At 39.2% G+C, this 70,129-nt stretch overlaps 1 protein-coding gene across 1 annotated transcript; it reads right to left on the minus strand.

Moving 5' to 3' along the window:
• Nucleotides 1-22,142: 22,142 nt before the first annotated feature.
• On the minus strand, nucleotides 22,143-58,408 carry LOC118803824 (C-type mannose receptor 2-like). The gene is made up of 13 exons (XM_036564336.1): nucleotides 57,997-58,408; nucleotides 55,493-56,272; nucleotides 32,031-32,105; nucleotides 28,762-28,868; nucleotides 28,288-28,422; nucleotides 28,080-28,185; nucleotides 26,208-26,314; nucleotides 25,734-25,868; nucleotides 25,526-25,631; nucleotides 25,226-25,291; nucleotides 22,851-22,957; nucleotides 22,377-22,511; nucleotides 22,143-22,274 (listed from the first exon to the last, which is right to left on the minus strand). Exons 2-13 carry the CDS (start codon nucleotides 56,241-56,243, stop codon nucleotides 22,143-22,145), a joined length of 1,962 nt encoding a protein of 653 aa, XP_036420229.1. The 5' UTR covers nucleotides 56,244-56,272; nucleotides 57,997-58,408.
• Between the last annotated feature and the right edge of the window lie 11,721 nt (nucleotides 58,409-70,129).

The raw sequence follows: 70,129 nt of genomic DNA on the forward strand, positions 1-70,129 counted from the left end.
AGCTACAGAGCGATTACCCTGACGCAGCTTGCACAACAGTTCTCCACTTACTTTGCCATCATGTGGGTGATCGAAAACCAGCTGAAACTCCTTCAAAAACTGAGTATACGAGACAGAGTGGAATCTTTGCCAGCTTGCAGTTGCCCATTCCAGTGCTCTATCGGCCAAACGTGAGACTATGAACGATAACTTAGCCTGATCCGAGCTAACGGGAGAGTTTTCGAGAAAAATAGAGCACTGCAACAAAAATCCTCGGCACTTACCTGGGTCTCCATCAAAATTCTTGGGTTTACTTACTGGAAATTGTGGAGCGGGTGCCTCGGCTTCCAGTTCAGCGGGGCTTAGGGTCTGAAGCTGGTCGGCGAGACCTTTAATGCTAGCCACTAGCTGTGCTAACTGGGCTTGTTGCTCAGACTGTTGTCAAGCTAGCGACTCGAGTGAATGTGTTACCCTGGTTAACACTTGCTGGTGACGACCAAGCAAAGGCCCTGCCATGCAAGAGCTTTCTGAAAAGCCTGAGGATCCGCCGTCTGCATGGTAGGCGAGGTATTCTGTAACGAGGCAGAATAACTCAGATGCTCGCGGTTAAAAATAGAGTGTGAGGCTTTAATGTTTGAGTCGTAATCCAATATCATGGTCCAAAAGCTGGCGAAGGTCAAATCCAGCAAAGGCAAGCAACACAAAAAGACAAACACAAGGCGAACAAAGTCCAAAGGGCAAAGGCAAAAGGGCAAAAGTCAAAAACAGCAAACACAGTCGAAAACCGGAAAATCACAATAGACAGAAGAATATAACGCTCAGTAGCTCTTGGGAAAAGAAGGAATACCTCGCAATGAACTAAACTAAAAGCCCGAGCTTTATACTAAACTAATTATATGAGAACAGGTGAAATCAGTTAATACTCCAGCGACAGAGAGCGGTGATTGGAGCGAGATGGAGGGCTGAAAATCATGTGATTCCCCTGGGGGTTCTGGGAAATGGAGTCCCTAGAGACCTCAGAGCCTGAAGGATGCATGACAATTTGAGATAGTCTATGCATGTGAACACTTTACCTTATAGGATTCCAGACACTGAAGAACCTCTGAGGGGTGTGGTCAATATAATGATTAAATACATTCTGAATTACGCAAAAAATATTCTATCCAAACTCTGATAAACATCTAACATTCAACCCTTCCAATGTGGGGCTTCACATCTTTTAACTCCTCATTTCCAGCTGGGATGTACTGGGTGTGTGGGTCAACTACCACCTCACTGGTTCGGTATCTGTTTCGTGGTGGCAGTAACTCCTCCACTGTCTGTTACTGAACGTCATAAATCATGAATCATGATTATCTGGATTTGTTTCCTTACTCACGCAAATACAATCCTCCCTCTCTGGATGATGATGAACTATAATAGTCATTTATTTAATGATTTATTGGCTGTGTTGACTGTGGTTTCTGTGTTTAGTGTAGTGCAAATGCCTGGACACGATATCAATCCACTGTATCCATCATGTTAATTTAGTTTATTCTTTTATAAACTTTTATTGTTGTGTTTTTTTAGTATTTACTCCCAGGTTTATGATTCACCTGTTGATCAACAGTGAGGAATGTGATAATCCATGTATTTAGTGATTAATGGTAAAGATGTAACTACACTGATTTGATCCTTTTTGTCTGTGTACTTGTCATATAGTCAACTTGCTGTTAGTGAAAAACTATAGAGCAGAATGTCTTTCACGTTCCCATTATATGAGCTCATTACAGACTGTGGCTACCATGAACTACCATGACATCACTAACAAGGTCTAAAACACACAATCGAATGAAATCCAATAACACACAATTTACATATTGATCCATCAAACAACACCCTGACAAAAATGCCTGAACAAGAGGAAATCACTGCACTGGCATCCAGCCTGGGCCAGACCTACTACCACCACCAGAGGGAGGCAGGGAGCAGCCTCGCAGTAATCAGAGACAAGCTGTCACCTGTGTCAGCCCAGTGTTGGCTCTGTGTTTACTGGGTGCAGTCTTGTGTTCTCTTTGCCATGTGCAGCTTTCGAGGCTATGCTGGTGATTTGGAGTTTACCCTCAGTGTATATCCTGGGTATCCCTGTTCTCTGGAGCTTTCTTGATTATTTCCTATCTTTTTTCATCTCTGTCACACAACTGCACATTACAGTGCTCATGGATCCTTTTCAGCCAACAACTCAAAATCCAGCTGGTCTAATGGCTCCTTCAGCAAAGCTCTGCCCTTTGTGCAGCACTTACTGATGATAGTGTCTGATCAACAGTGTGTTTTAAGAAGGGTGTTTCTAAACTCATCTGCTACATCATTCAGAGTGAGGAAAATGATTTACTCTGCATATAAAGACCATTACTGTTCTCATGTGTGTTGTTCTAGTAATCATCATCATCATCATCATCATATGTTTTAGTCCTGAGTGTTGTCCTCAGGACAGTCGCAACTCAGCAAATCAAACTGTGCTCTCAAAGTAAACAGTGAGAGAACTCCACACCCCCCATCCCCATAATCTCCTGAAGTGATATGGATTTTCTCCCATAATCACAACTAAATCTTTTTAATGTGGAATATTTTGCTTAAGAATATACGTCTTACTCCAAGGCCTGATCGTGAGGACTGTGGCATGTTCCTCGAGAAGGAGACATGAGATAAGGACTTGTTCATGCCCATCTCCAGGCTATCTCACCAGGCATGGAGGCAGCCGATGGTCCAGGAGCTGGAACTGGGCATTTCCATCATCGTGTAACTGGGTAAAAGGTGACCTTGAAGGATCCTTCAGGGTCTTCAGCCTGACTGAGAGCAGCTCTTGCTGTCGTCATCATTAAGGGACGCTGTCTTTGTTGACCGAATCTCTCCGGTGACACCGTGTCTGGTTCAAATCTGAGTTACAGCAGTTCTGATTCATCACAATGAATCATCAGTTGTATGTAGAGTCATGGTTGACCAAAGGGTTCCACCAAGTCAGGCCAACCCAGGATTTTCCCGACGTTCTCCAGGGTGCTGAAGAGCTGGGAGAGGCATTTCAGCACTAATGTTGTGGACAGTGAGGTGCACGTGTCCAGGAGGTGGTGCCACTCTTCTTCAGCTCATCTGGAACTTAATAATGAGAGTCCAGCTGCACCTCGTCCACACGGCATGCACCTACCCTTTAAAGAGAGAGTTAGGGGGCAGAGAGGGTGAGTCTGGCCAGGCTACCAGGTACTCTTCTCCCCTGTTTTGTTTCCCTACAGACAATTAGAAGATGCCAGACTGGGGGAATTCCAGTGCGTGCCCTGTGTTTCCTCCCCACCCTTGTGGTGTTGTTTCATCATTTCTCACTTGGGTTTCCTGTTGTTTCTATAAACAGTCCTCTGTTGGGTGTGGCTGATGTGGCTCTGTGTGGCCCCAGGAGTCTTTCAGACTTACAGTAGAATTAGCTAACTTACACATAGTTTAGTATAGTACAGTATAACTGTTTTAACCAAGTCTGTATTAGAGGAAGAGACCACTTCACTCACAGAGAATGTGTTGACCTGTTAAGATTATTTTTCTCTATTTTTATTGATACTTTTAATTAGACTTCCTTTTTTCATGTTCCTGTAATTTTATAATCTGTTTTATCTCTAAAAACAGTTCTTTATTTGGAAGTGTTCATGCACAGATTCACCAAAAGTGTACTATAGATTTCATGTAAATAAAACATATTTAAATTTTATCACACTGATATTTGCTTTCCTACCTTGCGTGTATGTATTTGTGCTGGAGGGCTCATCTGGTTTGAACAGAGGATTGTACTGAATTAACTGTGAGGAGTCTTTTGCATTTTTGAATACCTTTGATTTTGCTTTTATATACCACATGAAAAAAATGTTTACCATGACAATATTTGGTAATTTACTTCAGCACAACATCACCTATTTGACCTGGCAATTATTGTTTTTTTTTTTGTATTTTGTTTTTTTGTTTTTTTAAATGATGTGCTGTATCAATATACATGCCCCAAAAAATACTAAAAACATGCAAATTGAATGTGAAAAATTATGATTTTTACTATAAAAATGCAAACATGCTGAATGACGCATTGTAAAGATTGTAAATATAAAACTATAATGATAAAATTCAGTTATTATATTGTATTATTTATTGGAAGGAAACCTCATATCTCAAAAAAGGTAACTTTAAAGAAGAAGAAAAAAACAAACTTTACTTTTAATGTAAGTCAATGGAACCAGACATATTTCTAAGCCATTTTGGGCCGTTTCCTTTGGGTCATTCATCACGAAATTTACACACAATGTAAAGAGCAACGTATTTTTAAATTATGTCAAAAACCAGATATATATATATATATATATATATACATATGATTTTAAAATGTCTGTTACCCTTTACATAATGTTTAAATGTCATTATATATATATATATATATATATATATATATATATATATATATATATATATATACACAGAGTGAAAAGCATAGGCACTTTTTTCTTTTTATCTATGCAGCACTGACACAGGGGGCTACATCCCCGGACTTTATGGAGTGAGGTTCCTTTTCTGTCCACTTGGTGGCAGTGTTGGCAGGTCCTGCTACCTTCTCCTTGGCATCTGTAACTGCTGTGACTCATATCAACAGCAAACGAGAGCTAGTTCAGTGTTTCACATTAGCACTTTCAACAGAAGTTGATAGAACATGACTTTCTTTTCATGCTGTGAGGTCTTGAACCAGCCATGTGATTTGACCACACTGATGTGATCAGTGACCTCTGAGGATTAACTGTGTTTTACTTTGAACTGCCAGACTTTTATTGACGGTCATAACTGTCTCTGTGTTCCAGGTACCCCTGCCTGTGGGGGGAGTTGTAGCATCTTCACTCACTCTGCTTTTGGCTGAATTGATCAGAAACGGTTGGAGCTCTAATCAAAGTGTGTAGCAGAGCTGTGCAGATTAACTCCACACCACAAATGACTGATTTAACTCAGAGTTTGAGGCTGTGCTCTGCTCTCTCCTACCTGAGTAACACACAGAGAACAACTCTGAACCAGAGGAGTAGAAGCTTCTGTCCACATTCTGACATTAACAGAGACTCCCTGTAACACGAGCACTACAGCAGAAAGAGTGACCAGCCTGGAGATGAACAACCAGCAGAGCTTATTCCCATCCTGACCTGATCTAATCTAAACTCTTCATTCTCATTGGCTGCACTTTATTCTGGGGGGTGGAGACCAGAGGCAGGCTGGGACATTCTAGAGTATTTAAACTGTAGTTTGTAGAATAAAGCTGCCACCTGCTGGAGAACTCAGTGAATTAATGCCAGACAGCAGATCCAGAGTCTTAGAATTAAGATCAGTCTCAGTGTGTGCTGAACTTCTCTGTACTGGAGCAGGAGGAGTGGATTAATCTATAATTCTTACATTCATCAGAGTCCATCATCATCATCATCATCATCATCATCACAGAACATTCAGAGGACCTGATGAAGAGCTGCACTGGAAGAAAAACTCAGACAGTCTGAAACACTGTTTAAAAAAACATTGTATAATAAGATTGTAATAGCTTTGTAATAACTGTGTAATAACTGTGTAGTTACATATTTATAATAAATTATACAACAGTGTGTTACAGCTGCTAAGATCATGTTAATACACATGTGTTAACCTCAGTTTTTCTCCTTCATCTGGACTTTTTCTGGGGTCTGTTTCATGAAGCTCCATCAACCAGAAAGGATTCTGGCTCATCTCAAACAGCTTCTTTGTTAGCTTCAGTTATATATTTAGATTCTGACCAGTAGCTGACCTTGAGCTTTAAATTACAAATGGCGACCACTGAGAATCATTTTAGTCTGAGAATTGCAGTAACATCTTTCTAACAGGGCTGTACAACAACTTCAGTGGCACAAAGGAGGCAGACAGAGGAGCACATTCATAAACATGATTGGCTTGATTAAAAAAATGCCTCCATCATTCAAAAGTGAAGGGAAACCTGAGGTAAATCAGTAGACGAGCTAACACTAGAGCTAACAGTTTAGCGCTAGATAAGAGGTGGTCATTGTCTATTACGGTTCTACAGGAGGTGAACTATTTTCTGCTCAGTGAATGATGAGGGAATGTGTCCTCCAACAAAGGGTTGTTTTTTTAGTTAAGGCATGTATATGTGTGGTTATTTACTGTCGTGGGCTTTGGGTTTTATGTGTGAGGTGGGTCACTATCAGGGTGAAGCCAGTGGCTAGAGATGAACTTCCCCCAAGTTTGGTTTCCACAGGATCATGTTTATGCCCTTTTTTGCTGGTCTGTTCAATACAGAGCACCTGTTGCAGCAGAAGCATCTGATCCTCTGTTTCTTTGTCTGCAATGTTTTCTAATAAATCTGTTTTAGCTTAGCCGCAGTCCTTCAGACATCTCTGTGTCACGTTAAGGCATCCATATTTCGTTGTAGTCTTAACAAATACTAACATAATAAACACACCTATGTGTCACTAGGCTGAACACTCAGATGCAGCGTTAACTATGGTACCAGGGAATAAATGCTTGTATGGTGTCACTTTTTTCAGCTTTTACAATTGACAAACATTAACATTCTCAGATGTACATGTGAGCAGCCTTTGACAACATCAACTATTTTAATTACACTGGTCTAAAACCTAGTCCTACTCCAGCCCTGAATACATCCATCCCACTCGCCCTCCAGATAGACCCAAGAAACTTGGAGTACGAGCGCAGGAATACAGGTAGGCAACAGGTGGACACTGGAAGAACTGGTATTATTGTTATTATTATTATTATTATTATTATTATTATTATTATTATTATTATATCATATATCTGCTATGGACAATAACATTTTAACACTAAGTCACTTTAAAGAACAATAACACAAAATCAATTAAGTCACTTTAAAATGTATATTGTCTCTATATTTTGTGTACATTTTGTGTATATTTTGTGTACATTTTGTGTATATTTTGTGTACATTTTGTGTATATTTAATATACTTCAGTTTGTTTTTCTTGTGTTTTTATTTTTACTTATTTACTTTCTGTAGAGTGATTATCTGAGCCTCCCCACAAGCATTTCAATGCATGAATGTCCTGAATGTGCAAATGACAAATAAATTTGAAATTCAAAACTTGTCGTGACGCAGATTTTCATGTATTACAGGAGTGCTACCTGATGTTCATAAACTGATTCTCAAAGCCCTTTACAGCTTCATTTCATGCTGTGTGGAGAGTCAGTGTTGATGGTTCACCAGTTTGAGACCACCCAAAAAAAACAAACAAAAAAAAACATTGTATTGATTGTGCTACATATGAGCTTTTCTCTCATGTGCCTGCTGTTAGCAGACCAAAAACTATTCATAATCTCGTAGTCACAGACTCAGAAGACGACAGCGGCCTTTTGTGATGCTTTAATCAGGGACAGGACAGAAATGCAGAGGATGAGCTGAACAGAGTTTTAGACTACAAGACATTTAGAATACCATCTCTAAGAGATACAACCGTTACACACTTCAACTGTTCAGTACAGGATTCTCTCAGTTTAGTGCTTGACAGTCAGCACAGACACTGATCAGCCTTTCAGGATATCTCATTAAGTGCTACAGTGAGAGCATGTAAAGCAAAGAAAGAAGACTTGATTACTGAGGGTGAGACAGATCCTGAGACTCAGGCTCTCACATATAGGTGACATAAAGAGGAACTCCATCATTGGCATCGTTCAGGTTTTTCTCCACAACCTTGCAGATTTTAACACTTTTATAAACCTGCAGAGCTTCGTCACCGACTAACAGAGTGAGGAACCGGATGGCAGGATTTTCAGTCTGCTTGTACCACAGATACACAGGGTCTCCATTGGTGCCAGCATTGAGGTCTTCATTGACCTTCAAGTAGCCATTCTTCTCCAGATCGCCCTCCTGGATTGTATTGATAGAAACTTCGATGTCAGTGACGCAGCTGTCTGCATACTTGCAACGGCGGTACCAGAGAAACACTGCCGAACTTGGGCTCGCTTCACGGTTGGTGTCTTCATCCACACGGATGTATCCCTGGTCAAAGAGACTTTTATCTTTAGCGAAACTCAGAGAGGCTGCAATGTTGCTGATGAAGGTTGTTGTATCTCTCTTCACCCAGAGGTAAACTGGACTTCCACCAGCGTTGCGGTTCAGATCCAGACCCAGGCGCTCCCAGCCAGCGCTGAACTGTCTCGGCTCATCTGCCACTAGTGTGGTCACCTTCAGGTCCACAATGGGCATGTCAGACGAGGTGGTGCCACTCATGTACCATATGAATATGGCATCACCATCGGTGCCTGTATTGATGTTTTTCTTTATCTTTTTGAAACCAGAGGCACTAAGACCATCACTCATCTCTTTCCTGAAGGAGAACTGGATTCTGGTGACAGGTTTCCCGCCCCCTCTTTTGTACCACAGGTACATGTTGGACCCTGAAGTACCACTGTTGAGGTTACCCTCAACTTTGGTGAAACCTTCTCCTTGAAACTTTGTTTCTTCATCTCTACTCATAGAGATTTCAATTTCAGTGATGGCTTCAGGCATTTTGAGCTTTGAAATATCTGCTGTTGAGAGAAAAGGAAGGAAATTTACAGTTTTAGGCAGCATGTGTACATGTTTATCTCTCTCTCTCTCATATGTATGTATATATATATATATATATATATATATATATATATATATATATATATATATATATATATATATATATATATGGACACTGATGCATATGGAATGGTAACCATCAGAAGAAAGAGTAGGGCTAGGAGAGACCTGCCTCATTTTCAGTTGCTTTTCAAGTGGCATTGTTTTCCCTCGCTCTCAATAAAAGAGCAATTGTATGAGCAGATATTATGGCCTCATCTGACTCTTCTACTGCACAATGCCACAATATGTAAATATTGAAGTCCCATCCATCTGTAGCTATGCCTCATTTATCAGCCACTGTCAGATCACTCTATCCAAGGGATCACTGTGTATACAAACTGGCCACTTTATCAGAAACCCCTCCCTTTAAGCTCCACTTGGAGTTTGTTTATGCCTATTTGCTCATATTCAGTTTTTAGACATCCCCAAGCACTTCAACAGCTTCTGAGCAGAGAGCTGCTGTTGGCTGATCGTGTTTGGGTGGGGCCCAACTCTCAACCTAATATTAACAGTGACGTGTGAAAACCTCAGCAACATCTCAGTGTTGTTTTCAGAAATGTCTCTTTTTTATTGGAAATAAATATTGACTCTGTAAATATCAACATTCGTTCAGTACATATAAAAGGTCATTTCATATACATACCAATGTTCATTTAATATATATCAGTGTACATTGCATTTATATAAACAATCTTTCTATATACATATTTACTTATATATGTTAGATGCCTGAGAAAATTACATTTAATAAACACAGTTCTAACGCTAACATTTATTTCCTCAGAAAAAAAACAAAAAAAACACTAATATTAGAATACATACAATAATTAATATGATATAATACAGTAAGTAGTTATTCATGTTGTTGAGTTTAACCATTTCCTGCCCTCTCCTCGAAGAAGTCCAGCATTATTTGTAATCATCCAATACCTGCTTCATCTCCTTTCTTGAAAACAATAAATTCTTGTTACTTTTTACTGCATTTACACTTATTTCCATCTAATTCTAGTAATACAAGGTGTTTTTACAAACGGAAACACCACTAAAATAAATGGCTTTAAATAGTGTCCTCAGGTGCCTAGACTTTTGCACAGTTCTGTGTGAATGTTTATTCTAGTTGTTCAAAAGGTATTGATAAGATATTGAACATAATTACCGATAAGCAGGATGTTGTTTATGTCCTCTGGTGGATCAGCTTCTCTTCCTCTGAAGAGATGAACACTGTGGAAATCTTCTCTGGCAGGTGGTGAATCTTGGCTGGTGGATCTCCTGCTTATATGCAGCAGGAGAGGAGGTGGAGGAGACATTCGAGACACTCTGGTCCAATCAGTAGAGCTGCTGGGGGTGTGAACAAAGATCAAACGCTTTCCTGAGAACTGTTTACAATCATGGATCGAACAGCAGGTGGATTAACAATCACAGGATTCTCATTCGTAGGAAAAATGTTTCCTCATCACATTTCTAGAACTTCAGCAGTGACCTGCCTGAACAGACACTCCAACAATTCACTCACAGTGCGATTCCTCCTTAGGTGATAAAGAAACTGTACAATTTCACATATTCAGTCAGGTATTTTGATTCTAGAGCTCATATCTGGAGCTTCAGCAGTGACCTGCCTGAACGGACACTCCAACAATTCATTCACAGTGCGATTCCTGCTTGTGTGATAAAGATACTGTAAGATTTCACATATTCAGTCAGGCATTTTGATTCTAGAGCTCATATCTGGAGCTTCAGCAGTGATCTGCCTGAACGGACACTCCAACAATTCACTCACAGTGCGATTCCTCCTTGTGTGATTAAGATACTGTAGGATTTCACATATTCACTCAGGCATTTTGATTCTAGAGCTCGTTTCTGGAGCTTCAGCAGTGACCTGCCTGAACGGACACTCCAACAATTCACTCACAGTGCGATTCCTCCTTGTGTGATAAAGATACTGTAAGATTTCACATATTCAGTTAGGCATTTTGATTCTAGAGCTCATTTCTAGAGCTTCAGCAGTGACCTGCCTGAGCGGACACTCCAACAATTCACTCACAGTGCGATTCCTCCTTGTGTGATAAAGATACTGTATGATTTCACATGTTCTGTCAGGCATTTTGATTCTAGAGCTCATTTCTAGAGCTTCAGCAGTGACCTGCCTGAGCAGGCACTCCAACAATTCACTCACAGTGTGATTCCTCCTTGTGTGATAAAGATACTGTGAGATTTCACATGTTCAGTCAGGTATTTTGATTCTTCACCAGATTATTTACTTAAATCATGTAAAACATTGAGATTCTACGTCCAGATAAACATTCTCACTCATAAAGCAGCTGATCTGACTGTACGCACCAAGGTTAACCCTGAAATCTGACTGACCACTCTGGGTGCCTCCCTAAACCAGGCCTGGCATCAAAGACTTTAACATCTGTAATCAGCTCCACTCCATATTTAACTCTATACTTCACACATTGTGAGACTGATGAGGGCAACTTTGTGCACCAACTGAAAGAAATGATGTACAGTGTGATGTAAGAAAGATGACTTTTCAATCCAGATGTTTGGAATGTAATTGAGTAACTGCAAGAGTTTGGATCTTTAATGCTATAAATGCATATAAAAGAGAGGACAATTCTATTTTGGTTTATGTTCAGTGAAACCATGATGAAACATTTTAATGTTTCAATGTCTTTCACACCAAAGAATCATTTAAAACCACAAATAATAGTTTAAAAGTGTGTAAAAAAAAACATCAAATGAATCAAGTAAATTTACAACTGACTTATTTTCTACACAAAATTGATGACAGTAGTAAAACACACTGCATGCCGAGTGCTTAGTGACAGAATTGAATGGAATGGCATTCTAGCCCCTCATATTCTACATGTATGAATAATAAATAAGTTATTATTTGTAAATAAACAAAAAAACATTTCTGAAAGAAATATTACCCAATAACTGCAGTGCTCTCTCTACACAAGTGAGACCTCACCTGACGCTGGAGATGTCCAGTCTCCTATTACACAATGTTGCCTCGAGGCAACAAACACGTTTTAGCAATTCCTCATAACATAGAAATGATTTGAATATTAAAATATGATATGCTTCACACTTCATCAGATGTGAATAATGTGTCTGGGTGAATGAAAAATGATCTATATTTGTTTTTATGAGGGAATTGTCCAGTATCCTAAGTGTAAATGTTACCCTGAGGCAACATTGTGCAACAGTGGAGCTAAGACGAGATTGCAGTAGACATTTTTAATAGACATGTATGCCTAAAGGAGAGGTGTTACACACATATGGGTTAGAAAATATTTTCATGGAATATGAAAAAGAGAAACTACACTGAACATTCAAATCAGCCCCTTACAGATGATTTAGCAATCTTCTGGAAATGGTACAGGAAACCAGCAAAGCATTATTGTGAAATATTAACTTGTTGTGTGTGAGTCTCTAGCGCTTGATGTTAGAACCAGTGAGGGAACAAATTACAGTGACAGCTCTCTACTATCTCGCCTCTCCCAGTCCAGGCCTTCACTCCACGGTGACTTCACACTCAGTGTATTGTATTTGTGTTTGTCTTTGCGCTCTCCAAGCTGGGACTGACTTCTTTGGCTCTGACAGTATAACATGTTATTAACACTACTTATAATGCATTACATGAACACTTCTAATATATATAATAAACATGGCTATAGATTATTATTATAAGTGTAATTCAGTGTCATTAATTTTGTATAAATATTTATAACCATGCTTGTAATGCCTTATGAATACATTATAGCATGTAATAAATGTGTTTATAGATGCTTACAAATGTGACATTCATAGAAAGTGTTACTGAAACTTCTATCCAGGCACCTCATCGAGCACCAAATTATGAGCAAATGCAAAATGTGCCGGTTTGTTGAGCATAAAGCATTATTTACCTTCTAATTTATATTCAATAAAGAACGCATGGAGAACATGCTTTTTAAATAAATACTTTTTCTATAATAGTCTATAGTCTATAATATTCTTATTCATGTAAATAGATGTAAGCGAGGTACCAGCGTACATTTACTTAAGTAAAGCACTTCTGTCTGGAAGAGAAATTTTACCAAGAGGAAGTGGACGACTAGCAAAATCCACTGAAGTAGAATCTGAAACTGACCACTCTGATGGACTTCAGTATCTGTGTAATAGTCCTTCATGAAGCTACAGCTAAAGTGTTTTAAATCATCTGTTGGAACGGGTTCGTCTCCACGGTCTGATACAGTTCCTGTTTTGGGGCCCTTGGTGAAAATTGAACTGCCAGCTTTGGCAGCAAGTTGGCAGAAAGTCTGAGGACTTCCGCATCATCGAATCCACTCACATCAGTCCACAGGCTCATTCCTCTCCTGTCTGTCTGCACTTGTTCAGGATGATGTGGGTTACAGCTGGAAAATGGGTTGGGCTTCAAATACTTGTGTAAAAGTTGTAACTCATCTGATAATGCAGGTGGATGGAAACCTGGTCATTTACAGTGACAAACATTTTGGGTCAGTAACATCTGACAGAACAGTGTCATCCATGACAAATGTCTGTCTGTCAATAATGACGGTATCCTGATCATTCACAAGGATCCACAGTGCTCTGGTCACCTAAAAGATAAAACCCTACTGGACACTCACACCATTCCTTTAAACAGCCATGTTACTGCTGTGGACGTCCAGAGTCTGACTGGATTAAATAAAACACACTGAAGTGATAGAAACTGTGAGTTATGATGTTTCTGATGAACAACACCACTGCTCAAATGAGAAATTAATATTAAAACGAGGGAAATTCCAAAAACTTCCCATGAATGCCCTAAACACAAAAGGAAAAATAAAATCGGATCCACATAAAACAACACTTTGTATCTGACCTTGTGTGACTCTCATATTTAAATGAATCATTTGCTGCAAAAAGTTATGCTTTGGCAAATAAAATTATCCTACATGTAGTTGATGTGTCTAATTTTCTGAATTTTGAGATTGCTGTAAGATTTTTAAACTTATTTCTAGAATAGTTTTGCTTGTTTTAAGGAATTTTATAGAGTAAATTTAACTGACCATATCAACAGATAATGTTCTTTTTTCTAGCATTTTTCTAAAAGGAGAAATGATCCATTTAAATACATTGAATGAAAATGGACTTACACATGGCATGAACGTGTTTCTTGGTTAGGCTGAATATTCTTCTGGAAACGTGTGCCAGTAATACTCTGTAGTATGTAAATATTAATAACAGGTTATTAGTTACAATAATGTAGGAATTATGAAGTAATAATGTAAACCAAACACTCTGTTAAGACCTTGAATTACGGAGCATGCCATCTCAGTCTATTTCATATTAACATAAAATTGGTAAAATGTGATTCAGTTCTAGATAGCATTATCCTGTGGTTTAATAAGTCACTAATTTCATGATGTGTTCCACGCTCGAAAGTGCAGTTTCAGTCATTACTGATCAGAGGCTAAAAAGGCCTGAAGAAGTTTTCAGCAAGTCAAATTCAGCACCTATTGTTCCTGTAGAGCACCTATTTACGGGGTTTTGGTTGCCAAAACATTGAATACCTTACTAATATGTCAGTACTGTGTTCTTTACAGTTCAGTAGCTATCATAAGAATACACTTGAACAACATTTAGGATTAAATGCTGCCAATTCTACATTAACAACATATGAATTATGTGATAATTCATGCTCAATAATTTGCATGCCTTAACAAACTGTTTACTCAGTGAACTACTGATAATGTAACTAATAGTTATTTTCAGTAAGACCTCCAGCTGACCATTAGACTTGTAAGACAAACCTGGAAGAAAGTCCCACCTCCTTTAGTTACTGTCATTATGTCTGTCAAACATTTCTCTCAAGATGTCTGGCAGCTTCTGTAACACTCATAAAAGCTCAGGAGAACAAAGGAACATTAAAAAGCACACAGAGGAGAACATCTGGAACACCTTCATTCAGAGATCAACTGGCTTCACATGATGTTAAGTGTAGATAAAGAGGTTTTAGAAGTGATTGAAATAAATTTAGGCCAATTTAAAGTGGTTGTAGAAACTATATTTGCTTTACTAAAGGCAGGAAAATGGTTCAGTCACTCGATAATAATGTTGCAGGTGTTCATGTCTGACAAGAAGGAACTTTTAGTGATAGAGGCTGAGCTAACACTAAAGCTAACACTGGAGCTAATCAGAGCGATGTTAGCAGCTGAGAAGGACTCGAAATCTTTTACATGAGATCTTTCAGCAAACGTTAATGAAACAGTACAAAGAAAATGGCATTAATATTAATATTTAAACAGAGAAACAAAGTTTATCTGATCTTAGAGTCCGTTAATAGGCAGGAGTACATATATGTACACTGACCAGCCACTTCACTAAGTCCTCCTCCCTGTTTCTAAACTTACTGTCCACTTTATCAGCTTCACCAAACATATATTTTCACTCTATAATTCTACAGTTACAGACCGTAGTCCATCTGTTTCTCTGCATACTTTGTTACCCTGTTCTTCAGTGGTCAGGACCCCCATGGACCCTCACAGAGCAGGTACTATTTGGGTGGTGGATCATTCTCAGCACTGCAGTTACACTGACGTGGTGGTGGTGTGTTAGTGTGTGTTGTGCTGGTCTGAGTGGATCAGACACAGCAGTGCTACTGGAGTTTTTAAACACTGTCACTGTCCACACTATTAGACACTCCTACCTTGTCAGTCCACCTTGTAGATGTAAAGTCAGAGACGATAGCTCATCTGCTGCTGCACAGTTTGTGTTGGTCATCCTCTAGTCCTTCATCAGTGGTCACAGAACTCTGCCCACAGGACGCTGTGGGCTGGATGTTGTTGGTTGGTGGACTATTCTCAGTCCAGCCGCACTGCTGTGTCTGATCCACTCAGACCAGCACAACACACACTAACACACCACCACCACGTCAGTGTTACTGCAGTGCTGAGAATGAAGATCTCTTGCAAAATGTTTTGCAAAGACATAGAATGAAATGCACCCCCCGCCCGCTTTACTAACTAATCACCAGTAATTCAGGTTTAATGTGTTACAGGTTGTGCATCTCTGCATGAGGACTCTCCTGACCATTCAAACAGGAACACTTTTTACACTGAGAATGCCGAAAGAACCAAACAGAGACTGCTAGAAACTCCTGGAAAGCAGTTTCTGAGAGGCCACTGGTAATGTAGTTCTGTGATTTAAGCCATGGGTTGAATATTGGGGGAGCAAAATAAGGAACGTTGAGTTTATCTCCTGATCTGATGACAGATGTTTCATTTGGGGGAATGATGTTGAAGTAAGAGCAGGAATGGGTGGACACATGTAGATTTATTTCACTGCAGTTATCATGCACCTTATTAGAAGTAGTAATGTAAGCACATTGCACTGCTGTCATCTCTTAACATTGCAAGCTGATCACATACTGGGAAAATGATGATCTGCTCATACAGTTCATTTATATCATTATGAAGTAAAGATATTTTCAATCTAAAACTACTTCTGTGAAATTAAAGCTACTTCTGGGCAATTGAAGTGGCACATCTTCAATTGAAGTGGCACGAAGTTTGCAGTATTTAGAGAACAAATGGGAGAAAATATAGTGTACAATCAGCCACAAGAATTATTGGAAAACCAACAAAACTTAAACTTAATAAAGAGTGTTTTATAAATGAATAATTTTTATGTTACTTTTCACTTTTTTACTGTAAGCACATTGAGCAGTGTGTACTTTTATATTTTTACTTAAAAATGTGTACTTTTACCAGAGTACTTTTTTAGCAAAGTACTTGTACTTTCATATGAGTACTATGGGGACTTGTGTACTTTGTGTAATTTTACCAAGAGGAAGCAGACGACCAGCAAAATCCACTGAAGAAGAGCCTGAAACTGACCACTCTGTTGGACTTCAGTATCCGTGTAATAGTCCCTCATGAAGCTACAGCTAAAGTGTTTTAAATCATCTGCTGGAATGTGTTGTCTCCATGATCTGATACAGTTCCTCAGTTAGTGGTGGCTCTGACCTGTTTTGGGCCCTTGGTGAAAATTGAATTGCCAGTTTTGGCAGCTAGTTGGCAGAAAGTCTGAGAACTTCCGCATCATTGAATCCACTCACATCAATGAAGATCCACAGGCTCATTTCTCTCCTGTCTGTCTGCACATGTTCAGGATGATGAGAACTCCATGGTTCTAATATAAAATGTGGAACCCATCTTGGGGGCAGTCGTGGGCTGGAGGTTAGGGAACCAGCCTTGGTTCGATCCCCTGAGCCAACAGTACGTGACTGAGGTGCCCTTGAGCAAAACACCTAACCCCCAACAGCTCCCCTGGCTGCCCGCCACTCCGGGCAAGTGTGCTCACTGCCCCCTAGTGTGTGTCTTCACTAGTGTATATGTGGTGTTTCACTGCACGGATGGGTAAAAATGTGGAGGTGAAATTTCCCCACTGTGGGACTGATAAGGGTCACTTAATCTTTAACCTTTAATAATGCAGGAGGACAGAAACCTGGTCATTTACACCAACGATGCCATTTTAAGGCCAGTAACATCTCAGCAACTCCTGATTGAATATAAGGATGCACTGATGTTTTGCTGCTTTATCTATACATCATGATAACTACAAATAATACATGGGTGTCTTTAATAAGATGTATTTTTAATTATTTTTATATGGAATTTTGTAAAATGTAATTTTCTGATGCACACACAATTTTTTTTTCATTTAAACTTGAAAATGAAAATTTGTAAATTTTGAACAAAAAAAGAAATAAACAAATTTATGCAGAAATATAGACTAACTTATTGAGACTGAGCTACTCTGTGGATCAGCATTATTCCAGCTCCATGTTATGCCCAGTACAGCTTCATCTACCAAGTCCTCATGTGACATAGGTTTATAGCCAGTTTCATAATTTACTACTTCATCTGACAGACTATGAGTTCCAGTGGTGGACAGTAACGTAGTAAATGTAATTCGTTACTGTACTTCAGTAGTTTTTCCTGTATCTGTACTTTACTGAAGTTTTTCCATTTTAGGTGACTTTTTACTTTCACTCCACTACATTTCAAAGTCAAATATCTCACTTTTTACTGCACTACATTATGAGAAATCTGTCCTTCCTTTTGGTTTTATTTGTGTATAAAAACGTAACATGTCAAAACGAAAGAAGCGCAAAGCAAGAGCACCAAACAGCGGTCACTTTGTTTTGAGCTTGTTTTGACCTGTTGGTCATACCGACCCAGTGCAGCACACGGTTCAACATCAGTGCAGCAGCGTAAAATTTTGGGAGAGTCTATTCAACATAAATGATGAACTAACCTAACTTTGTGTAAACAGACCACAATATAGAAATATGTACTCATATGCAGTTGAGACTGACGCGTCTTTTTTCTGAATTTATACAAACACATTTCATTTTATAGTAAATTAGTTTTGTCTAGTTTATGTTTATGAACAGAGACCTACAGATGCAGTTTAGTAAAGGAAACTCATTTGTGAACCTGAGTTTAAAGTTTTTATTAAACTTAAACTTGGAACTAAGTTGCAAATAAATCTTAAACTGAAACTTTGCTTGTTTGTAAAAAGTGATTTCAGAGCCACTCAGTTCTACCTGATGGAAACTGTTTCCTTCAGTGTTTTGTGCTTATGATAATTTTAATAGACATCAGCGTCACTAATTAATTACCTTCTATTAAAAGACTGGCTTACCAAGAGAGACACTGGAGTATTTTCACCTAAAATGAGTTAATGAAGCAAGTCTCGTTATAAAAATGATAATAGGACATCAGAGTCATAATTAATCTTTCAGTACTTTTACTTTTGATACTTAAGTGCATTTGAAGACAAATACTTTGCACTTTTACTCAAGCAGAGATCTAAAGGGAGGAAATTCTACTTTTACTGGAGTAGTATTTTACCTTGGGTATCTCTACTTTAACTCAAGTACATGATTTTTGTACTTTCCCCTCTGATTAATTTTGACTTTATTCAAAAAGATTCATTTAAAAAGTGATCAGATTTGCATTTTTCTTCCACATGTTCAAAATCCTGACCTTTTCCTTGGGATTTAGACACATGGAATAAAATCTTTTTAATTCCACAAACGCACATTTGTATTATTATTTTCAGCATACAGTCATAAGTCATCATCTGATTAAATAAAAAAGGCTCAACATTCTACTGTACAGTATGTGGACCCTGGAATATACTGACCAACTCCTCTTAGTAAGAAGACTAATAACACAGATGGGTGATGAATCAGTCAGGAAGCAGGAATTATGCAATGCTGAATTTTATTTGAAATCAATCACAGCCCCTTGTACACACAGATTACAGTGATGTAGTGTTACTGGATCTTTGCTTTTAGATCAAACACAGAAACTGAAACACATGATCATAATAATCTTTTATGTTTAATATCTGGGTCTCTCAAAGCTGAAGAGTTGATTATTATATGTGATTTCTGATGTATGCAGAAGGGTACTGGAAGGAACAGGTCAGGTCAGTTCAGGCTTTTTAAACACCTAAAACAAGAAGAAAAATCCATTAGATCAAATCTGAGAGTGACAATAATGTTGGGCTACACTGGGTCTGTTTACACCTCATACTAACAACTTGGTGATCGGATCTCGTTCAGATTTCACTGGACCGAATTAGAAGCCATCCCGAGTCAGTGATTCTAAAATGCAGTGTTGAATTTCTAACGCAAAGCAAAAGCCCTGTGAGAAGCCGACCCACTTTGGTGATGAATTTATGACGGTGACTGTAATAAATAGAACTATATGGATATGTGGTCGTATGCAAAAGTGGACTTGTGATACATTTTTCATGACAAGAAAAACTGCAAGCACTGACATAGGAAAAGTGGGTGGTACCTTCCTCCAGTCACTAAATCCAATCACTGGAGATGTATTTGAGACACATGGATACGCCAGGTGTAAACAGCTACACATCTCTCTGTCCACTTATGATCAGACCACTCGAGATGGATGTTGATATCAAATGTGAACAGAGCCATAGAAAATCAACAAAGCATGCAATGTGACCGGGGCACTTTTACATACAGCTGTATGTAGCGAGCTCTCCGTTTAAGATTCTGCATCAGTCAATATTACCGATACAGTATGAACCCTGATCTTTCTCTTCTACACAGTAAATGTAAATAAACCCTCAAATACACTGTTTTTGGAACTGTATAGAGATTAAACATTTCTGCTCCAGGCTTCTAAAGAATGTAAGAAAATATTTCACTCCCCTCTGCATCTGGACCCAAAAGCCTGTATATAAGACATTAGAGATGAATAAGAGAGGGATTGGTGATGGTCTTATTCCCACATAGACTTCCTCTTAATCAATAATTCAGTTATACCAAGCATCTCAAACAGACAGTTTTACTTCACCCATTGCTAACAGGTGGATCAAATTAAGCACATAGTCTTGCAGTCTTGATAGACAAACACTGGCAGTAGAATGGGTCACACTGAAGAGCTCAGTGACTTTAAACATGGCACTGTCATAGAATGCCTCCTCTGCCACAAGTCAGTTTGTGAAGGCACTGTCTTGCTAGATCTGCCCTGACAACTGTAAGTGCTATTATAGTGAAAAGGAAGCACCTCGAAGTAACAACAGCTCAGCCATGGAAGCCATAGACCACCCAAACTTACAGAGTGGGGCCACCGAGAGCTGAAGCACAGAGCCTATCCTCTGTTAAATCACTTACTAAAGAGTTCCAAACTGCATCTGCAAGCAACATCAGCAAAAGAACTGCATGTTAGGAGTTCACGAAATGGGTTTCCATGGCTGAGCAGCTGCACACAAGCCTAAGATCAGGATGCACAATGCCAAGCGTCGGCTGGAGTGGAGTAAAGCACCACTACTGGACTCTGGATCAGTGGAAACATGTTCTGTGGAGTGATGAATCAGCTGCTCTACCTGTCAGTCTGATGGACGAGTCTGGGTTTGGCGAATGCCAGGAGAACGTTACCTGCCTGACTGCACTGTGCCAGCTGTAGAGTTTGGTGGAGGAGGGATGATGATATGGGGCTGTTTTTCAGGGGTTGGTCTAGAACCCTTAGTTCCAGTGAAGAGGAATCTTAATGCTTCAGCACCAAGACATTTTGGACAACTGAACACTTCCAACTTTGTGGAACTGTTTGGGGAAGAACCTTTCCTGTTCCAGCATGACTGAGCCCCAGTGACCAAAGCAGCTCCATAAATGCCTGACTGGGTGAGTTTGGTGTGGAAGAACTTCACTGACCCTCACAGAGCCCTGACCTCAACCCCATAAAACACCTTTGGGATGAACTAGAATGGAAACTGTGAGATAGACCCTCTCGTCTAACGTCAATGTCTGACCTCACAAATGCTCATCTGGATGAATGGTCTACAACATCTTGTAGCTTCCACAACAGTGGAAGCTGTTAGAGCTGCAAAGGGGGACCAGCTCCATATTAATGCCTATGGATTTAGAATGGGATTCATACAAGCTATTGTGGGTGTGATGTGTCCCAATACTTTGTCCATATAGTGTATATAGTGTGACCATATCATTATCATTGACCATGCTCCAGTTTTGCTCACACGGAATGTAAATCATCCACATAAATCAGCCATCAGATGAGGCTTTAACACATGCCTACCAAAACATCCTGAATTTAACGGTTACATTATATTAAATATCTTTTATATTATACATAAAAGACAATGGGCATCTTCCTGGAAATAAAAATTCTGTACTAAGAGGAAAAATAATATCTTACTCTTCCCAATTTAATTTACAACAGAAAATTAAGGAAATACAAGATAAGATGGTAGACAATCCCAATAAGGAAACTGAGAATGAATAAAATGAACCCAAATTACAAAACAACAAATTCACAAATAAGAAAACCCAATTGTTGCACTTCTCATAACCATGGAATGAAAATCTAAGAAAACACTAACATCACTCACTGTGAAAACTCAGTGACTGATGATTTATCAATGGGAAAAATCTCAAACACTATCAAAAAACATAGCCACACAACTGAACTCAGCCTGGACCCAGCAGGCTCTGACATTAGTGCCGCCGTCAACAGGTGACAATGATCAATACCCTATATCTGACTGTCCCATGAATGTCCTCTCTCTCTCTCACACACACACACACACACACACACACACACATGCCTAAATAAAACAGTCAACCAGGTACTTAACCACTGTTAAAAAACATAAACGCACCTTTCCTGATCCGTCGAGCACAGACAAAAGGAATTTTACTGTTGCAGTTAAGATCATCCCAGCCACCTGCAAGAACAGTGCACAGATTTCTATAAAATACAGTCATGATGAAAAAACACACAATATTCCAGTCATTATAAAAGCACAGGGGTGAAAAACATGGTAATGGATATAAACCACTGTCATAAAGGCAAATATAGACCATAAATATTATATCAAAAAGACTATGCATGGAACATTTAATGTAGCCACCAGTACAGTGTGTGGAACAAAGTTAGAGAAGAATTTTAATCTCGTTAACTTTGAAGTTGGTCTGCAGACAGTGTCCAGAGCCATCTGGCTGGCCTTGGGTCCAGGGAGAGAAGTCAAAAGCAGACTCATCTGTCCAGTACCAGCGTTTGGGAACCTGAAGAACAGCAATCTGAAATGAGTATCCACTGTCCCCGAGAGAGGAGACTGAGCACACAGAACACTGGGAGAGATTCAGCACCAACTCAAACACACTTACCATGTGACTGTTGTAGCCACCGAGCCACGAGGGACGATCAGAACCAGCCTGATTGTAAATCAGACGCTTAATGAAAGAGTCTTCCTTCTCACTGTGCACTGAAGCCAGATGAGCGCCGTACTCCTCACAGGTGCTCTACAGGAGGAATTAATAGGGACAGACATTTCACCAGGATGGACTTTTACTTTAACACAACCTGTTTGGACGTCTCCTTTTAGATGTTGGAGTTTCTACTCCAAATCTTGCTCTTCAGTATTTCACACTGGATGAGACACTAATGAACACTTTATAACATTATATTCTTACAACTAGAACATCAAACACTTTTAAAAATAAAAATTAAAGCATAAAATCAACTCAAACTGCTTTACTGATCAAATGTTGGAAGGTAGAACTGTCCACCTTAAGGATATTTTTTACAAAATATGGTGGTTTAGACTGAACACCTGTAGGAACAGCATTGAATAAACACACCTCAGCCTCCTCCCAGGTTTTTTTGATGGCAAAGAACATGAACTGGCGTGGTCCGTACTGTGTCCATCCAGAGTTAATGGCACCAGACTGTTTATTTTCCGCAGTACCTGCATCAACAACAGATTATGAGTTTTTAAATATCTACAAAGATGCCAAATATGTCCAAAAACAACAAACAGTACACTTTTACATTGTCTTGGAATTTCTGAGATGGTGGTTTTAAATGACAGATCATTCAACAGTTCAGAAAAACGTTGGACATTAAAATGGCTCTTCTAAATAAAAGCTTCTAAATCAGTGGGTTGATTTCTTGGTACAGGTGGAGGCCTGAAAACGCTCAAATACTAAAGCAAGGTTTGTTTCTGACAAAGCACAAATCGTAATTCTGCTAATCTACAAGTCTCTTTTTCTTCTGCTTTGCTGATATATTTAACATTTTAGAGCACAACAGTGGACAGTGCCCAAAAGGCAGCTGAATAGAAGTCCAAAAAACTCTAGAATATCAAATAAAGCTTAAAAGAAAGAGAAATAAAATAAACCTGCAGTGGAAAAAGGCTACATAGCCGATACCCTTAAACTTACCAGGAGCGGGAGCAAGCTGGGCATCACTTGTACCAGCTGTATCAGCCCCTGAAATCAGTGAACAAAGATTTAACACCTTGGCATGTATTCTATACACCATACCCTCTATAGGCAAAAGCCTGGGGACCCTCTCTAATTATTGAGTTCAGGTGTTTCAGCCACACCCATTGCTATCAGGTGTATTCAATCAAGCACATAGTCGTGCAGTCTCTACAGACAAACACTGGCAGTAGAAAAGGTGGTACTGAAGAGCTCAGTGACCTTCAGCGTGGCACTGTCACAGGATGACACTTTTGCTTAGGGTCAGTTCTTGAAATGCCTGACCTGGTAGATCTGCCACAGTCAACTGTGAGTGCTAATATCATGAATCGGTAGCATTTCAGCCCAATAACCTCTCAGCCACCAAGCAGTAGAACACGCCAACCCATAGAATGAAGACTCTGAGTGCCGACACAAGCAGCACATTAGAAAAGGCTTATTTTCTGTAATTGTCCAGTACAGAGCTCCAAACTGCCTCTCGGTTAACATCAGCACAAGAACTGAGCGTCAGAAGCTTCATGGACTGAGTATGTTTGCACTGGCAGCTGCAGACAAGCCTAAGATCACTATGCGCAATACCAAGTGTCGGCTGGAGTGGTGTAAAGTGCCACCACTGGACTCTGGAGCAGTAGAACTGTGTTCTCTGGAGAGAAGAATCTTTTCTATCTGTCAGTCTGATGATGAATCTGGGTTTGGTGGGTGTCAGGAAAACGTTACCTACCGGAATGCAGAGCCAACAGTAGAGTTTGGTGGAGGAGGGATGATGACCTGGGCTGTTTTTCAGGGTTTGGGCCCCTCAGTTCCAGTGAAGGGTGATGTTGATGTTACAGCACAAATACATTTTACACAGCTATCTGCTTCCAGCTTTGTGTTAGCAGTTTGGGGAAGAGCCTTTCCTGTTCCAGCATGACTGAGCCTCAGTGCACAAAGCAGCTCCATAAAGACATGGAGTGAAGAGTTTGGTGTGGAGGAACTCCACTGGCCTGCACAGAGCCTTGATCTCAACCCCGCTGAACACCTTTTGGATAAATTGGAACGTCAATTGTAAACCAGGCCTTGTTGTCCAACATCAGTGCCTGACCTCTCAAATGCTCTTTGAATGGGCACAAATCCCCACAGACACTCTTCAACATCTTGTGAAGTGCCTTCCCAAAAGAGTGGATGATGTTATAAAGCAGAACAACTCCAAAACAATGGCCATGAATTTGGAATGGGAATGTCCAACAAGCTCAGAAAAAATGTAATGGTCAAATGTTAAAAACATTTTTGCCCATACAGTGTAGCTTATACTGTCTCTGAACACAATGAATTCAAATCCTACATTGAACAAATACCACATACTACATTTCATGTAACTCTTTCTATGTGACTAATCTGATCAGAATAAGACTTTGTGGAAAATCTCCTGAACTTGAACTGCTTCATTGGAATGAAGTTGTATGAAAATCTGACAACAGTAAGTTTTACCCAAGTCTTAACTTGAGTCATTTGAGTCACTTCATACAAGCTTGTGCCTCTTCACTGCACAAACACCACTGCAGTGACCAGCTAAAGAGAGGAGACTCATCTGAAGAGCAATCTGAGCCCCTAATTCAGTGAAGAGGAGTGTGAACTCTAATTCAGGAATGCACTGTTATTTTTCACACCCATCGCTAGAGGCCTGGATCACTATTGGCACATACAAGAAAATGCAGAATGCTTGAATAAAACAGTCAACCAGGTACTGAACCACTGTTAAAAAAACATAAACGCACCTTTCCTGATCCGTCGAGCACAGACAAAAGGAATTTTACTGTTGCAGTTAAGATCATCCCAGCCACCTGCAAGAACAGTGCACAGATTTCTATAAAATACAGTCATGATGAAAAAACACACAATATTCCAGTCATTATAAAAGCACAGGGGTGGAAAACATGGTAATGGATATAAACCACTGTCATAAAGGCAAATATAGACCATAAATATTATATCAAAAAGACTATGCATGGAACATTTAATGTAGCCACCAGTACAGTGTGTGGAACAAAGTTAGAGAAGAATTTTAATCTCGTTACCTTTGTAGTTGGTCTGCAGACAGTGTCCAGAGCCATCTGGCTGGCCTTGGGTCCAGGGAGAGAAGTCAAAAGCAGACTCATCTGTCCAGTACCAGCGTTGTGGAACCTGAAGAACAGCAATCTGAAATGGGTATCCACTGTCCCCGAGAGAGGAGACTGAGCACACAGAACACTGGGAGAGATTCAGCACCAACTCAAACACACTTACCATGTGACTGTTGTAGCCACCGAGCCACGAGGGACGATCAGAACCAGCCTGATTGTAAATCAGACGCTTAATGAAAGAGTCTTCATTCTCACTGTGCACTGAAGCCAGATGAGCGCCGTACTCCTCACAGGTGCTCTACAGGAGGAATTAATAGGGACAGACATTTCACCAGGATGGACTTTTACTTTAACCCAACCTGTTTGGACGTCTCCTTTTAGATGTTGGAGTTTCTACTCCAAATCTTGCTCTTCAGTATTTCACACTGGATGAGACACTAATGAACACTTTATAACATTATATTCTTACAACTAGAACATCAAACACTTTTAAAAATAAAAATTAAAGCATAAAATCAACTCAAACTGCTTTACTGATCAAATGTTGGAAGGTAGAACTGTCCACCTTAAGGATACTTTTTACAATATATGGTGGTTTAGACTGAACGCCTGTAGGGACAGCATTGAATAAACACACCTCAGCCTCCTCCCAGGTTTTTTCGATGGCAAAGAACATGAACTGGCATGGTCCATATGATGTCCATCCAGAGTTAATGGCACCAGACTGTTTATTTTCCACAGTGCCTGCATCAACAACAGATTGTTAGAGTTAATACATCTAAGAAGATGTCAAGTTTGGCCAAAAACAACAAACAGTACACTTTTACATTGTCTTGGAATTTCTGAGATGGTGGTTCAGATGTACAGATCATTGAACAGTTCAGAAAAACGTTGGACATTAAAATGGCTCTTCTAAATAAAAGCTTCTAGATCAGTGGGTTGATTTCTTGGTACAGGTGGAGGCCTGAAAACGCTCAAATACTAAAGCAAGGTTTGTTTCTGACAAAGCACAAATCGTAATTCTGCTAATCTACAAGTCTCATTTTCTTCTGCTTTGCTGATATATTTAACATTTTAGAGCACAACAGTGGACAGTGCCCAAAAGGCAGCTGAATGGGAGTCCAAAAACACTCTTCTAGAATATCAAATAAAGCTTAAAAGAAAGAGAAATAAAATAAACCTGCAGTGGAAAAAGGCTACATAGCCGATACCCTTAAACTTACCAGGAGCGGGAGCAAGCTGGGCATCACTTGTACCAGCTGTATCAGCCCCTGAAATCAGTGAACAAAGATTTAACACCTTGGCATGTATTCTATACACCATACCCTCTATAGGCAAAAGCCTGGGGACCCTCTCTAATTATTGAGTTCAGGTGTTTCAGCCACACCCATTGCTATCAGGTGTATTCAATCAAGCACATAGCCGTGCAGTCTCTACAGACAAACACTGGCAGTAGAAGAGGTGGTACTGAAGAGCTCAGTGACCTTCAGCGTGGCACTGTCACAGGATGACACTTTTGCTTAGGGTCAGTTCTTGAAATGCCTGACCTGGTAGATCTGCCACAGTCAACTGTGAGTGCTAATATCATGAATTGGTAGCATTTCAGCCCAATAACCTCTCAGCCACCAAGCAGTAGAACATGCCAACCCACAGAATGAAGACTCTGAGTGCTGACACAAGCGGCACATTAGAAAAGGCTTATCTTCTGTAATTGTTCAGTACAGAGCTCTAAACTGCCTCTGGGTTAACATCAGCACAAGAACTGAGCATCAGGAGCTTCATCGAGTGAGTATGTTTTGGACTGGCAGCTGCAGACAAGTTTAAGATCACTATGCGCAATGCCAAGCATTGGATGGAGTGGTGTAAAGCACCACCACTGGACTCTGGAGTAGTGGAACCGTGTTCTCTGGAGTGATGAATCTTTTCTATCTGTCAGTCTGATGATGAATCTGGGTTTGGTGGATGTCAGGAAAACGTTACCTACCGGAACGCAGAGCCAACAGTAGAGTTTGGTGGAGGAGGGACGATGGGCTGGGCAGTTTTTCAGGGTTTGGGCCCTTTAGTTCCAGTGAAGGGTGATGTTGATGTTACAGCACAAAGACATTTTATACAGTTATCTGCTTCCAGCTTTGTGTCAGCAGGTCGGGAAGCATGACTGAGTAAAACAGTCAACCAGGTACTAAACCACTGTTTGGAAACATAAACGCACCTTTCCTGATCCGTCGAGCACAGACAAAAGGAATTTTCTCATTGCAAACAAGATCATCCCAGCCACCTGCAAGAACAGTGCACAGATTTCTATAAAATACAGTCATGATGAAAAAACACACAATATTCCAGTCATTATAAAAGCACAGGGGTGGAAAACATGGTAATGGATATAAACCACTGTCATAAAGGCAAATATAGACCATAAGTATTATATCAAAAAGACTATGCATGGAACATTTAATGTAGCCACCAGTACAGTGTGTGGAACAAAGTTAGAGAAGAATTTTAATCTCGTTACCTTTGTAGTTGGTCTGCAGACAGTGTCCAGAGCCATCTGGCTGGCCTTGGGTCCAGGGAGAGAAGTCAAAAGCAGACTCATCTGTCCAGTACCAGCGTTTGGGAACCTGAAGAACAGCAATCTGAAATGAGTATCCACTGTCCCCGAGAGAGGAGACTGAGCACACAGAACACTGGGAGAGATTCAGCACTAACTCAAACACACTTACCATGTGACTGTTGTAGCCACCGAGCCACGAGGGACGATCAGAACCAGCCTGATTGTAAATCAGACGCTTAATGAAAGAGTCTTCATTCTCACTGTGCACTGAAGCCAGATGAGCGCCGTACTCCTCACAGGTGCTCTACAGGAGGAATTAATAGGGACAGACATTTCACCAGGATGGACTTTTACTTTAACCCAACCTGTTTGGACGTCTCCTTTCAGATGTTGGAGTTTCTACTCCAAATCTTGCTCTTCAGTATTTCACACTGGATGAGACACTAATGAACACTTTATAACATTATATTCTTACAACTAGAACATCAAACACTTTTAAAAATAAAAATTAAAGCATAAAATCAACTCAAACTGCTTTACTGATCAAATGTTGGAAGGTAGAACTGTCCACCTTAAGGATATTTTGCACAATATATGGTGGTTTAGACTGAACACCTGTAGGAGCAGCACTGAATAAACACACCTCAGCCTCCTCCCAGGTTTTTTTGATGGCAAAGAACATGAACTCGCGTGGTCCGTACTGTGTCCATCCAGAGTTAATGGCACCAGACTGTTTATTTTCTGCAGTGCCTGCTTCAACAACAGATTGTTAGAGTTTTAATACATCTACAGAAGATGTCAAAGTATGTCCAAAAACAACAAACAGTACACTTTTTACATTGTCTTGGAATTTCTGAGATGGTGGTTTTAAATGACAGATCATTCAACAGTTTCAGAAAAATGTTGGACATTAAAATGGCTCTTCTAAATAAAAGCTTCTAGATCAGTGGGTTGTTTTCTTGGTACAGGTAGAGACCTGATAATGTTCAAATAGAAAAGCACAAATCGTGTTCTGCTAATCTCCAGGTCTCATTTTCTTCTGCTTTCCTGATATATTTAATGTTTTAGAGCACAACAGTGGACAGTACCCAAAAAGCAGCTGGACGGGAGTCCGAAAAACTCTTCTAGAATATCAAAAAAGCATCAAAGCAAGATAAATAAAATAAACCTGCAGTGGAAACATAGCCGTTACCCTTAAACTTACCAAGAGATGGAGGAAGTTTAAGATCATCTCTAACAGCAGCATCAGCACCTGAAATCAGTGAACAGATATCTAGCACCTCAGCATATTGTTGCACAGTGTCTGCATCAACCACAGTTTATGGGAGTGTGAATATCTAAAGAGATGCTAAATTTCAACAAAAACAATGAAAACTACCCTTTCCTGGAATTTCTGACCTGGTGGTTCAAACCTACAGAGACACTGAACCGGTCTGAAAAACGTTGTACATTAAAATGGCTTTTCTCATTAAAAGCCTCTCCATAACTGAGTTGTTTTCATGGTACATGGTTATTTCAGTTTCAAACTAGGAATGCTTATGAGACAAAATAAAAAAATGTCAAAAAAAAATCTCAGTGGTTCCATGTTTGCTGATATATTGAAAGTTTTCCAAACAACAGCAGACAGTCCCCAAAAAGTAGCGGGTTGTGAGCTAACGATGGTGAAATATTAAACAAAACTCTCCTAGAATCTCAAAAGAAATGCAAAAAGAAAGAGAAATAAAATAAACCTGCAGTGAAAAAGGCTACATAGCTGTTACCCTTAAACTTACCAGCAGCAGGAGCAAGCTGGGCATCACTTGTACCAGCTGTATCAGCCCCTGAAATCAATGAACAAAGATTTAACACCTTGGCATGTATTCTATACACCATACCCTCTATAGGCAAAAGCCTGGGGACCCTCTCTAATTATTGAGTTCAGGTGTTTCAGCCACACCCATTGCTAACAGGTGTATAAAATCAAGCACATAGCCATGCAGTCTCTACAGACAAACACTGGCAGTAGAAGAGGTGGTACTGAAGAGCTCAGTGACCTTCAGCGTGGCACTGTCACAGGATGACACTTTTGCTTAGGGTCAGTTCTTGAAATGCCTGACCTGGTAGATCTGCCACAGTCAACTGTGAGTGCTAATATCATGAATCGGTAGCATTTCAGCCCAATAACTTCTCAGACACCAAGCAGTAGAACACGCCAACTCACAGAACGAAGCCTCTGCCTGCTCCAAACTGCCACTGAGTGAAAGGAGCCTCATGGAGTGGGATTATTTGGACCGGCAGCTGCAAGCAAGCTTAAGATCACTATGCGCAATGCCAAGTGTTGGCTGGAGTGGTGTGAAGTGCCGCTACTGGACTCTGGAGCAGAATGATCTCACAAAGTGTAGTCTTCCCATGGGCTGCTAGAGGCTCACTGAGAAAATTGAGTTTGAATCCTTTCTGAGCTGTCATTGCAAAATGTCACCAATTTTGACTGAAGTTGGAATATAGGTCCCGTCTGTGCTGTTATGCATGTGAAAAATTTAAGGCTTGTATCCTAATGTCTTTGGAAGACTTAAAACAATAATTATCAATGGAACATGAGTGCCTCATTGGGCTGATGGTGCTTGAACCCCGATGATTGCCCTTTGTGGCTATACTAAACTTTTACTTTTTTTTGGGGTCAGTTATGTTCGTAAAAAGATCTTTTTAAGTACTTTTAAGATGACATTGAAAGATTTATATTCATCAAAAATTTTATTTCTAAGGAAAAATAAAACTTTTGTCCAAAAATGTTGTCTCACATTTTCATGTCATTTCCAAAACAGAACGTCTGTATTTAAAATGAAACACAACTATACGACATACTGCATACTACACTAACACACACCAATACTGCATACTACTCTTCATAATAGTATACAGTACAGTTTCCAGTATACAATGTGCCGCACTGTAGAAAAGGGCATTACTAGACGGCCAACATCTGGCACTGAGCCAATCATAAATATCTAAAAACCTGCTATATTTTCCTTGGCTCTCCTACAGCTGCTTAGCAACAGATACCATGACAGAATGGAGGGTGCTGTTTTCTACTCAGCCACAAAGCCCTAAATAGGCTTTAAAATATCAGCTTTGGACTGGTCTGTGTGGTAAACCTGTGTGGTTTCTGAACACCTGTTTTCCTATGTTTGCGAGTCATTTAATTTTCATTGCAGTCGTAACTGGTACTATGAGGTAGTTTGACTGAATAATTCAGAAACCTGAAAAGCCGATGGGCTACAAAGGTTGTTCGGCTGAGACTAACTTATTGTTTTAACCATGTTATAAATGCAGTAAATTAACTTTATGAAATGGACAAAGTAATCAAACCCTCCTCAAGACCAGAGTAAGCAAAATATATGTTTTTTATATATATATATATATATATATAGATATATATATATATATATATATATATATATATATAAAGAGAGAGAGAGAGAGACTTATGCTTGTTTTTGTAGTGACAAAATGGAATATTCAATCATTCGTTTTAATATAGTGAACATAATTAAGGTACATTGTCAGTCAAAGTTAAAGGATTTTTGCCTAAACTCGAAAATCAGTTAAATGTCCCAAATGTGTTTAGTTCTGACTTTGAACCAGTTCAGTAGAGTCATCCACTGATGTTCAGCTTAAAAAGGGGGAAAATATACAAAACACACAACATTATTCCAGTTTAACTTCGTAGTGATCACTAAATTTAAAATGTAATTTTGATGAATAACAAAATAACTATTTCACACCAGTGTATCAATACATACATGTAAATGTAGATTAGTCTAATCTGAGTGCTGGAGTTGTTCCTGCTTTCTCTCAGAATCACACACTATTTTATGCAGTCCTTAATCAGTAATGATGTGACTGCATATCAGTGGAATGGATGTGTTTTCTCACCAGCTAGCTGGACACTGAGGAGACACATGACCCCAAGGAGTAAGGAGGAGCACCGGATCGCCATGATGACAGAGACTGCAGAGAAATTTCAGACATAGTAGATCAGTGATAGAGTTTAATATATCAGAGATTCTACATTCACAATGTACACAAACAGACAGAGAGTTTAACTCATTAAGTCTTTTGTCAGAGTAAATGTAGCTGTTAGATGTTGAGCTTCATTTGAAATCATTTTAAAATACAAATATACAGCAGAAGCTGGTCAGTGAGGGAAGGTTTGAAACGCTCTACCTTTAGATCTCCAGCCAGTCTCCTGTGAAGTTTTGAGCAGTCTTCTGAAGTGAACACTTCTGATTGAAGAACTTGATGAAAATGGTGGAGGTTGCGTTCTTTTATAGTTTGTAGAAGGTGTGGCATGACTAATATTCATGAGGATTTCTGGGAAATTTCATCAACGGTTTTTTCTAAAGAGTAGGGGGAATGATGGTGCTGGATTTCATTGCGTAACAGTGCATGTTCACTTGCACTTTTAGTGGGCATCTCCATGTTTTTATGGAAAAGAAATGATACTAAACAGATGCGGTCATTAAACTACCTGATGTGCTGTCTACTGTTGCACTGAAGCTCACAATTAGACTAAAATACAGATGTATGCTTTTATGCTTATTAATTTTCAAAATCATCCATCATCCACAAAAACTAGAATGTTCACTCACTCAATCTCACTGGCAAGCTAGCTACCTTAGCAAGTGACCTTCAAGCTCTGTGTGGTTTAAATTGTGCCTTATCACTCAAACCATGTGAACTTCACCCAGCTGAAGGTCTTTTCTCCAAACCCTCACTGTCTACAGTTCTGTATAAAAGCAAATATTTCATTATTGTGTAAACTGTCATGGATTGGGGGAAGAGACTGAGAGCTGTAGTTTCCACTGTGTACTATCAGAGACAGTCATGTTTGCCGTTCGTGATGAAGACCAGCCTGATTGGCTAAACTCATTGTGGTGGCTACATTGATTTGCATATAGTCCACAACTGCCTAAGGCTGAAGAACACATCTACAGCAGAACCAGAACTACAAGAATATCACGGTCCATTCCCATGTGTGTGTTGTTCAAGTTTTCAGAGAAAAAATAAGTTTCTTCTTCTGCTTCTCATGAATTTACATTCACTCATCCTGAGGCACTTTGGCTTCATGCTAAGGTTTGATTTGATCCTTGGCTGGTAAGGGCAGTAAAAAAGTATTTGCCCTTCTGATTTTCTCAGTTATTGCATATTTGTATATTGAATATTAGACAAATAAAATATTATTATAGCTATTTAAGAAGCAACATGATCCAACAAGAAATTATTTTCACCCATAAAATCAATAAAACATGGAATTTGGGTGCCAAAACTGTACATTGATCTAAAATATATATTTTTGTGCTCCTTAAATGCATGTTGAACTACATCAATGAATCATTAGACAAAAAAATAAATCTCACTTTATTCTATTTTATTTAACTGCACAAATGAATTTTTCAATTCAATTCAAGATTTATTCAGGTGGTGTTTTTGTCACAGTGTCAGGCGTTGGCACAAAACAGCTTTACAGAAAATCTGGGTCCAAAAACCAAATGAGTGTCACCAAGAGTGACAATAGCAAGAAAAGCTCCCTACGAGCAAGAGTGGAACCACAACTCAAAAGGGTAATCATCCTCCTCTGGTTGACACCAGACAGAAAAACTAAAGTAATGGCATTATTTATAACACTGTTATGAGTAGGTTTCCCATAGGATGTAGAGTTTATAAGACAGATGGCTATTTATGAACAATATCTTAGTATAAAGTTCTATGAATGATTTTAAGGCCCTCAAACTAAAGTGGTAGCACATTTGCCAGTCATAACTCCTTCAGTAAGCAGAATTCACTGGACATGTGTGAGAAAAAACACAACAAATGGAATGCTACGACTTCATTTATAGCAAACACACAAACATCACAAATACAGCTCCAAATCACATCCTTAACCATATTACTGACTGCAAAAGGCATCTCAAAACACAAATATATGCAAGCATTTTCTGCCAGGTATATTTTTAGCCTTTGCAACAAAAACAGCAGAATCAGGCTCACAATGGGGACCTTTTACTGGTTATAACAACTGATTCATTAAACATAAACAAAACAGCAAATGGAAAGCTATAACCTTATTCATAAGAAACACAAGAATATGCCGCCACTAAAACAAAAATGCTGAATTACAAGCTCACACTTCTTCATTTTTGCTTCTGTGGATGAACAATTGGTAGAAGGTCCCATTTGCCCTTTCAGTTGTTTGTTTTTTCATGTGTGCAAGCTTTGCTTTTTTTGTCATTTCACAGAGTGAGGCTGTCAAAAACATCTGGTGAGGTGATGCTGGGTTCTGCGATGGGTGTAGTACGGACAATTGTGTTAATCTTTTTTTTTTTTTCTTGAAATACAATTAGCATGCCTGTAAGGGGGCATTACAGCATTAAACCCACAATACTGCCAACTCTTTAAATAAAGCATAGAAATAATGGTTCGAATGTGATGATTAAAGCAATATTATGTGACAATTTTGATGGCACACTGACTTAAGAATGTAAGAATGGGGTCTCTGTCGTTGTCACCCTGGGTTGGAACACCTGCTACAGTGCTATGCAAGGAGGAGTGCAAGAGGTTGCCAGGTCCCCAAAGGGCCTACTGAGGAGATCAAAAAGGCCAAACAGGGTCCTCACTGCTATCTCCGGAACGTCCGCCGGGAGCACAGGGACCTGGTGGCAATGGCAGACCAGGCCCACTTTGGAAAAGATGAGCAGCCTGGCCAAGCGGGCGAAAAAATCCTGCTTGTCAGGACATGGGTAGCGTCCAGCATAGTTGCATAATTGATGCAGCGATAATGTCTGAACAGGTGCCAACAGCCACCTGGCTTCTAAACAATGTGTAGCAATGAGTGCCTTAAGCTACTGGACCTCTCCCAGGACACTTTGGTACTCCAGTCCCGTATCATTTAAAAAAAAAAAAATCTCTCAAATGCAAATTTGACGCCACATATGGGTAGAGGGGATTGAGCTGAACTCAGTGATACTCACTGATACAGGTCTCATCCTTCTAGCCCCTGACACATCCCCTTGATCTCACACATTGAGTCTCGACCCAGTCTGACCCTCTGACCCTAGATCTTGGCCTAGGACTTGGCCTCTGTGCCCTCTCGACAAATCGGTACTTCTGAATTGCCTTGCTTGGACACTTTGGTACTCTTTGAATGGATTCCTGCTGGAGTCTAGGATTGGCAGAATGTAGCATATTGAGGTCTAGCAAGCAGCAAAAATGTCTTAGGGACACCAAACTCATGGGATATTGTTAGCTATTGTTAGGATGCTAACCATATTGAAATTTGGTGACTGTAGGGTGAAAAATCAAGGAGATATGGCCTCAACATCACAGCAACTGCAGTGGGACCTAGGCTGTGAATAGGCAGAAGTTAATATAAAGCAGAGGAAGGTGAAGGTTATAGGTAGGGATGCACCGATCCGACTTTTTCATTTCCGATACTGATGCCGATACATACATTTTGTGTATTGGCCAATATCCAATACCGATCCAATACTATTGTTGAATTAATTAACCAGATATCTCACCATTTGGAAGAGAATTAAGGCATCAGGATTGACTTAAATATTACTAACTTTGTAGTTACACAATACACAATGTGTCGACCTCAGCTTTAGCAAAAGTGAGCTTGACTGGGTTCAGACACCTGGTGTGAGTGTGGACAGGTGGACCAGCAGTGGTGATATAGTGCTCGACCCCATGCTTTCTGCTGTCTGATATGAATGTGGGGTCCGTCAAACGTGGGAACACAGTGAGGAGACATGAGAAATCATCTTAGATGTAGAGCATGTGGAAGAGCCGGAGCGGCGGGTGAGCAAAGGAGTGACTGGCTGTCGAAGTAATCGGCTGTTGGACAGGAAGTCAGCATGTAGTGGGGGTAGACATTTTTGCTAGCACTTGAATCGGTGGCCACTGAAGCACTGACTGCTGCCAATATGTTATTTTATTGGCTCCAAAGCGGATACGATCGAAGCAGAGAGCAGGTAGTGGTAGCGCTGCACAGTGTCTGAAGGAGGTGGGGGTGTGAGGGAGTAGTGAGATGATACTTCATAACAACCTAAACTAAAGCCTGGGCTTATATACTAAACTAACACAGGCAGGTAATGATGGAAAAGTGTGTGTGTAATCAGAAGTGCAGAGAAGCTGAGCGCTGATAGGTTGATCTGATGGAGTTCTGAGTCACGAGAGGCAGTGAGGGGGTCTGATGGAGTCCTGAGTCACGAGAGGCAGTGAGGGGGAGTCCAGGCAGCGTCAGCTGTAGTTCAAGCCATGCCAGAGGGAGATGTGATAATCATTCTTAAATATGTTAAAGTGGACGGTGGATGTGGTGTTTAAGAATGAAAATCATAGGATGTTTCATCTGAATCAGTAGGTGATTATCTTCATTCCTAATGTAATACATATTAATATTATATAATAGAATGTAATTAATATAATTCTAATAAAATGTTCACTAGCCAAAATTAAATTACTGTTATCTCTAATTCTAATTCCCACTAGTCAGGGTTATATTTTGACTAGATGGAATCAATATTTTACTGGGAAAAACTGAGCTACAGCTTGTACTGCTGGTTTCATTTCAGGCTAAAACGGCTGACCAAACACAACAAGTTTGAGTTTCTTTAGTTTATGCGTTTAGGCTTGTGTGATGTGGTGTTGAACATAAAGATCTGCTCTGCTTCTCCTCCACTCTGCAAAACCTGCCTCAGTCAGGTTCTTCACGGTTCAGACATGGATTATTTCAGAGTGCGTTCTGCTGTTTGATCTCAGCTGCTTTTGATCGTGTAAAATTCACAGATGCTTTCAAACAAAGTTCAAATATTTTCAAGTTTGGCATGATGTGCTTCGGCCAAGTCAAACTAGCCTCTCCATCCATCATGGAGGACCTACCAGACTTACCCACTGCTCTCCGATTAGCTGCGCTGAGGCCGAAACCAGCGACCCACCATTTACGCTGCGGTGCAGGTGGAAGTTCAATACAGCCTAAAGTGACGATGCACAGACTATGAGGAAGGTCTATAAACCCTGAATAGAACTTATTGCTGTGCTTGGGCACATGGGTAAAACATGAATTCTGATTGGTTATCCTGCATTCATCGGCCATTCTGATTGAATATCTGATGTCCACTCAGCTCACTGAAACAAAGTTTCTACCGTGATCCACAGTGAAGTTTGTACAGGCTGCTCCTAATCATGAACTCATAGTATAACTGATATGTTATTAGTGAAGATGGTCACTTTACCTGGAGTAACACATTAAACTTACAGGACGTCAGGAGGAATTAATGGTGAAAATGTAAAGACAACTCTTAGGATAGTGAGGCAGCTGAAACTGCTTGGTGGATTCCTGCCACAAACACCTGACATGGCTTTTCTCTCACTTTTCCATGGTTTTCCACTGTTTAGACGGGCCTGATCTGAGACCTGTGGACCTCAGCATGGTGGAGTTCTCACTGCATGACCTCTACTGAAATAAACACCCTCTCACTGTTTGGTGATCATGAGCCATGATTGATCATCTCTTTCAGCCTGTTCGGTTCTAGATGCCTGAGATGATGCAAGAACACAAATGTGTGTGAGAAAACATTTCCACACACCCGGGGCCGTATTACAAAACTTCTTAATTCTCAAATCTCACCTGTCGACAAATTGATATGACAACTTGATCACAGCTTCAGTTAGAAATGAAAACCTCCTGTTTAATCATGCGTTTCTTTCATTCTTAGTAAATGTGTTTAATGAAGATTGTAGGATTATTATGTAGTTTTAGCAATACATTTCTGTACTGTACATTAGTGCTAGAGGAATACTTCATATATGAATTGGTACTGTAATTACAATATATTACATGCTTATTACACATTAGTAAATGTATTTAATGAGTGTTTTAGTATTATGGTGTAGTTGTAACAGTAGATTTCTGTACTGTATATTAGTGCTAGAGAAATACTTCATGGATGAATTGATACTGTATTTACATTGTATTACACACTTATTACACATTAGTAAATGTATTTAATGAGTGATTTAGTATTATGGTTTAGTTGTGACAGTATATTACTGTGCTGTTCATTAATACACTTCACATAGTTTCTGTAAAGCATTTCTGATGTGTGTGTAGTGGGTTTTGTCTCGATGTCCTCTTGATGAGATTCCTCCTCCAGATAAAGTTTCTCAGTCCTGAAGCAGCTGCTCTGAATTTGTTGGTCACTTCATCACAATTTTGGACTTTTTCTCACTCAACTCCTCAAAACAAACTCATATGTGCAGATTATGTTCAGTGTGTTTGAGTGGACATGCACTAAAATGTAGGCTTGGTCTGTGACCATCTCTGTCCACACTGTACAGATTTACAGTGCCCCCTTCCTCTTCTCTGGAAGCGTTCTGGTAGTACAGGGGTGTCCAGCCCTGGTCCTGGAGATCTACCACCCTGCAGAGTTTAGCTCCAACCCTAGACACCTGATTCAGGCTGTGAAGGCCTTCTGAATATTGGCTGTGTTGGATCTGAACTGATCAGGGTGGGAGATCTCCAGGACCAGAACTGGACACCCCTGAGGTTGTTCTGTCCCTGCTGTGGATCTTTAAGGGTAGAGGTGTTTTTGAGTGGGGTCTCTTACAGACCCACTAAATCTGTGTACATGTCTAATTGTGTACATATATAAATGTAAACGAATGGCTATTAGTTCATCTAATGTTTGTATTTGGAGTGGACAGACTGAAGTCTCCATCACTGCCCTCAGCTGACTTGAAGTGAAACATTATTGTCAGGACTGAATATTTCAGTTCAGTTCTTCTGTAAACAGCTGAAGTCAGTATTTAAGATAATGTAGTAAACGTTCCTCATTCAGAGCTGAAACTCTCTGGACTGCAGTGTTGAAGCCCTGCATGGCTTCATGAAAGCAGCAGAAGCTCTGATCTGATGTTTTCTGTGGAAATGCAGGTGTGACCTCCTCAGTTCTGGGTGGGTGAGATGGTGTGGGAACATCCTTCATCCTTCAGGGGATACAGGTCACACATACGTGGGTGAGAGAGGATTTCTGTGGAACGTCTCTGTGGAGAACCAGAAATTCCAGTGAACCGTTAAAACAGCAGTTACACCCTAACGGACGTTTCAGCCTCAACATTATTACAGAAATTATACACACAATGATGATATAACTGTGAATAATAACCTGATTTATGTGAAGCTGAGCTGATTACAGAGAAGAGAAGAGCTTTTATTATGTGGATATTTTGTTGTACTTTGACCTGCAAAGTGTTTTTCCACTCAGTCAGTGTCTGTCAGGTCACACTGTGGATTTACATTCTAATAAATCTGACTGGAGTAATAACTGGATATGCATACAGCACTGAGAATCATAGTTACTGTAAATCACATTAATAAATTCCTACAACAGGTTCATCTATTTGAGGGGTGTGACTCTTCCGGACTCCTGAGATCCCCTGAATTCTGATTACACTCACCTGTGTTTGATTGTCTTTGTCCATATTAATAATCCTTTCTTTGTAATGCTTGTTATGAGTATTGCCCCGTTTCCATGTGCAAACCGAGCGATTCCTTTTTTTCCTCCATCGTGTTTTGACCCGTTTTGTGATGGGTTTTAGATCTTTTCTGGCCTTTCTGTCTGGTTTGCCTGATTCCTGTTTTCATTTGTTTGACCTAAATCTGTATCTCCACTTTGAGTATTGCCTCGTTCATGTATCCGCTTATCCTTCTATCCTGGTTTTGACCTGGCCTGACTTTGGTCGTCTGGTTGATCACAGCTTCATTACAAAAGTTTTCCTCTTTGATATTTTATCAGTCAGTTTTCATTCAGGTGTTGGCTTTAGGTATTCCTACATTCCCTTTCACATCTATGACTGAGTCATTTCTGCAGGTAAAAAATATATTAATATTTTGAGTGTGTTCCATTCTGAAGGCAACTGCCTATCTAGTCACTGCTTTCGAAGGCGGCTCTCTTGTTGGGCAGCATTTTAACCGAAAAGGAACCTTAGTAGGCATCGCATTCGGGACAGAGCTTCAGAGCCATCATGCATCATAACTTTCACTGTACTGTTCAGGCTGTTTCCATTTACTCGCAGTCACTCAGGTGATTTACGCTCACCTCCTCTAAAGGTGGATCAGCTCAGAGTAAAAGGACGGCTCTGAATCTGCAGCAGCTGTTCTCCTGCACTGACACTGCTGTAGAGATTTGTATATGAAGAACCGGCTGATTTAAAGAGTCATATCTATAGTTATATACTCGACTCAGCAGCCCAGATAAATACAGATGATCGACACTATTAGTTTATAAATCATTTCAATTCATTCCGTCCTCATCCACCTTAATGAACCTGCTTTATTTCTAACACACAAAGATAAACAGTAATGTTACATTTAACTTTAAACAAAATGCACTCAGAGAAAGGATCCAACGCAATCTGATAAGCAGCTAATATGCATTTTAGTTTATACATTCTGATCTGATTTATGAGCTCCTAGTCTGAAATTTAGCCGTCAACATTCACCTCACACTTCTGTGACTGTGGTAAGAACAGCAATACAAAACAAACAGAGCAGCAAAAATAAGCATCTGTAGTATTTATTTAAAAATCATTTTATTTCTGAACTTCTACACAAGTAAAGTATTTTTCATCGTTCAGGGAGATCGTCAGTCTGTAGCGCTGGTCCGCTGTGTTCCCCCAAAATACGCTCGGCCGTTAGCTGCTTTCAGTCATTCAGCGCAGTTTTCTCCCTGTGACCGCTCCTCTTCCTCAGCTCCTCAGACAGCACCTCTCCACCGCTGTAGCGTTCGTTCCTGAGGACAGAAGAAAATCCCCGAGTACCGATGCTAAATGAAGCTAAACACTACTAAACAGTGAACAGCCAGTATTATAAACCGGACTCTCTCGTGTTGAAGAGCCGGCGCGTTTACACAGTTAGCCCGGTAGCTAAGCTAACTAACGCTGGCTTTACCGAGCTAATAAGCTACAAAGGCAGCCGGTCAATTCGCCTTAGACAAGCGAACTGCCAGAATTTCACCACAGGAACAATTTTATTGATCTTCATCCGCCATGTTTATCTAACTGAAGTGATGGAGCTCTCAGCAGGTGAACGGTATTGTGGGATTGCGTTCACTGAGAAGGATACATGCGATGCTGCCTTCAGATTTGGTTAAAATAAGGCACCTTAGAAGGCAGCTGCCTCATGCTGCCTTCTGAATGGGACAACACTTGTCTCGGGAGCACAAATGCTGCCTTAGAATGCTGCCTACTTGGAACGCACCACACACACACACACACACACATATATATACACGTGTGTGTGTGTGTGTGTGGTGCGTTCCAAGTAGGCAGCATTCTAAGGCAGCATTTGTGCTCCCGAGACAAGTGTTGTCCCATTCAGAAGGGAATCTGATAAGAACTACTGAACAATATTCAGCTCTATTGTTCATGACATAATAATGACACAAAACATTTCACATTATATTATATAATAGGGAAAAATAAATATGTCAACAACAAATAAAGTGTTTTTATTTAATGTTTTTATGGTTTTATTTAGATATTTTTTAATTGACCTCGATTTGCATTCATGTAAGCACTGTATTCAAGTTGGTTTCATATGTTTTTAAAAACTTTGATATCACTGTCCTCAAAATATTTCATGAGATTAAAGAAGATGTCAAATATTAATAAATTATTAGTTTTCAAGAGCAAATATTTAATGGTTTTTAATGATTTATTGATTTTTGGGGCATTTTATCAATATTTGTTAAATATTTTAGCTGCCAGGTTTGTGTTTCTGTCATGTCACTGTGTTTCTCTTTAGTCTCCAGGAGCAAAGTCTGGGTTTGGCGGTCACCAGGAGACGGTACTTGTCTGACTGCATTGTGCCGAGTGTAAAGTTTGGTGGGGGGGGATTATGGTGTGGGGTTTTGTTTCAGGAGGTGGGCTCAGCCCCTTAGTTCCAGTGAAAGGAACTCTTAATGCTTCAGCACCAAGAGATTTTGGACTATTTCATGCTCCCAACTTTGTGGGAACAGTTTGGGGACGGCCCCTTCCTGTTCCAACATGACTGCGCACCAGTTCACAAAGCAAGGTCCATAAAGACATGGATGAGTGAAGAACTTGACTGGCCTGCACAGAGTCCTGACCTCAACCCAATAGAACACCTTTGGGATGAATTAGAGCGGAGACTGCGGGCCAGGCCTTCTCATCCAACATCAGTGTCTGACCTCACAAATGCACTTCTGGAAGAATGGTTAAAAATTCCCATAAACACTCCTAAACCTTGTGGAAAGCCTTCTCAGAAGAGCTGAAGCTGTAATAGCTACAAAGGGTGGGCCGACATCATATTAAACCCTATGGACTAAGAATGGGATGTCACTGAGGTTCATATGCTTGTGAAGACAGGCGAGCGAATAATTTTGAAAATATAATGTAGTTAAATTGCAATTTCAAGATGTTAAATGAAAATAATTAGAATTTGAGCTGCACAAACATGTGTTTATGTTAGGCCAACCACAATATTATAGTTATTCTAGTGAAGTTTTCATCACACATTACTTAAGGCAAACGCTTTCCTCAGATTTTTTCAGCAAATTCAACTTTTTCAGGCTTACAGTGCAGGACCTACAACATATCAGAGATTCGGAGCCCTGGGTCAAAAGGTCATTAAGATACAGCCCAACATCATTCAGGCAATGACTCAGCACAGTTTACTTTTGAAGGTCATTGGAGGTCCATGATGAGCTGTGATTAGTCATGGAGAGGGAGACTAATAACAATAAATCAAACAGCTTTTCCTTCTGTTAGTACTGTTATATAAAGTTTACATTTATTTTACTTTGCATTTACAGTATGTTGTATTCATTGTTTTGTCACATAACTACAACAATATATTACATATAGCTTTTGCTACGTTTAAGTTTAAAACATTTTATAGTTTAAATAACAAAAGTTTATATTGAACATTGGCTCATCTTCATAACTATTTGCCTGATTTTAAATTAAAAACGAAATATTTCAAACTAATGAATTTTAAATTGATAAAAGTGACAAATCTCATTAAACAAGATGCCAAGATATTATCATTTCCTCAAACATGAACACGAAAAGCTGAGTTAACCTTATAGTCAATAATAGAGCAGGCAGAGCTGTCTACTTATTAAAAACAAAAAAAAAAACTCAGCACATCCAGCTTTACATTTTGGCCTTTATTACAATATAAAGATATTATAAATTATAATCAAGACATTGTAACAATTGACTGTATTATTTGCACATTAAAAATTGTCATGGAATGTTAGATAAGCTGATGATTATCTATTTATGTAATTGTAAGTTGTGGATTTCTGCAGTAGTAAGTTTATAAAAACTAAGTGTAGTAAATAAATGACACCATGAAGATATTAAATAACTTGAGACATTGTTAACTGTCAACTGGATTTTACTCACCAAAATATTTGAGCATTGTTTATTGTTCAAAACTAAACAACAGAAATCAATAAAATCAAATTACAAATGTAATGAACACAAAAGCATCAATAAACATTGACCTTTTTAAACGAAATTAAAAAATCAAATTGAGAAAATACAAGAGCTGTTTACAAATATTAATACTATACAAATTCAACATTTACTTTGTTTTCCTTTGTTGCCTCCTTGGTTAATGTAATAAAGTTATGGTCACATGTCATGTACTCCTCTGCGAGTTCTTCCAGGATTACCCTTGGAGGAAAAAGCCATGAATTTGTGACAATAATTAATGGCGAAATATTAAAAATGACTTTCAGGCCAGAACTGCTCATGTAACGAACCACCATACAGTGGATCTTCAAGTCTGAGACAATCCTGCGTTTACAATTCCTGGCAATTAGTAACAAATACATTTAAATACGAAGAATATCGATGGAATGTGAATGTAAAACATGAAATACCCATTAAAAATGTATGACCCTTTTTACTCCTGCTCTCTGCCGCCTGCAGGGCCTATAGATCACGAATTTCATGCGCTTATTTCTTCAGATGGCAGCCAGTCACGCGGAGGTAAGATCTCTAGCAGTTCTATACATGAAACATCACACACAAGTCCTCGAATTATCAAATAGAAATCTTTTTAAAAATCGACATTCATTGTAACACTAGTTTATCAGTTTGCTGTATCATTCATTCATGATTTTAAAGGAATAAAACAGTTGTGATTCATTTTTCTTTCAAAAATGCATTATTTTAATCTATCACATCTAAATTCAATGAAAGAATTTAGAAATGTATTTTTAGAAAAGAAATATGACGACAAGTATTTGCATAAGTTTTGATTTAGGAATCCCATTTAATGTAAATAAAGAAAGCTTACAAATAAATAGTCACTTCTTCGTTAAATTACATGCAAATTTACAATATTAACATTTTTCGTTTATTTTAAATTTATTCCCATCTAAAAATTATTTTATAGTTATTCATTTTTACAGCACATAAACGAATGTATGCTTTGAAATTCAAACTTTAAAGCCAAAGCTTTGGGAACTGGCTGGGTAATGCGGGAAAAGCTGAGGAAAAAAATAAACAAAAACAACAAAAAAAACGATAAACAATCACAGGCTGAGAATCTTCCATTAACTATCTATCATAAGGCCCTTGAAACTTTTGGTTCTTTGGCTTCTGTAGTAGCGAAAGTAAGAGAACTCAGTCTGTCTCGCGGTGACGAAGGACGAAAACGAAACCGAAACTAAGAAGTTCAAACATAAAAAAGGAGATCAATCAATTCTCTAAAAACACAAAATGTTACGGTTTGGTAAGATTGGCGAATAGAGATGAAGACGAGCCTTAAACTGTTTACAAATCAAATGAAGTAAGGTATTTAAGAGTAGTACGCGATGTGTGACGCAAACAGGTGACCACGGTATGTTTCCGTTCAATCCGCCTGATCTCACAGCTGCAGCAGCGGTTTCTCTGTGATCTGTCTGAAAACCGAATCTTACTCAGCGAATCGACGGTGAGTCAACAGATGGTCCTGGTCCTGCTGTAACCTGTGCGGCTGATACGCTGAGTCGTTTAAACAACTCCGGATGCAACTGAACGAATCGCTGCCGGTCAGGGATTTCACCGCTGTGCATTAAAACATCTGGTGTTCTGGTTCCAAACGAAGAGTTTTGGCGATGTGTTGTATGGTCAGTCGGTCAGTGAGTGGATGGTGATGCATTTTACAGTGTGACACTGCACGTATTTTAACGGTGCTGCCTTGAAGAGCCAAACGAGTGGTGCCTTTACTGTACAGCTTACCTCTTATCAGCTAAGATAAGATATGAAAATCTTTTATTACTCCCACAAAGCGATAGCAGGTCACTCGGGAAAACTGAGTGGAACAAGAAACAATTAATAAACCTTATTAATTACTTAGCAAGGTTACAGTTTATCACTTAGGATTGTTTAGTATAAAACAATAAAGTTTTAATTAAATATTGTTGGAGTAGAGTTTGGTCACCAGTTATAGGACATACAGATCTTTGAAGTGGTACCCTTATAGAATTACTGCCCAGTCGACACTGACCATGTCTGTGTGGCCGACTTGGATTTAGCCTATTTTGTTAGAGTCAGAACTCTACATTACAGAACTGGTCCATTTATAATAAACAACTAATACCAACCTGTCCCTGTAAACATAGAGCTATTTATTATTATTAGAGGGTTAAGTTTAGGTTTAGGGTTGAGGTTTAGGGTTAGGTTTAGGTTTAGGGTTGAGGTTTAGGGTTAGGTTTAGGGTTGAGGTTAAGGTTAAAGTGAGTGGTTTAGGTTTAGGGTTAGGTTTTGTGTTAAAGTTAATGTTAAAGTCAGTGTTAGATTTAGGGCTAGGTTTAGGTTTAGGGTTGAGGTTAAGGTTAAAGTGAGTGGTTTAGGTTTAGGGTTAGGTTTTGTGTTAAAGTTAATGTTAAAGTCAGTGTTAGATTTAGGGCTAGGTTTAGGTTTAGGGTTGAGGTTAAAGTTATAGTAAAATTTTGCACAGTTTTATAAAAACTGTCCCTGTACTTGATGGAGTCCCTGATGCCATGTATGTTAACAAGGTTCCCAAGGTTTTCTTTCAGGACAAAGTTATTATTTCTTTTTTTCTCGGGAGGATTTACAAGGAGTCTTGTGCCCGGTGGCCTCACAAGACTCTGATCTGTCCCTGCTGGATACTCACTTTTTTAAATCATGTGAAACAGCACCACCCTCAGGTTATTGATTGGAACTTCGTGGTATTTTTGTGTCACCTCACTCTCACTGAATGGAGAGCTGTGTCAAGAGCATCACACTCTTAACGTCGGTCTTTGACAAAACGTCCTGTTGTTTTTATTGTGAGGACACTCCCACCACACTCAAAAAAAATGACTCTTTGAATTTACTTAGTTTTTTTTCATCAAAGTGTTGCACAAAAGTAAATTATCTGCATTCAGAGATATAATTTAAGTTACATTTACTTATTACATATAAGCAATGTCAACTTAACTATATTTTGCAGGATTTACTTCAATGGTGTAATTTTAACTACAATGAACCATGTTCTTTCTACTTAAACAAATTATGTAGATTGTTATAAATACAACTTTTCTTAGTTAAAACAACTCAAATTTGATGCCTTTCTGATGACATTTACTCATTGCTTGTAAGTTTTGTCAGCTTAATTATATTTGTAAAATTTCCTTAATTATGTATTTGTAAAAGTCACCTAGTACCAAATATCACATCCAAAATCACAGGTGAAGCGAGCACAGCCTCCTATTACAGGTCACGTCAAGGACACACAACAAGCTAACACTAGCTGGGTCTGTTTACTTCGAATATGCGTTGAACTGAGCCCCTTACAAACTCATGCTATGCTAGTCGTCCCTTAACTGTACGTTTTATGTGTTATCTCCAACGCTGCGTTGTGTTTGCGCATCTACAACCATCTAAATGATATTTTACTGTGTACGTAAACGATGACACAGCAGCTAAACGCACTCGTCTGCAGTGAACTTCAGAAAATCGCACCGTTACTTAGCTAGCTAGGCTAGGTCAACAGTAACGTTAGCTAACGGTTGTGTTGATGAGCAAACTTAGTGAGGACCTCAAGTGACCAACATCGACAGATACTTATGAAGGACACACTATATTAAAACACTGACCTTTACGATTAAAACACTGGTCAGCTTTAGTGAGTTCAGTGATTGTCTGAGTAGCGTTATGTGTTCTTTGAATCTGTGCCGGTTTAAGCTAACCTGGCTAGCTAAGTTAGCTAAGCTAGCAGATTTTATGCCATGCTAAGTCCTCCCTTAACCTCACGGTTTTGCCAATATTTTTCTGCGTAAAAGTCATGAACATGTTAGATGTCCATAATGACAAACAATTGACAGTATACGGTCTCCTACCTTGTGAATGTCAGATGACTGAATTTTCTCAGGTCAGCCAAATCTTCCCAGAGACGAGGTGTAAAAAATGGCTGCTGTCAGCTCGGGAAAAGTTGTGCATGCGCAGTTCTACCCCTGGACACAACGTAATTATTTCTAATTCACTTTAAGCATGTTTCATATGTTTAGCTTACTGGTTTTCAACATTGCTTATTATTATTTAGTTGCAGCAAAAACACATTTAAATTGAGGGAAAAAAGGAACAATTTTATTATGTAAAAGTTACTGAGGGCCAAGTTCATTTATATGCCCAAGCTTTCACTCTGCGCCCCTTGTCAGTTTGGTTGAATCCAAATGTTTCAACCTCTTGGCGTTGAGTGAAGGAATCTCTTATAGCTCCCTATAGGGTACAAGATCGTATATTTTGTGATGTTTCTATTAGGCACTGTAGACGCTACTTTGGACCTAATATCTCACCTCATATTTTCATGGCTTACAGCCCATTAAGTAATCTGACTCGAATATAAAATGGCATTATCACTCTCCACTTTCTCACAATCATAATCTACTGGTAGAGAATTCTCCATTTTACTGCACCCAATGGGAGAACCGAGGAGTTCACATTTTAGATGATATTTTTGACGAAAAAATTCCCAGTATTCTTTCGATGCCATACCAAACCACTGACACAGTGGCGATATGTCAGATAAGAGAGGTGATACCAAGATGGGGCATTCCAAAGAAAGTATCTTCTGATGAGGGCACACAGTTTGTGCAGTTATTGCTCAACTGTCAGCAGCATTAGACATTGATTTGAGGATACAATGTGCAGATCACCCACAATCGGGAGATGATGGTGAATCTTTGAATCTAACAATCAAGGAACAATTCAATCAGGCAAAGGTGTGTGTCCAACCCAATCTGAATTGGGTTCAGGCTTTAGCACTGTTATTCATGTCCTTTAGAGGATGAGCTAAGAGAGAGACTCATATTCCACCATTTGAAATAGTCTATGCATGTGAACACTTTACCTTACAGGATTCCAGACACTGAAGAACCTCTGAGGGATGTGGTCAATATAATGATTAATACATTCTGAATTATGCAAAAATATTCTATCCAAACTCTGATAAACATCTAACATTCAACCCTTCCAATGTGGGGCTTCACGTCTTTTAACTCCTCATTTCCAGCTGGGATGTACTGGGTGTGCAGGTCAACTACCACCTCACTGGTTTGGTATCTGTTTCCTGGTGGCAGTAACTCCTCCACTGTCTGTTACTGAACGTCATAAATCATGAATCATGATTATCTGGATTTGTTTTCTTACTCAGGCGAATACAATCCTCCCTCTCTGGATGATGACGAACTATAATAGTCATTTATTTAATGATTTATTGGCTGTGTTGACTGTGGTTTCTGTGTTTTGTGTAGTGCAAATGCCTGGAAACGATATCAATTAACATTTTTTGTAAGTTTAGTTTATGCTGTAAATGACAGTTAGTGTGCAGTGAGTTTTTTTATACTGTAGTCATAATGTTCATTGAATTTATTCTTTTATATATTTTTATTGTTGTATGTTTTTAGTATTTTCTCCCAGGTTTATGATTTGCTTGTTGATCAAGAGTGAGGAATGTGGTATTCCATGTATTTAGTGATTAATAGTAAAGATGTAACTTCATCACTAACAAGGTCTAAAACACACAATCCAATAACAATAAAATCCAATAACACACAATTTACATATTGATCCATTAAACAACACCCTGACAAAAATGCCTGAACAAGAGGAAATCCTCCATCCACTGCAGAGGGAAAAGCACTGGCAACCAGTCTGGGCCAGACATACTACCACCACCAGAGGGAGGCAGGGAGCAGCCTCACAGTAATCAGAGTCAACCTGTCACCTGTATCAGCCCAATGCTGGCTCTGTGTTTACTGGGTCATCATCATCATCATCATCATCATCATCATAATGTGTGTGGTAATGAGTCCATCATCATCAAACAAGTTAGAAAGAGTTAAACTCTCTAAGCTAAACTCACAAAGGTAGCATTATGTTGCTCTGTGTTGTGGACCATGTTAACTTTTGTTCTAAGTAGCCAACATTCGATACCTTCACTGTAAGACAGGCTAACTGCTCACCCAGCTGGCTGGCTAACATTTGCTATCTTTCGTGGTAAAAGTTGTACAAAAATAACAAAGAAGCTACACATTTCTCTGCCTAACTACCAGTTTAGGAGAAGAAGATAAGCAGGAGTCTGACAGACGTGTGTCTACCTTTAGATTAGAAACTTCTGCAGGTCGGCTCTGCTTGCAGCTCCTGATTTAGCTCTGTTCCTTCTTTCGGATTTCTCTTGGAGAGAAAACAGGCTCTCACTGATGATGTCTCAGACGCTGAGAGATTTTGATTGGCTGATGTGTTTTTTTGGCCCTAGGGCTTCATCAAAGGTGCTGCCCTCAGGGCAGTCGCAACTCGGCAAGTCAGACTGTGCTAAAGTCTGTGTTTTAAGTTAATGTATCGTGTCTGTCTGACATCAGCCTTTAACTACAGTTAATCACATGGACCACCAGGTCTAATAGCTTTAATGATTCAGTGCTGCTCTCTCCTCACGAGATCACGAGCTGTTCTTCCAAGTTTTAACCCTCTCACTGCTGGAACCCTGTGTCTGTGCACTGTACACGGAAATTTACGGTAAAATACTGGCAGCTGTGGTTGCCAGAAATTCACAGTAAAAAATAAAGTGACAATGTATAAGACATTACGGTATGCTTTTGTGGCAACCATAAGTTACACTGTTGAGAACTGTTTGTTTATTGTTAATTACTGTGAAAAATACTGTAAAAGCATATATTGTAAATCTGTATACAGTAAATGACATCAAAAACAGCAGATATACCGTTAACATAATTAATGTTTATTAATAGTCTATCAGTGATAAACACAGTACAACCGTATGGTGCTCAACATGGGATAGAGTCTCACACGGACATGATGTTGGATGACGACTGGGACTTAAAGTGTGCACTGTCGCCAGTTCTGCATGAGGACTCACAAGTTGACCATCTGGTGTTCACTACGGACCGGCATGACCCTCTCTGTAGCCAGAAAACAGGAACAAAGCAAAAGTTAGATTGATGCAGCGCTTGAGCATGACGCCTACACATAGATAAACACAAGGCCTTCTGTTGTTAAACTGAGCTTCAACGTATATATAGGAGAAACCAGAATTCTGGAATACAGTGTTTCCAGTCACATTTATAACTGATGAGGTTTGGGTGTGAAAGGTAGAAAAGGACACATTTCAACACTGAGCCATGATCAGTGTTTGTTTCATCGCTCTCGACTTGTAGCTTAAATGCGCAGATGCCTCCAGTCAATCAGACACCTTAGTAACCAACTAATCCACTCAAATGACCACTTGGCACTATCTGGTGACCATCTAGTTCACCTTAGCAACAACCTAGAAACACCCCAGCAGCCAAATGTTACATCTTAGTATACACATATAGATTTCTCTTGTTCGCTCAACGTGCCCTGCGATGGACTGGTGACCTGTCCAGGGTGTATCCTGCCTTCCGCCCAATGACTGCTGGGATAGGCTCCAGCGCCCCCCATGACCCAGAAGGATAAGAGGCTTAGAAGGTGTGTGTGTGTATGTGTGTGTGTGTGTGTGTGTGTGTGTGTGTGTGTGTGTGTGTGTGTGTGTGTGTTCGCTCGACACCCATAAATTACTAGTTTTACTGATTGATATCTGTCAGCACTGAAATATTTAGTTGAGCTAACATAAGAATATTTGTTGTATTAGGTACAACTTAGTCTCAAGCAAAGTAGAGAACAAGTACAGCACAGGTGAGCACAGCCGATCAATCAATAATCTGCCACCATTCTAAGAAAGTAATATGTATTATCATATATGAAGCCACTACATACTGTATCATGTCTTGAAAAGTTAACAATTCTTAAAACCCACCTGTTCACAGGTAAGCATGAATGAATTGACACCACAAATCCTTTAGAAACAATCGCATTAACTGCCTGAACAAAATATGTAAATATTGCCATAATTCAGACAAATTGAGTGGAATAGCAGGTACTTATTTAAATAAACAGTTACAGTGGTGTTTTCCAAAAAATTACCAATTAAATTACATCACTATGTATACTTTTTCTGGCCACTTTATTGGGTAATGCTGCCCTGTATTTACTTACTTTTTCTATTGAATCAGGTCTATTAAATAAATATATATATATATATATATATATATATATATATATATATATATATATATATGTGCACTTTGTAGTTCTGCAATTGCAAACTGTGGCTGATCTTTTTCTCAGTATATTTTGATAACCCCCTTTCACATCATTCATCAATGATCAGGACCCACCACGACCACCATTAAGCAGGTATTATTGGTTAATTCTCAGCACTGCAGTGACGTGTGTGGTACTGGCACTAGTGTATCAGATACAGCAATGTTTAATCACCTCAGTGTCACTGCTGGACTGAGAATAGTCCACTGATGAAGGACTACAGGATGACCAACACAAACGGTGCAGCAGCAGATGAGCTATAGTCTCTGACTTTACATCTACAAGGTGGACCAACAAGGTAGGAGTGTCTAATAGAGTGGACAGTGAGTGGACACAGTGTTTAAAAACTCCAGCAGCACTGCTGTGTCTGATCCACTCAGACCAGCACAACACACACTAACACACCACCACCATGTCAGTGTCACTGCAGTGCTGATAATGATCCATTAATAATACCTGCTCTGTGGTGGGCCTGCGGTAAAAAAGGGAAAAATGGGGGGTAACAATGTATACAGAGAGACAGATGGACTATAGTCTGTAAGTTAGGAGCACTGTAAAAATGGCCAGTAAGCATATATGTACAGTACGTATAGGTGAGGGAGAGACAGCAAGTAAATAAGCGTCTGAATCCAACCTGCTAGATACACTCAGCTCTTAACAGATGTGATCTCTGGTCAATTTCTTTGTCACATGCAGTTTGTGAAGATGGATTCATCATGACTGCACCTAAAATGAAGAAATAAGTCAGCAAAATTAGTAACAAACGCTCACCATACAAAACAGAATGATAAAGAATCCTGAACAAACAGTAAACATTATCAAAATATATCTACAAAGTGACAAGAAAAACAAAGGTTGTATGCAAAACAATACCATGTCTGGTTCAAATTCGAGTTACAGCAGTTCTGATTCATCACAATGAATCATCAGTTGTATGTAGAGTCATCGTTGACCAAATGGTTCCACCAAGTCAGGCCAATCCAGGAGTTGACCGGCGTTCTCCAGGGTGCTGAAGAGCAGGTAGAGGCATTTCAGCACCAGTGTTGTGGACAGTGAGGTGCATGTGTCCAGGAGGTGGAGCCACTCTTATTCAGCTCATCTGGGACTTACTAATGAGAGTCCAGCTGCACCTCGTCCACACGGCCTGCACCTACCCTTTAAAGAGAGAGTTAGGGGGCAGAGAGGGTGAGTCAGGTCAGGCTACCAGGTGCTCTTCTCACCTGTTTTGTTTCCCTACAGACAATTAGACGATGCCAGACTGGGGGGATTTCAGCGTCAGCCCTGTGTTTCCTCCCCACCCTTGTGGTATTGTTTCATCTTTTTTTCACTTGGGTTTCCTGTTGTTTCTATAAACAGCCCTATATTGGGTGTGGCTGACGTCAAAATCGACTCTCTCTCCTCTATGTGGCCCCAGGAGTCTTTCAGAATTAGAAAGAGTAGAATTAGCTTACATATAGTTTAGTATAGTACAGTATAACTGCTTTAACCAAGTCTGTATTAGAAAATATATGCCCCCCCCCAAAAAAAATAAAAAATAAATAAATAAAACCGTCACAAAACTGCTCTTTCACAAAGGTATTACAGTCAGTCAATAGTCACTCACAGTGAACGTGTTAACCTGTTAAGATAATTTAATTGATACTTTTTAAAATTGATTCTTTTAATTAGGCTTCCTTTTAATTTTATAATCTGTTTTATCTCTAAAAACAGTTCTTTATTTGGAAGTGTCCATACACAGATTCACCAAAAGTGTACTATAGGTTTAATGTAAATAAAACATATTACATTTTTATTGTACTGATATTTGCTTTCCTACCTTGCGTGTGTGTATTTGGGTTGGAGAGCTCATCTGGTTTGAACAGAGGATTGTATTGAATTAGCTCTGAGGAGTCTTTTGCTCTTTTGGCCATTTTTGAATACCTATGATTTTGCTTTTATATACCACATGAAAAAAATGTTACCATGGCAATACTTACTAATTTATTTCAGCACATATATGATCTGACAATTATTATTATTTTGTTTTTTAAATGATGTGCTGTATCAACATACCGGACCCAAAACCCAAATGATGCCAAATTGAATTTGAAAAATGATGATTTTTACTATAAAAAATGAATGAAACATTTTAAAGATTGTAAATGTAAACCTATAACGATAAAAAAGAGTTTTGTATATATATATATATATATATATATATATATATATATATATATATATAAGACACCACACTGATGTGATCAGTGACCTCTGAGGATTGACTTTTATTGACTGTCATAACCGCCTCTCAGTCTGCTCCAGGTACCCCTGCCTGTGGGGGGAGTTGTAGCATCTTCACTCACTCTGCTTTTGGCTGAATTGTTCAGAAACGGTTGGAGCTCTAATCAAAGTGTGTAGCAGAGCTGTGCAGATTAACTCCACACCACAAATGACTGATTTAACTCAGAGTTTGAGGCTGTGCTCTGCTCTCTCCTACCTGAGTAACACACAGAGAACAACTCTGAACCAGAGGAGTAGAAGCTTCTGTCCACATTCTGACATTAACAGAGACTCCCTGTAACACGAGCACTACAGCAGAAAGAGTGACCAGCCTGGAGATGAACAACCAGCAGAGCTTATTCCCATCCTGACCTGATCTAATCTAAACTCTTCATTCTCATTGGCTGCACTTTATTCTGGGGGGTGGAGCCCAGAGGCAGGCTGGGATATTCTAGAGTATTTAAACTGTAGATTGTAGAATAAAGCTGCCACCTGCTGGAGAACTCTTAATTCTTACATTCCAGTCCATCATCATCATCATCATCACAGAGAGTTCAGAGGACGTGATGAAGATTAATAGCTTGTAATAACTGTGTAATAAGTGTAGTTATATATTTACAATACATGAAACAGCAGTGTAAGTACTGGTGATGTGTTCCCTGTTACAGATGTGTTACAGCTGTTCAGCTCATGTTAATACACATGTTAACCTCAGTTTTTCTCATTCATCTTGACCTTTTCTGGGATTAATGTGAAGCCGTTTGTTTTCAGATGGACATCAAGACAGTCTCGTCAGTCAGGGGTCTGTTTCATGAAGCTCCATCAACCAGAGAGGATTCTGGTTCATCTTAAACAGCTTCTTTGTTAGCTTCAGTTATATATTTAGATTCTGACCAGTAGATGATCTACAGAGCCACACAATGAGAAAATGAAATTCAGTTATAAGAGCTAAAATTTGTCACTGTCAGAACAAAAGGAACTTCGCTGAGTTTTAAAGATCAGACACTCCTACAGAATTACATTCATATCACAGCATCACTGACACAATCACAGACTCAGAAGACACTGACAGTGTTTTATGAGCTTTAATAGAGAAAGAAGAGAAATGCAGAGGATGAGCTGAACACACTCAGATACACTGATTACATTATTCACTCAGATACACAGACTTTAACCTGATAACATCTCTGATTATTACTGTACAATGTAGAGATTTCAGAATATCTCAGTAACTACTGGTGGGAGTGCAGGAAGCAGAGAAGGTAGAGCTGATTACTGAGGGTGCTGTGGACCCGGAGGCTGGGCCCACCAACTGTATGCAATGTAAAGACGTGTGGAACCTGGAATTCTAAAATTAAGGTTTACCGTCACAACTGTGACATTATTTATTTGGTAAGCTTCCCGAGCATCATTACCCCTGTTACAGACCAACACAGTGAGGTACTGCACAGGAGGATGGGGCCCATTGCTGTAGCACAGATACACAGGATCTCCAGCAGTGCCAGAATTGAGGTTTTTATCAACCCTTGTGAAGTCGTCTATCACTTCATCACCGACAGAAACACGAACGCCAGTGATGCCTTGATTCCTGGAATGACGGTACCAGACAAACACTGCATCACCTGCAGGGTTCACTCCTCGGTTGGTGTCTTCATCCACATGGAAGTAGCCTTTATTAAAGAGATCTACATCTTCAGCAAAACCGATAGTAGCTGTGATGTCACAGATGTAGGTTCGTTCACTCCTCTTCACCCAGACGTAAATTGGATCTCCACCGTTGTTGTTGCGGTTCAGATCGCAGCCCAGACGCTCCCAGTTCTTGCTGAACAGTGCCGGCTCATCCTGCAGTCTAGTGGTCACCGTGATGTCCACGATGGGGACATCAAACTCAGTGATGCCACTCATGTACCACAGATGAATGGGAAAATCTGGGGCACCTTGATTTACCCTTTGAGGGATCCGGGTGAAGCCAGAATTTTTAAGACCAAAAATCATTTCCTGTCTGAATGAAAACTGGATTCTGGTGATAGGGTTGTCACCCCCCCTACTGTACCACAGGAACACATTGGGCCCCCCTGCAACACGGTTGAGGTTTACATCGATTCTGGTGAAGCCGTTTAGCTCCTGGTCCCCTTGAGTGATTTGAATTTCATTGATTGGGTCCATGTTGATCTTTGGTGGAATAACTGAAGTACCTGTTTCAAGAAGAAAGGAACTGAATTTAGACCATGTTAGTCTGTACATACTACACTGGGCAAGATTCAGAGACCACCATTCATCAATTTAGTGCCCAGTCAGGACAGCTATGAAGCACAGTGAGGATTTTTAGAACATATTTGTGAGGAGATTAGATAATAGATAATCCAATTATATAATGAAGAAGAAAATCAAAGGAAAATATGTTTGAGTTTTCACAACTAGAGCTCAAAAACTGATTATCAAACAATGGACTGACCACCCCAGAGTCCAGACCGCAACACCACTGAATGTGTTTGATTACTTCAGAAAATGATCAACCAGCTTCTGAGACTGAACTTTGGAGGTGTGTCTGCAGATTCTTTGAGGAACTGAAAGAGAGTCTCCTGAACAGAGTGGAAGCTGGAATAGAGGGAGAGAGTCTCACACTCAACACTGATAATTAGAATGACTTTTCTGTTAAATACAACTTTTCTGCTTTTTCATAACACAAAAATAAATAACTCAAAGCCCATTTAGACTGGAAACTGTATTAAAGGAAAAGTGGTCTATAATACAAAAAGATGATGATGCTGATTTTTACAGACAGGTGATGAAGCTTACCAGTAACAGAAGAAACTAGGAGTGTTAAATTAACATCATATAAGTCAATAACAGATCAGATTAAAGAGATAAAGACCAAGGAGTCGTAGAGTTTTAATGAAGCTCTGAGTTAAAGAGCTGCGTTTTCAGATGTTTATAAAAATTAAGCTCTGAGCTCGACTGTCTAATAAAAGCTGAGCTCCACAGGTTAGAAGCAAAAAGTCCTAAAGAGGCCTTACCATATATTTTATATGTATTTATAGAATTTAACAGCATTTAGAAATGCTTGAGTTTTGGATCACTAAATAAAACTATTATCAGTATCTTCTATTACACTAATAATAAAAATAAAACATAGAAAATAGCAATAATATTAATGGGCTGTACTCATGGTCATCCAGTACGAAAGTGGATGAACTTATTATACATGCACACTGATATACACAAACACTGCATCTATTCAAGACACATTTAAACGCATTTAAATGCGTTTAAACACATCTATTCAAGACACATTTAAAGACACATTACACAGAGCACAGCTTGTGTCATACACTACAGCCTTTAAATATAATATTTTACACACATAATCACAATTACATCATTTTACCGTCTTAAAAATGTTTAATTTAGTGGTTGGAATTTTAACACTATACAGTTTGGCCAGTAGAGGGAGCTCTGCACTCACTGATCCACTTCAAACTCTGCCTCTAAGCACAGCCATTGGCTGATGAGCCACTGAATGCTGTTTGTTTTTTAGGATCCCTGAATTAGAATTAGGATCGCTATTTACTAACTTTAAAAACTGATAGGTACTGTATCAGCTCCACTGACAGTATAGTTTCACTCTGTAGCTCTACAGTTTCAGACTGTAGTCCATCTGTTTCTCTGCATACGTTTTTACCCTGTTCTTCAGTGGTCAGGACCCCCACAGGACCCCACACTGTACTGTATGAATGTAAATATATATACACTCACAGCCGTCTTTCAATTCCTTGATTTCTTCACGTAAAGTAAATAATATATATATATATATATATATATATATATATATATATTATATATATATATATATATATAAAATAATAAATATAGTAAATAATAAATCACTAAGATACTGAAAAAATAATTAGCAACATACCAAGTGTTGTTCTTCTCCTCTGGTGGATGAGTGTCTCTCCCTCTGTGGAGATCTTGTGGATGGGTTCTTCTGCTGAGGTGGTGGAGAACTCTGTGGAGATCTGCTCTGGTTGAAGGTGAGGCTGGACTGATGGTTCACCTCCTTATATACAGCAGGAGAGGAGGTGGAGGAAACATTGGAGACTCTCTGGTCCAATCAGAGCGTTTTACTGAGAACTTTCCCCTTCCTGGATATAAAGACCACCAACTGTAAAGAACATTTAACCAGCATCAAAGACAAAATCTTGTAGAAACAAGAACCTTTTAAACAGAATCAAACCAGCTCTTAACCTGAGAATAGAAAACTGTGCTAACCAGGATAAAATTCTGAATGCATATGTGTTTATATATAAGCAGTGAGAGCTCTCTCTCTAGAAGAGCCCAGTACCTCAGCCAGGACTCTCCCAGAACCCCCTGCTTCCTCATAAGACCCCCACTCACTGATCAGTCCTATTTTTACATGACCTCCCTTGCATAATATGTTTTTCATATCTTTGCATTAGAAATTCTCCAAAATGAGCTCCTAAAGCACCTCCACCATTCCCACCATTCCAGGCTCTGGATCCGGATCTGTGATGGGCTAATTTTGTTCTTTTGGGAACAGATTCCATAAAACACCTTGAAACTAGTCAACAATTTTCTCTATATTTCTCATCTGTCTTCTTCTACATTTGCACCATATTAACTGAGAGATAAAAGCTCATGAATAAACAGTAATTCAGTTTGAATAATAATACACTGTTTATGCAAAAGTGTGCAGTCATATTTATTGTGAGCAGAAGAGAGAAATACACATGAAAAATGAAGCATTAACTATAATATTTTAATCTGATTTTAATGCAGTGAAGTATCCGTGTCTTTATTATCAGTCTAAAGATTTGACCCACCTGCCTGATCGTCTGTTCTTCTGGATCTCAAAGACATTCTGATCTGAAGGTTCATGATTAAATGCTTGAAATCTGTTTCTGAGACAAATATCCAAAGTGAAGTTGATGATTGTCTATCAATTTGTTCCAATACAGACATTCTGAACATATATATATATATATATATATATATATATATATATATATATATATATATATATCAGGTTGCTCCACATGAAGGGGTGGGGCTATAAAACTGTAATAATTTTAGAATTAAAGCTAATTTATAAGAAAGGAAGAAAAGTTTTTCTAAATACAGGGAATACTGTATTTTAAATGTCTGAACTCTTAAGGCTCCTGATAGCTGTGACATTTCGTAATATTAATACAAATGAGGGTGAGAGAGTTTATATTGACCCTGAACACAGAGCGAGATCACTCACAGAGAACATCTAGAAAGATCATAGTCAGTAAGTATCAAGTATTTAGCTTAAATCAAACAGCATTGACTTCCTGCCTTGGACCAAATACTCTGCAGAAGACACACAACCTGACCTGCTGACACTGAGTCCTTCTATAGAAACGTGCAGCAGGGTGAAGATGTTTCCTGTGTAGGTGTGAAAAGAAGTGAGATTAGATCTGACTCTGTGGTTTATCTTCGTTTACTGGCATAGAATCATCACCTTCTTCTAGAAGAACGGCTTCTGTCCTGAACTTCGAGTTCACCCCTGAGGGGCACATGTTCTCACATTGATTTTAAAGTATCATGTTCCAAAACGTAAGGTTTTACTCGTCACTAGCCGTAATCTTTATACTGTCTGATCTGATCTTTATACTGTCTGTTCTGATCTTTATACTGTCTGATCTAAACTTTATACTGTCTGATCTGATCTTTATACTGTCTGATCTAAACTTTATACTGTCTGATCTGATCTTTATACTGTCTGATCTGATCTTTATACTGTCTGTTCTGATCTTTATACTGTCTGATCTGATCTTTATACTGTCTGATCTGATCTTTATACTGTCTGTTCAGATATTTATACTGACTGATCTGATCTTTATACTGTCTGATCTGATCTTTATACTGTCTGATCTGATCTTTATCCTGTCTGATCTGATCTGCTGTTCTAAGATATAATCCACTGTCAGATGATGAATGTTTGAGACTTCTCATCACAAGATCAGTACCTGTCAGTACTGAAATAAAGGAAGATCTTTAACTAAGCTGCATGATTCATCTTTTATTTAACTGAATCCTTTTTCTCTAACATTGTGGTGTCACGTCAGCAAGATCCTAACTTTCCTCCAGCAAATTTCATTCCCATCTCAGATACAAGTCAGTCAAATTAGGGACTGATTGGATCTGGGAGAAACTCCACCCTACAGTCCAGTCTGAAGAGAAAACAGCTGAGAAGAAAAAGCCCTGAAAGGCTAAATACATTTTATACATCCTAACAGAGTTAAAAGAACTAAGAGCTGATTTGGCCTCATTAAAGACACTCACTGTGGAAATCACCCACATGAAACAGTACATCTGCAGCAGCCTGCTGACATACCAAAAACATGCCCACATCCATGAAAAGAGCATCTGATACAGACGTCCAGCATCATGCCACCATGTATGGTCCAGTCTGTAGCTCTAGCCAGGTTAGATAGCCCACATTTGTCCAGTCTCACTATGACCCACTCGAGTAACACCCAGATCCTCCTCACATCTTTCCCAGAAGATGATTAAACTGCATGGAGAAACATGGATGAACACTGTCTGCACTGATACAGGGGTGGCAGTAGAGGACACTTCCAAGCAGAGTGTAGGATTAAAGGGATAAAGCCATGTAAAGCAGACCTTTAAATGGGAGTGGTGACCACTGTGGGACAGGGAGTGACCAGAGACATCTGAAATGTAAAACTGTGAAAGTGTGGAATGATGGACAGAAACAGAAGACTAAAACTAAACTAAGTGTTGATCCTGTAAAATAACACTTCAAAGACCTGTCAGGTACAGCATTGGAGTGTAAATAACCGCTTCACTCTGACATCATTATTAGGGATACAGTGCTTTGTTCATGGCTAAAGAACCCAAACATTATAGGATACGGGTTCTAAGCTGTGTATTATTGATGAAGTGAGGAAGAGAGAGCACTTCCCCAAGGAGACTTTGTGCAGGTTGAGTGCTGAGTGCACACTCAGCCTTTCAAAGATTCAGCCACTCATTTTTAAGCCTGAGGTAAATCCCGAGCGGACAGAAGGCCTTGACCTCTACAAAACACTCATTTGACTGAGTAAAGGAGCTTCCAAACATAATCATTGATGTATCCAGAACCACTGATCATGACATCACACTAGCAGAGGAAACCCCATTTGGCACAGTTCAGCCTGTTGGAACAGCATTTCTATCAGTATTTTGGAGAGATCTGCCCTAAACTCACCTGCTGTTGGTCACCATGTCCAAGCCCAAAGAGGCAGTAGTTCCAGTGCCAGTCATGATGTCTGGGGTCCTCCTGTTGATTTAAACCCTCTTAGTGTACCAGAAAGGCAGGTAGTTCAACAGATTCTTAGAGAGGAATGACATTCTTTCTCCAGAACACATGACGACATTGAAAGACACTAAACCGGTCACACGCACTAACATGTCTGACCCAAAGCCTACTTAGTTGACCTGATACTACAAGGCTGGATTGAGAAGTCCAGCTCCTCACAGTCCTCCCTGTCTTATGTGTCAGAAAAAAGGATGGCAGTCTTAGACTCTGTATAGATTATAGATATTTAAACAGAAAAATACATCCAATCATCAGACAATATCCAGACTGAAGATATTATGGACAGTTTCAGTGGCAAGTCCTGGTTGTCACTGCTAGACCAGCTCAAAGCCTAACACCAGGACTTTATGTCCAAAGAGAGCAGACACTGACTGCTTTAGTGACTCTGTGGGGTCTTTACCAGAGGACCACAGAGATCAAATAGGAAAGAGTCCCTTAACAATCTGCTGTATGCCTACAACTGTACACGGTGTAAAGTCACTGGATATTCTCCATTTTACTTTCTGATGAGCTGAACTTTGTCTCTACACTTCTCAAGTGTTCAGCTTTAATCAGACTGCATGAACTTTCTGCCTTGCCCAAAATAATCTGAAGAAGATGTTGAACCTGACGTGCTAAAGTTTAATCTTTTTAAAGAGACGTGCAGGGTGCAGACATTTCCTGTGTACGTGTGAAGGGCAGTGAGAGGGTCCGTCTCTGCGGTTTATGCTCAGTCATGCAAAGTCATCACCTTCTAGAAATAGGGCTTCGGTCCTGAACATGAGCAGAGTTTATCAGTCTCTATCAGTGTTAAAGTCTGTTTTTATGTCAGTTTATTACAATTGAAAACAAAGTAGCTAATTATCGCTTCTTTAATGGCAGGATTTTTTGCTGATAAGTCTCCACCTCAGTACTGGCATTGTATTTTTTCTTGTTTGAATTCATTTTTCAAAAAAATGCTGTGTTGAAAACATAATGACATTCAATAAAACTTTTTTTGAGGTATTTGGTTTTATGTTTCACTTTTTGAATTTACCATTTTTTGAAAAAAATCATTAATAATGATTTGTGAATAATTATGTGGGATATGGGGCTGTTGTTGACTCTGGAACGGATCCGGTGCAGATGCAACAAGTCAGGGCCGGATTCGTTCCAGAGACAGTTGCTTATATCAACTTGAGCTTGGACCTCTTCTGAACTGGGTCTGTGCCACATTTGGGCCAGATATGAAGATAATATTCAGACCTGCACCAATTCAGGGCCAGACGTAACGCTGTTCTTTGCTCATCTGGGCCGGTTTTGGTGCAGATCCGTAAAACAGATCAGTTCCGGTATTGGGCCGTTGTGCAAAAAGACACCGGGCCAGCTCTGCTTTGCGGATCCGGACTGGATGCAGCGCTACATTTGGCCCTAATCAGGCGCAGTGTACATTTGTTGTCTGGGTCTAAAATCCTTCAGTATTTCATTACAAATTTACAACTGCAAGATGGAAAGTCAGGCAAAGGCTTGCAGTACAGAAATAAAAGAAGATTTTTATTGACTCAAGTAATTTAATTGAAAATATTTTGGCGTCAATTTGACTGGATCTTAATATTTCTCCAGCAAATTTCATTTGAACCCCAGGTCCTGGCCAGACAAATTAGGGATTGATTGGATCCAGGAGAAACTCTGTCCAATAAACACAGGACTGGACCCCCACCTGAGAAATGATAAATACATGATGTGTAAATGTTGCATAATCTAAGAGCCTGTGAGACTGTATTCCTGTGAGACTCCTGCCCAAACTTCTCAGAGTTCCCTCCTCTGTCCCCAGTTCAGTTTCAAGTGTGGCCCAAATGTGCAGAATCTCCAACACAGTTGAAAGAGTGATGGTCAGATTTACTCAACATAGCTGGACAATTAATCACAAAGTTAAAAAAGCCATGAGGTCCTTGTCGAGGGAGATGTGTGAGATTTTTTAGCCAGATTTGCTGAAAGTACAGTCCAATATTTTGCAGAAGACATTGTGTTGAATGTTGCTCTATAATGAGTGAACATGACTGTGTAGTACTGAGTGAGGAGCTGTTGTCAGACCAAAGTCCCCCAATTCACATATATTTTATGTTGATATAATGCACAATATAGAAGTGAGGAAACACCATGTTTGAGTTTTCTCATTTACTATCTCCCCTTTCAGGGGTACAACATTTGGAGTCACCACTGGGATGAACTTTCTGAGGATCACTGGCTGTGGTAGCATGCAAAGATTTTTGACAATCTGATTGAATGTATTCTCATTACAGATTCAGACTGAGGTGTTTATTCTCACTCTGCTCAACAATCTGATAAAAATCTTCATTTATATGCACACTACAAGTAATCCGATACAAAATGAAGCACATATGTGGAGTAAAACCTAAAGTAAATGTTACCATGACAGCGTGCATCACGTGAGGTCCAGTCGGAGTGAGATGAGCAGCAGTGAGCAGCGCTTGTGTTTTTAACTGCTTTAAAATGATGTCAGACTCAGGAAAACGTCCTTCACCTGTCCTTATTAAAGAAGGCCGAGAGGAAGACGTCGTGTTCTGAGACACATAAACTGGACGTCCGTCCCACCGCCGTCTTTTAAAGATCAGAGCATTAACTTCACCTCCTCTGTAGACCAGTTTCTGCTCCGCCATGTTGAACGGTATAAACTTTCACTATGATGTGACGCACATGCGCAGAAAGTATTTCTGTCCCAGTAACATCTGACAGAACATCATCATCCATAGAGGATCTACAGAGCTCTGGTCATCCAGAAGATAAACCCCCACTGGACACTCACACATGTCCATTTATACAGCGACGCTACTGCTGTGGACGTCCAGAGTCTGAGTGAATGATGATGAAATGATGAAACTGAGTTATTATGTTTCTGAATAATGACGGTGCTGCTCAAATGACAAATTAACATCAGAGTTAAGAAAATTACAAACATGTAATAAAAACTAAAATAATATGCTGTAAAAATGATCAATAAAAATAACGAGTTAAAATGATAAATCTTGTTTTCACTTGCAAAATGTTTATTATTTCAAACTTTTAATATCAAAAATATCATTGTCGATGTTTAGGATGGTCACACATTTTCTGCTAAATTTATTGTAATCATTATTTTGAACTTGTATATTATATTGTAGTTTTGCATGAATGACTCTACACACAAAATTAAAAATGAATCTGATTCAAATGTCAACAGCAGTTTCTGATTCAGCACAACTGAAACTGTGTAGTTTTTAATTTGTGTTAATCATCAATAAATGACCAACTGCCATGAATCAAACAGATGACCGTCTGTGAGTTTGTGTGACTCTCATATTTAGATTAATCAATCCCTGCAAAAATGGAGTCATGCCAAGTGAATCATTTTAAATGTCGGATATATTTAATATTCCTCATGTTATTGCTGTAATCAATCAAAATAGTTTGACAGGGGGTCAGTTCTGTACTTAAACAGGTCTTAATTAATAAAAGCTTATTTCATAATAAAAGAACCATTTAGAACTTAATAATTTGACCTTTACTGAATAAAGACCTTAATAAATCCTCAAGATGTGTCTCTTCACATTGACGCTCAAATTTCCCTTTATTTCCTGATTATAAACAGTGAGTTCTTTATTAGTCCTGATGTTTTGCTGTGTTTTAAAGATCAGAAACTACAGAATTACATTCATATCACAGCATCACTGACACAATCACAGACTCAGAAGACACTGACAGTGTTTTATGAGCTTTAATAGAGAAAGAAGAGAAATGCAGAGGATGAGCTGAACACACTCAGATACACTGATTACATTATTCACTCAGATACACAGACTTTAACCTGATAACATCTCTGATTATTACTGTACAATGTAGAGATTTCAGAATATCTCAGTAATGACTGGTGGGAGTGCAGGAAGCAGAGAAGGTAAAGCTGATTACTGAGGGTGCTGTGGAGCCGGAGGCTGGGCCCAGCAATTATATGCAATGTAAAGACGTTTGGAACCTGGAATTCTAAAATTAAGGTTTACCATCACAACTCTGATATTATTTATTTGGTAAGCTTCCCGAGCATCATTACCAATGTTACAGACCAACACAGTGAGGTACTGCACAGGACGCTGGGGCCCATTGCTGTAGCACAGATACACAGGATCTCCAGCAGTGCCAGAACTGAGGTTTTTATCAACCCTTGTGAAGTCGTCTATCACTTCATCACCGACAGAAACACGAACGCCAGTGATGCCTTGATTCCTGGAATGACGGTACCAGACAAACACTGCATCACCTGCAGGGTTCACTCCTCGGTTGGTGTCTTCATCCACACGGAAGTAGCCTTTATTAAAGAGATCTACATCTTTAAAGACGCCACTTTCTGTCTTTTCAGCAAAACCGATAGTAGCTGTGATGTCACAGATGTAGGTTCGTTCACTCCTCTTCACCCAGACGTAAATTGGATCTCCACCGTTGTTGTTGCGGTTCAGATCGCAGCCCAGACGCTCCCAGTTATTGCTGAACAGTGCCGGCTCCTCGTCCAGTGTGGTGGTGACCATCAGGTCCACGATGGGGACGTCAAACTCAGTGGTGCCACTCATGTACCACAGATGAATGGGAAAATCTGGGGCACCTTCATTTACCCTTTGAGGGATCTGGGTGAAGCCAGAATTTCTAAGACCTTCAACCATCTCACCTCTGAATGAAAACTGGATTCTGGTGACTGGAGGGTTGTCACCCCCCCTTTTGTACCATAGGAACACAGGCCCCCCTGCAACACGGTTGAGGTTTACATCGATTCTGGTGAAGCCGTTTAGCTCCTGGTCCCCTTGAGTGATTTGAATTCCATTGATTGGGTCCATTTTGGTCTTTGGTGGAATAACTGAAGTACCTGTTTCAAGAAAAGGAAAATAACTCAATTTAGACCATATTAGGCTGTACATATACTATACTGTGCAAAAATCAGAGACCCTTCATCAATTTAATTTCCAGTCAAAGCCGTATTTTTAGGAGATATTTCTGAGGAGATTAGATGAAAGACAATCCACTTATATAATGAAGAAGAAAATCAAAGGAAAATATGTTTGAGTTTTCACAACTAGAGTCAAAAACTGATTATCAAACAATGGACTGACCACCCCAGAGTCCAGACCTCAACACCACCGACTGTGTTTGATTACTTCAGAAAATGATAAACCAGCTTCTGAGACTGAACTTTGGAGGTGTGTCTGCAGATTCTTTGAGGAACTGAAAGAGAGTCTCCTGAACAGAGTGGAAGCTGGAATAGAGGGAGAGAGTCTCACACTCAACACTGATAATTAGAATGACTTTTCTGTGAAATATAACTTTTCTGTTTTTTCATAACACAAAAATAAATAACTCAAAGCCCATTTAGACTGGAAACTGTATTAAAGGAAAAGTGGTCTATAATACAAAAAGATGATGATGCTGATTTTTACAGACAGATTATAAAGCTTACCAGTAACAGAAGAAACTAGGAGTGTTAAATTAACATCATATAAGTCAATAACAGATCAGATTAAAGAGATAAAGACCAAGGAGTCGTAGAGTTTTAATGAAGCTCTGAGTTAAAGAGCTGCGTTTTCAGATGTTTATAAAAATTAAGCTCTGAGCTCGACTGTCTAATAAAAGCTGAGCTCCACAGGTTAGAAGCAAAAAGTCCTAAAGAGGCCTTACCATATATTTTATATGTATTTATAGAATTTATCAGCATTTAGAAATGCTTGAGTTTTGGATCACTAAATAAAACTATTATCAGTATCTTCTATTACACTAATAATAAAAATAAAACATAGAAAATAGCAATAATATTAATGGGCTGTACTCATGGTCATCCAGTACGAAAGTGGATGAACTTATTATACATGCACACTGATATACACAAACACTGCATCTATTCAAGACACATTTAAACGCATTTAAATGCGTTTAAACACATCTATTCAAGACACATTTAAAGACACATTACACAGAGCACAGCTTGTGTCATACACTACAGCCTTTAAATATAATATTTTACACACATAATCACAATTACATCATTTTACCGTCTTAAAAATGTTTAATTTAGTGGTTGGAATTTTAACACTATACAGTTTGGCCAGTAGAGGGAGCTCTGCACTCACTGATCCACTTCAAACTCTGCCTCTAAGCACAGCCATTGGCTGATGAGCTACTGAATGCTGTTTGTTTTTTAGGATCCCTGAATTAGAATTAGGATCGCTATTTACTAACTTAAAAAACTGATAGGTACTGTATCAGCTCCACTGACAGTATAGTTTCACTCTGTAGCTCTACAGTTTCAGACTGTAGTCCATCTGTTTCTCTGCATACGTTTTTACCCTGTTCTTCAGTGGTCAGGACCCCCACAGGACCCCACACTGTACTGTATGAATGTAAATATATATACACTCACAGCCGTCTTTCAATTCCTTGATTTCTTCATGTAAAGTAAAAAATATATATATATATATATATATATATATATATATATATATATATATATATATATATATATATATATATATAAATAATAAATATAGTAAATAATAAATCACTAAGATACTGAAAAAATAATTAGCAACATACCAAGTGTTGTTCTTCTCCTCTGGTGGATGAGTGTCTCTCCCTCTGTGGAGATCTTGTGGATGGGTTCTTCTGCTGAGGTGGTGGAGAACTCTGTGGAGATCTGCTCTGGTTGAAGGTGAGGCTGGACTGATGGTTCACCTCCTTATATACAGCAGGAGAGGAGGTGGAGGAAACATTGGAGACTCTCTGGTCCAATCAGAGCGTTTTACTGAGAACTTTCCCCTTCCTGGATATAAAGACCACCAACTGTAAAGAACATTTAACCAGCATCAAAGACAAAATCTTGTAGAAACAAGAACCTTTTAAACAGAATCAAATCAGCTCTTAACCTGAGAATAGAAAACTGTGCTAACCAGGATAAAATTCTGAATGCATATGTGTTTATATATAAGCAGTGAGAGCTCTCTCTCTAGAAGAGCCCAGTACCTCAGCCAGGACTCTCCCAGAACCCCCTGCTTCCTAATAAGACCCCCACTCACTGATCAGTCCTATTTTTACATGACCTCCCTTGCATAGTATGTTTTTCATATCTTTGCATTAGAAATTCTCCAAAATGAGCTCCTAAAGCACCTCCACCATTCCCACCATTCCAGGCTCTGGATCCGGATCTGTGTTGGGCTAATTTTGTTCTTTTGGGAACAGATTCATAAAACCCTGAAACTAGTCAACATTTTTCTAATTTCTCATCTGTCTTCTACATTTGCACCATATTAACTGAGAGATAAAAGCTCATGAATAAACAGTAATTCAGTTTGAAAAAATACACTGTTTATGCAAAAGTGTGCAGTCATATTTATTGTGAGCAGAAGAGAGAAATACACATGAAAAATGAAGCATTAACTATAATATTTTAATCTGATTTTAATGCAGTGAAGTATCCGTGTCTTTATTATCAGTCTAAAGATTTGACCCACCTGCCTGATCGTCTGTTCTTCTGGATCTCAAAGACATTCTGATCTGAAGGTTCATGATTAAATGCTTGAAATCTGTTTCTGAGACAAATATCCAAAGTGAAGTTGATGATTGTCTATCAATTTGTTCCAATACAGACATTCTGAACAAATATATATATATATATATATATATATATATATATATATATATATATATATATATTATATCAGGTGGCTCCACATGAAGGGGGTGGGGCTATAAAACTGTAATAATTTTAGAATTAAAGCTAATTTATAAGAAAGGAAGAAAAGTTTTTCTAATTACAGGCAATACTGTATTTTAAATGTCTGAACTCTTAAGGCTCCTGATAGCTGTGACATTTCGTAATATTAATACAAATGAGGGTGAGAGAGTTTATATTGACCCTGAACACAGAGCGAGATCACTCACAGAGAACATCTAGAAAGATCATATTCAGCATAATTTATATTTCATATCATCTTCTGAAAGTTTAGCAAGAGACAGTTAAAGACCATATGAGAACTTTCAGCTCCCGTATTATAACTAAACAATGATATATATATATATCAAGTATTTAGCTTAAATCAATCAGCATTGACTTCCTGCCTTGGACCAAATACTCTGCAGAAGACACACAACCTGACCTGCTGACACTGAGTCCTTCTATAGAAACGTGCAGCAGGGTGAAGATGTTTCCTGTGTAAGTGTGAAAAGAAGTGAGATTAGATCTGACTCTGTTGTTTATCCTCATTTACTGAAATAGAATCATCACCTTCCTCTAGAAGAACGGCTTCTGTCCTGAACTTCGAGTTCACCCCAGAAGGGCACATGTTCTCACATTGATTTTAGAGTATCATGTTCCAAAACGTAAGGTTTTACTCGTCACTAGCCGTAATCTTTATACTGTCTGATCTGATCTTTATACTGTCTGATCTGATCTTTATACTATCTGTTCAGATCTTTATACTGTCTGATCTAAACTTTATACTGTCTGATCTGATCTTTATACTGTCTGATCTGATCTTTATACTGTCTGTTCTGATCTTTATACTGTCTGATCTAAACTTTATACTGACTGATCTGATCTTTATACTGTCTGATCTGATCTTTATACTGTCTGTTCTGATCTTTATACTGTCTGATCTAAACTTTATACTGACTGATCTGATCTTTATACTGTCTGATC

This window comes from Colossoma macropomum, unplaced genomic scaffold, assembly GCF_904425465.1.
Source record: "Colossoma macropomum unplaced genomic scaffold, Colossoma_macropomum, whole genome shotgun sequence".
Classification (NCBI taxonomy): Eukaryota; Metazoa; Chordata; class Actinopteri; order Characiformes; family Serrasalmidae; genus Colossoma; species Colossoma macropomum.

Bases quoted from the DNA above. Each gene is read 5' to 3' on its own strand.
- LOC118803824 (XM_036564336.1), bottom strand. From the start codon at position 56,243: ATGGACCCAATCAATGAAATTCAAATCACTCAAGGGGACCAGGAGCTA. The intron at 26,315-28,079 runs GTAACGAGATTA...TTGTTGATGCAG, and splicing joins TCTGCAGACCAACTACAAAG to GCACTGTGGAAAATAAACAG. The intron at 25,292-25,525 runs GTAACGAGATTA...CTGTTCTTGCAG, and splicing joins TCTGCAGACCAACTACAAAG to GTGGCTGGGATGATCTTAAC.